This window comes from Pinus tabuliformis, chromosome 5_2, assembly GCF_031772625.1.
Source record: "Pinus tabuliformis cultivar Carrire ecotype Pingquan chromosome 5_2, CPIR1, whole genome shotgun sequence".
Lineage (NCBI taxonomy): Eukaryota > Viridiplantae > Streptophyta > Pinopsida > Pinales > Pinaceae > Pinus > Pinus tabuliformis.
In genome coordinates, this window is record NC_142306.1 from 251664688 (window position 1) to 251736776 (window position 72089).

The following is a 72089-nucleotide window of genomic DNA, read 5'->3' on the forward strand; positions in this document are numbered from 1 at the left end:
TGGGGTTGAAAATTCATAGAGTTGTTAAACCCTTGATTTTGTTGCCCCTGCCAAGGTCTCCTTGCAATAAAACAGAGAGATTCAAGTGTATTTGGATCTTCTTGAAAGACTTCTTTGAGCCCAGGGATTGAAGGACAATCTTTGGTCTCATGGTTTTCTGAGCAAATTACACATGTTTCTACAACTTGTGCATCCAAGGGACATTCCCTTAAAGCATGTTTCTTCCTACATTTCGGGCAAAAGATGGCCAAAGCCTCAGCTTCTGCTTTCTGTTTATTGTGAATCTTAAGGGTGTCTAATTGTTCACTAAGACTCCCTAAGATGTCAGTTTTGAATTCATCAAGCATATTGCCGATCTTAGCCCTACTTACCGATCCAGTTGCAGATTTATTTGCTCTAAGGAGAGAAGGATCTCTAGGCCCTTTTTGAGTTTTTGATTTGCCCCTTGAGAGATGGATACATAGCTCTGCTATATCATTGAGTGAAAGTTGAGATATATCTCCTTTCCCCATCATGTTCAGAATGTCTATCCATTCATCTCTAATGGCTTTTAATAGAAGGGCTTTCAAGGTCTCCTCATCCAAGTTACTCATTTTTTCTCTTTTCAGGTTATATTGAAATCTTTCGAGTAAATCCTCTAAGTTCTCATCTTCTCTTTGTATCATTTTAAATACCTCATCCTTGTGATTGGTAGGCATACAATAGTCCAGGTACCTATCCAAAAATGTCTGTTTCATATCATTCCAAGACCTAATGGATTGAGTGAGTAACCCCATGAACCATTTCAAAGCTTGTCCTTTCAATGTTGAAGGGAACAATTTGAGTTTTTGAGAGTCATCCAGATAGTCATAAGTTCGGCACACGACTTCAAACTCGAATATAAATGTTTCAAGGTCCTCAGTTCTTAACCCATGGAAGTTTGGGAGGACAGATGGTGATATGTTTTTCATAGTGGCTCAGGAATCCTCATCAACGATAGGAAACCCAAATGAGTTATCCCCATCTCTATTTCCTCCAATGTGACCTCTACCTCCTCCATTGTTTCCTCCTCCTCCTCCTCTACCTCTACCTCTACCACCTCCTTCCTCTGTCATAATGGTTTCCCTAGAGACTTCAGAGTCTTCTGGTTCTTCTACAAAGGGTGAATGAGAAGGAATTTCTCCCTCTTCTTCAGATGATTCTACTTCTTCAATTACAATTGGTCTTTCTGTAGAAGGAAGGAAAGGATCTCTTTCTGATTCAAATTCAATAGAAGGTGTGGGAGAGTCAATTCTTGCCTCTTGAATTCCAGGAATCCTAGGGCTAGGAGTGTCATTTGGAGATGAGGGAGGTGTCTCTTGTCTATTCCTTGAAGTAGATGGACTTGTAAAAATCGAACTCTTGGCTCTAGCTAAAAACCTTCCCCTAGAATCTCTAGCTCTATGCATGTCATTTTTTTGTTTATTTTTCTTCAAGTCAGGCTAATAATTCTCTTTCTGATCTTCCAGGTCACTCTAGGTGCAAGAAGAGAGCATACTTAAGAAACTATTAAACCAATAAATTTCTCTTTTCTGATCCTCCAGATCACTCTAGGTGCAAGAGGAGAGCATACTTTGAGAGGTTATCAATTTCCCTTTCTTGAAATTTTCTTAATTTTTTTTTAGAAATTGGCTACCTAATTTCACTTCCCCGGCAACGGCGCCAAAATGTTTGGTCAATTTAGTGTTGTCTAAATTGCTATCATAAATTGTCAACCCGGGACTCGTAAGCTGATGAAGTGAAGTGTACAATATATACTTAAGCAGCCTTTCGTAGTTCTTTTTGTCGTTTTTAGTTCATGTTTGACTTATCTTCCTAATGTGATGTGATGAAGTTATAAACAAGTGAGTGAATGTGTGTGTATGTGGCGATTTCTAAATGCTTCTTGAAATTTAAAGAGAAAACTTGAACAATAACTTGGAATGAAATTAGAGCTTCAAATGAAAGTAAAGCATCAAACAAAAAGACCAATGGCACTAGTCCAATACCTCTACTGCTGATAAGAATGAAAATGACATCTACTTAACTCAAATCAAAGCAAGAAAACTACTCTAACTCTTCTAAAGCGATGCAAAAATTAAGTGACAAATCACACTACTTAATTCTCCCTTAACATTCTGCCTTTAGCTAAATTGATCATGTGAAAAAGAGTTAGGAGTGAATTAGCAATATGAGTCTAAAACTAAATAAACCAAGTTGCAATTAAATGATGTTTTGGTCCCATAAAATTTAGTGAATTATGATAAAAAGAACCATCAAGAGATTAGCAACTTGACAAAACCTGATAAAGTAAACTAGGCAACAAAACTAACTAAGCAAGGAAACTAGCAAAAGTCAGCAGTTTAGATAAGACAATTTCAAATGCCACTAGTGATAAAAAGAAGGAAAAGCACACTGTCCCGGGCTCCTAACAAAGCTGCAAAAACACACACTGATCAGCCATGAAAAGTACAGAAACGTAAAGCAGCATAATTCAAACTGTACATTAATATACATGTCAAAAGAAATCAAAATTGCAGAAATCAAACTGTACATTAATATACATGGTAAATTAGAAAGAAGGAATGCAGGAAAATAATTTAAAAGCTATTGTACAATGGTTGTAGCAGACAGGGGCCCTCCATCCACTTCAACCAATTAAAAAGATCAGCTACGCAGGTAAGAACAGAATTGTCTTCTTGGTATTAAATCAGCACATAATAAAATACAGTGGGGAGCATAAACGCTATGTAAAAGAGTCTTGAAACAGAGTTTAACAACAGCAAAATACTAACTTCCAAAAAACTAACTAATCAGCGTGTGCAAATGCTTTATTTATAGCAGGAACACAAACTGTTCTGTGCGTAAACTAAGATAACTAAGAGCTATGCAAAAGACACGTTTAGCAGCACCGTGCACGGATTTAGGAAACGGTCATCGTGGATGATAAATCCGCTGTTGGATTCTTGTCCCCTGCAGTCTTCGTGGCTAAAGAGGAGGCCATTTGTGAGTTCCGTGTTCCACCTGAACACGTAGAGCCGTGCCACCGTTTGCAACCTTGCCGTTTGACCAGAGTTACTTCCGCGTTGACCAGGGGTGTAGACGGCCAGTTTGGCTGAGCTGACAGCACACGCACCATGTACACAGTCATACAAACTTGCCCATGTGGCTCTTTCCTCTGGAGGACACCTGGAGTATAGCAAACAAGAAAATGGCTGCGGAATCTGGGATCGGCTGCGGAATCAGAGATCGGCTGCGGAAACCCTGTATAAGCTGCGGAATTGCAGCACTTAAACCAAAAATCTAAACCAACAGTCAATCATTAGCACGATTAGCAAATCATGTTAAAAAGTACTATAATGCAATGAATTGAACAAGTTTGATGAAGGAAATGATGACAAAAGAAGGAAATGAGTAGGAAAAGGCTATTGGGAGGATGGGTAAATGAGTGCAGGTTTGAGGCTCAACACTTGTATCATGGACTTTCATGGAAAGAGAGGCGTTCCTAGTTACATTTACATAAATATTTTAAATACAAGGTCATTGCCTCATCTAGGAAGGAAAATCTTAGTGAATGCATGAATCAGGGTGATTGTGTACTGGACCTCTAGTTGACATCATTCCATTCTTAAGGTGAAGGGTATCCTATTAACTTCCATACATAACAAAAAAAACATCTTTGGTATTGACAAAATAACATGTTGGTTCGTCATCTTATGTTGTGTTTATAATTTGTTTTATTATTTGGTTGTATTTCCCCCTTATTTGTAGGTTCTAGTGGGTAGCATTAGGTTGAAGTTAGACAACCACATCTTAGATATTTATTTTGTTAATAATTTGTTTATGTAATTATCTCCTTGATGATATAAAGGAACAAATCCTATGTAGAAAATTGATAGAAATTGCAACTATTCAAGAATTCAAACTGAAATCAAGAGACACAAATTCTACTCTACTAATCTACGGAATGGAAATCACAATTTAGAACAACATGAATAGACATGAAATAAGCAAAACCACAATTACACAATGATTTCTAGGGGAACCCACTAGGAAAACCCCCTCAAGCCTCTTTACATTAATCGATTGAATAGAGAAACTATTACAGTTTCTTGCTCCAGCTCTGAGAAAAACTTGCAAAAGAATAGTTGTTCTCTCTATTGACTGAGGACCTTTGGACAACACTTAGCCACTTTAGGTCCTATTTCCTTGTGTAATCCTTGAGGAAATTAGCTCCTAAAAGATAGGAATTTCCTCCTATTTTCTTGTGTAATTCCCAAGGATTGATCTCCTGACTTCATGCAACAATTGTACACTCAAACTAGTATACAAATCACGTTACATTGGCTTGTCATCTCCACTTCAACTTAGAAATTCGAATTGCATGCATGCATTAGCTATTTTGTGCTAATTTTTCATTTAATTGACATATCTCTGAGTTATATTGTTGTCCCACTGCACAACTAACCTTCAACTGACTCTATCAATAGTTAGAGATGAGTTAACTGAATACAACTAAAAATAACTAAACTAGATTTCTAAAATTTAGCAATCAACACATGCATCACTAAAATCCAAGCCTATAACTTGAATTTACTGGTCTAACTAAGTGACAAGAGCCATTTCACACTAGTTAACTGCCTCCAAGTTGTCCTACTGATATGGAAATTTGGTTTACTCAATTTGACTAAGGCCAAAGTCAAATTGAGCCTTTCTTGCTACACTTTCTAACACTCCCTCTTAGCAAGAAATGGATTTTCAACCACCCCTATCAAGCACTTGTGGAATGTATTGTAGCACTACCTCTCATTATTATTGTTCCTACTGCAACAACTGCAACTGAGAAGCATCCAAAAAAGTATTGAATCACCTGTGTCTCTACAACTGTCTACTAGGAAAACTACATTGTTATTGATTCTGCATTGTGCCTCCTCCACTACTATCAACACTCCTCTTTTCTCCTCGACATTTGACTGCAAAAATTGATATTGATCCTTCTACTACTGAACATTGTGAGCCCCTATAGCAAGTTAATGATCTATGAGGAAAGTATACTGCAACTACAACTTCTCTCTTATGGATCCTACCCAATTCTTTGCAACGTTGGGACTAAGGATCTACATCAACCCACCACACTCCTATAGGTATAGCTACATGCATGGTGAAATTTGATCTACTCATATTGGTAATGTTATTGCTCTGTTTCTGCTTCCACACTGTTGTTGCAACTACATAAATAATGAGTCTAATCTCCCTAGATATTGAAGTACTAGCTTCAATAGGGCTACTCCCTCTGAGTCTTGATCTCCCTGTGGGAAAACTATCTTCTCCTTAGTCTGCCAATATCAATGATCATAACTCCTTTTTGTGTCATTAAACATTGGCTCATTGTCTTCCCACTTGCAGCCTTCTAGCTCCATTAAGAAGTCTGCACATATTGTCTTTTGGATCTTCCCTGAACTAGGGCTCCGTCAATCTACCTCCTAACAACCCATTACTTCTTCAATGATCATTGTACATGAGGAATTCAAGGACTTCCCACTTGTTAAGATTATGGCTGCTCCAGAATCCTACTCCTAGGGAACTTATGATGATCCTAAATTTGTTCCAGGCTTAGAAATTCGAGCTTCCCTCTAGGGAATACTCCAATCTTAGTTCGTTGAGAGACATCCTCCCGAATCTGACGAAAAAATTGTTGCACTTACTTTGTCTGCACTCGCTCTACATGAACTCAAAATTACTAAGAGAGAAGTTCAAAATATTAGTTCTGGTGTGATTTTAGAGCTCTTATAGCATGTAGAAATTTCTACAAAGCTAGCTCTCATACCATGTATAAAATTTGATAGAAATTGCAGCTGCTCAAGAATTCAAACTAAAATCAAGAGACACAAATTTTACTCTACTAATCTGGAATGGAAATCACAATTTAGAAAATATGCATAGACATGCAATAAGCAAAACCACAAGTACACAATGATTTATAGGGGAACCCAACTTGGAAAAGCTCCTCAATCCTCTTTGAATTAATTAGTTGAATAGAGAAACTATTACAATTTCTTGCTCCAACTTTGAGCACACCCTACAAAAGAATAATGGTTCTCTCTATTGATTGAGGACCTCTTTCCAAAACTTAGCCACTTTATGCCTCATTCATGACTGAACTCCAAGCCTATAACTCAAATTTACTAAGCTATCTAAGTGACAAGAGCCATGTCACACTAGTTAACTTCCTCCAAGTTGTCTTGCTGATGTGTAAATTTTATTTACTCAATTTGATGAAGGATAAAGTCAAATTGAGCCTTTCTTGCTACGCTTCTAACATCCTAACCATATTAGGATTTTGGAGTGGGTGACAACCTTTTTATAGCTTAATAAGTATGCATAAATTAAATGTGAAAATTTGAAGGTCTAACTAATTTTTCTTCACCTAAGAAAATACAATTATGAGAGAAATTTGAAGGGTTAGAAAATATATATTGGAAAAATATAAGACATGCCCTTCCATAATCTCTTAATAAGGGTTAGATTATATCTCTATAGGGTTATTGATTGTTACCTCGGGGTTGGTCATTATAGTTATCTAGAGTTGTGGTTGACTAAAGATTGGCTAGTCAGTGTGTGACTGACCTTCCACTTGATGTCTTGTTATTATTAGTGAGACCAAAGGATATGGATCACTCTTAGTATTGTGTATTATTTACCCTTGTATATTGCCTTGAACATATATGTGAAAGGAGTTAGATAATAATGTGTATTAGGTGGGGTAGTTGTGTTCATTAGGTTGGATTGTCACGTGTATTTGGAAAAGGTAGTCTTATGTTGTTTTTTAGGTGATAAAGTGCAACTGTGTAATTAGATTATGGGCTAGTTTATCTTTGGTGCCTAGAGGATTAAGCCTTAGCATGACATTTTGGCATAGGGGTAGAAATTCAAGTAGCCTTTACAAATATTCATGTTGTAATGATAGATAAGTGTATCTTATGGCATGTTGATTCAATTATGGATAGGTGCTTTAATGTTGATGTTTGAAATATGGATTTGATTATTGTGCCATGATGGTTAGTCCTTTAATATTTGAGTTCGGTATCTTTATGTATATAGAAAATAACGTTAATCTATTAATGGTGATTAAACCTATTGAATATTACAATTTTATGCTTACATGATGGTAGTTTATGCATTATTATTTGTGCATTTCCTAATGTGAATTTTATATTAGGTTTGTCATTGGGATGTGATAGCAATGTAGATTAGTTGCATGTACTTTATTGTTTGTTTATGCTAATTTAAATTAAAATTGTATTACTTAATAAACCCTTGTACATTTGTAAATTTTCTAATTATTATTTTTATGGTCTTGGAGTGGCTCAAGATGGTCATTGAACTTTTTAATGTTATTTTTTATAAGGGTAAGTTATAGAGGCATGAATTGAAAAGGTGGTTGTGGATGAAAGCGAGTGCCCAAACACCATTTAGGCACACTATTTGATCCCATTCAGAACAAATATACCTTCTCAAGCATTTTTGTAATTATCGACACATATATGGATTAAATTGCCTTGCATAATCTCAATTCTACTCATTTGGTAATAATAGTAAGTATGCTTATGGTCTTAGAGTGGCCTTACATGGATCATTGGGATTTTTTATGTTATTTTTTATAAGGCTATGTTTGAAAAAGTTGTATAAGAATGGTTTATGTAGTTGATTGTGGTGAATGGCATGTTAAAATTCCATTTGGGTACTATATTTGTTGACATTCAAAATAAATCCATCTTCTAGAGAAACTTTGTTATTATGTGCATCTTGTTGGACCAAAGACCACACTGAGAGGGGGGGTAAATCAATGTGGCAACAAAATTATAATTTTAAAACTTTTTATGAAGGAGCAATTATGTAACAATGTGTCATAACTATTTGTAGCATATCAATAAATATAACAATGCATCAAGAAGAAACATCACATTAACAATACCTCAAAACATTGTCATATCAACAAAAGAGGACACAAGATTTTACATAGAAACCCATACAGGAGAAAACCACAAATTCTTCTTATTCATCATCTTTGATTCATTACAAATATTTGTAGACAATGATTTGCTAGAGGCACTCACCCCTAAGATATGGAAGCAAATACTTGTGGTAGGCTACAACTTGATTGAGGCACCAACCTCAAAGATATGCAAGCTTCAACGTGTTGTAGGCTCCAATCTGATTGAGGCACCAACCTTATAAATATGAAAGCTTCGACTTGCTATAGGCTCCACCCTGATTGAGGCACCAACCTCATTGGAGGTACCCACTTCCTTCTTCAACTTCTTGTGGACCACTTTTAAAAATATTTCAAACTGAATTCACCTGCTCTTCAATCAATATAAATATTTAAGATGAATAAATTGATAATGTCATATTGTTGTCAACAACCTGTCATACCATGTCCATACCTATTCCAACCTATTCATAAATTTGGTCACATAAAACCCTTCTTAAAACATGTTCCTACCATATACTAAACATCAATTACAACCTTCTCATAATATCCCAAAACACATAAGATGGATTATGAATATAGAAAATACATCATCAAGAATCTTCATGTCTCTAGAATTGTTCATCACTAAACCCTAGTCATCATGCTTCTTCCATAACCCAATTTGGACTTAAAATGAACTCGCAAACCTCCAAAAACCATTTGAAGCTATATAAAAACCATACAAAAATTAATCCTTTTACAAAATGGGTTATTCTAGGCATATTCTACAAAACAACATTTCAGGGTGCCAAAAAAGTTTATCTATTTGATAAAATGAATAATTCAGGCACATCAGTAACCCTTCTACAAAAAAAATGATAGAGTATAACTCAAATCGTACCCATGAACTACACTAACCAAACCATATTACCTAACCAACTAACTTGGTCATGGCAGTGTGATGTGTGATTGTGGCATTGTTACATATTTAGAGCTCATAGCCCCATCCCAATTATTATTTTTGTCAATCCTTTACAGGTCTGTCACTAAAATCCATATACATATACATATAAAAATTGCCCGAGTATTCCAACCTTTTGAAAAATACAAAACCATACAATTGTGCCACCAATTTGACCTCAGTACAACCAAATATATGCTTTATTGAGTTTCAATGGATGGTTTTAATGAAGTCTCACCACTGTGTATATATATGTGGTTGTGGTCTCGAGGTTTCAAAGGTCGACCTTAGGAAAACCATAGTTCCTTCATTCCAAACATTGATGACATATATCTTGGGGCTTAGCCCTTCAAATGATACAATTGTGACCATGTGACCTCATTTAAGTTTGTGCTCAGTCTCTTTTGATCATATGATCCTGCCATGTGACCATAACCTAAGGGTCCATGGTCCTTCACATGATGATGTCAGCATGACATCATCATGCCACATGGAAACCTATGAGGGGTGCCATGTGTTACCCATTTTTAACTTTTGACCTACCATAAACTGCCATTTGTACCTTCCATGTGGCATTCCCTAGAGGTACCACATCATCATGTTGATGTCACCTCATCCAATTAGATTGTGCTATGTCATCCTTGTTGCTACGTCATGGATGGTTGTGTAGAGGACCGCATCACTGCCAAGTCACCCAACTGAATTATACCATGTTTCATATTTACTGCTACGTCATGGGTGACTATGTGGGGGTTCCATGTCATCTAACGAAACACTACCATGTGCCATCCTAATTGATTATGTAGGTGGCCAATTCATTTCCTAACATCCAACCAAATGATGCCACATGTCATCCTCATTGACTATGCAAGGGGTCATGCTTTTACTGAAACATCCAATTAAACATTGCCACATGTCATTGCAAGATTGGGCATATTGGTGGGGTTGCTCTAGGTTAAGTAGTGCACATGTTCACATACATCCATTGTTCAATTTGAGAAAGGTGTGTGAAAGTTAACCTTGTTAAACTTCATGCAAGTCTAGTCACCAACCACTTTGGATTTAAATAAATAGTCATGGATCCACCTGGAATTTGCAAATTATTTAACATATTGATGTTGGGGGTTTTTGCCGTATAGTTTTGGTCCTTTCCAAGCAATGATTTTCAAATGGCCATAAATTCTCATCCGTGAGGATTTTCCAAAGTGGGATATACTGTTGGAAAGATCTTAATGAGAACTATCAAATAATCATATTTGTAGATTCATTAGGGCATCGTGACTTCATCAAAAACTCAATAAACCTCAAACCTCTTTGAATTCACCTAATGAGTGCATGCAAGAGATCAAGTTCTCATATTTCTTCATGGATGATACTATTTCTTCCATAGACATCCCTTTTGATCAATGAAACATGTTGTCATCAATGAAAACACAATGTGAAATAGTCTCCCTCTTTGTCATTGATGGAAACACCACTACACATTGATAGTCATTAATGTCCATAGGTCAATTTCTCCTTGGAATACATAAAATTCCCCTTGACATATTACTAAGGAATCCCCCTGTATGACTGCGGAGATACCTCCTCCTTTATTTCCTTACTTCTATATATGCATGTATCAATGTTCTCATTCTCCCCCCCTTTGACATCAATGTCAAAGGAACATGGTTGTCTACCAATGCTTCCATAATTATTTTTAACCTGATCCTATAGAGTCTCCCTAAAATTATCTTATTTTATCTTCCATATATGTCAATGTATGCATTTGTTAAGTGCATGTCAATACTCACAAATTGTTCTTGAATATGAAAAAACCCTCCCCCTGGTACCATGTTGTGAATGCTTCTCCACCTATTCATGTACTTCCCTTTGGACCCGACAAAGTTTCCCAATAAGACCATGTTATCAATATTGAAACTTTTTGTGGAACTAGTGGAGTCTCCCTTTGAGATTATGGTTTTCATGGCCTTCTTTTGATTATTATTTGATAGTGAACCTTCATAAATTATCTACCCATACAATCCAACTATTATCTACTTTTCATATGGAATCTCCCCCTATCACTGTTCATATGATTCCCTCGTATCAAAGTAATCATCCTTCCTACATATAATTTCTTCTTCATGTTTTGATTCAATAAATAATAGCCTTGAAGAAGCCTTTTCTAAGGTATTATATATAATGAGTTAGATCCAACCTTGGTTCTTCTTATTTCGTCCTCCATCCCATAGTCTTGCTTCTTAGGTCAAATGCAAGTGCTTCTTTCTTGAGCCTACAATCACGTGTTATGTGTCTTTGATTATGACATATATAACACAAAATATTGGGCTTCAAATTTTTTGAAAATGGTTGATGTGTTCTTTTAACTTGATCCATAGGTCTCAATCTAAGCACCTAATCATATCCTTTACATATGATCATATTATAGGGCCTACAATCTTGTTATTTGTGCCCAAATTTGTAAATGAGAAACAATAACGAAAGAACATTTTTTTATACCTGGAGGTATAGGTTGATCTACATCATCTGAATTTGTTCCTTGGAGGAACCTCATTCATTTGTTTATTTCCAACACTTGCTTCATTGTTGCTTGTAGATCCTTTATGAAGATACTTTTTCATGGGAGATTCCCTTCCTTCATTATGGATCCTTTCCTTTTGTGAAGTTAATGTACCTTGTTTCTTCTTGGCATCATCCTAAGATTCATTGAATTGAACATGCTTGAAATGATTCATCATTTGCTTAGGACCTTCATGGGAGTTGGTCATGGATGCAATGAATATTTGATCAATATTCTTGGGATGATCTTCATTTGATGTCTTTTGGAGAACTTTGTTCTTGGATGCCTCCCAACATCCCTATTAACAAATACCTACTTTAATGAGGGTAGACCTTTGCGTGTTGAGAATGTGATCTAGAGATTCAATCCCTTTTTGAAGTTTTATGTTTTGTTTGAGCTACTCCAATTCTTATTTTAAGTGTATAACTTCTTATTCTAATATTTCACAAAGTTGTTCTTTCTCATGTAGTCATTCTAACAAAACTTTATTTATCTTTTTATCTTCTTCTAACTCAACCTTAAGAGAAAGAATAGTCTCTTCATTCAACTCTTTGTCTTGGAGTTGTTGCATTAATTTTCCTTCCTTATTTCTAAGGGACTTTATTTCCTCCAATTGAATTTTGAGTTCTCCTTCATAATCTATTTCTGCATCATGTTCTTCTATTTTAGCAACGAACAATATTTCACCACTTTCATCATTGGTTAGACTTTCATTTCTTTTGTAATCACTTTCTTCCTCTGAGTAGAAATTATTCTTCTTGTTTCCTAGCTTCTACTTTTTATTCTTAATCTTGAATTTTGGCTCATCATTACTATCATTCATTTTAGCATAAGGAAATTTATAAGCATAACGTCCTATCCTTCCACATTCAAAACTCTTGAAATGTATCTTTCCTTTCAACTTGTCAGTTCCTCTTTTCAGCTTCCGAACAAACTTGGATTACTCTTCATGAGAGCTAGAGTCATCATGATTTTTCTCTTCTTTGGTTGCTTGGAACGCTGCTTCCTTGATTCTTGATTTCTCCACCTTTATCCTTAGCTCATATGCTAGAGTTATCCATGAAATACATCAACAATCATATTTTCTGCATATATTAGTTCTTCAACGACTGATAATTTGGGATTGAATCTTGATGGAAGATATCTCAATACTTTTTGAGCAAAAAACCATCCTTGGCTTCTTCATTGAGACCTGCAATGGAGTTGATAACATTGTCTACTCGAAGAAAATATGAAGCAATATCCTCATCTTCTTCCATCTTTAAAATTTTGAATTAGGCTCTAAGAGATTGTCGCATGCCTTCTCTTACCTTTGCACCCCCTTCAAAATAAGTTTTAAGTTTATTCCATATCTCATGAGTTGACTTACACTACATTACATTATCAAATTTTGAATCTGATAGACTGCTTAGAATATCATGCATAGCTTGAGCATTGGATGTATAGAGTACCTTATCAATTGTATAATGTATTTATCAAAATAGGTTTGGAAAATTATAATTGATCTCTACAATTTCCCATATATTAGCTCCCAAGGAGATGAGATAGGTCTCCATCCTTATCTTCCAAAAAACATGGTTGGACTTGTCAAACAAAGGGGCTTTCTTGTTGCTCTCATCATGATCATCTTTTCTTGAAATCAACCTTTATTTAGCTAAATGTTCCTGAAGGGAACCTCCTTTGATTCCACTTCTTGGATCAAAGATCACACGAATAGGGGGGGTGAATATTTATGGAAAAAAACTTATAATTTTACCAATTTTTATCAATGAAAAATTATGTAAGAATGTGTCATAACTATTTTTAACATATCAATAAATATAACAATGCATCAATAAGCAATCATCACATCAATAATACAGGAAAAGGCCAACATATCAACATAAGAGGACACAATTTTTATGTGGAAACCTATATGGGAGAAAACCACAAGTTCTTCATTAGAGAAATTTTGAGGTCTAAAATCAGCCTCCTAAGGGATATTATAAAATAGTAGTGGAAAAAATAAAATAAGATTACATTACATTATAAAATTTTAGAGGGAAAAAATAAAATTCTATTTTTTCAACTCGTATTTTCAAATTATCTCCCTATGGTTTTATTCAAAGTTCAGGTGAGAGCACTCTTTAGATGCAAAATTTAATTCCTCATCCAAGGAGTACCCATGTTGCATACTTTCAATGGACACTACTACATGAAAAATGAGATATACATTAAAAAAAAAAAAAAAAAAAAAAAAAAAAAAACGTGATTGCAATCACGTTTTTAATTTATTTCTCATTTTTCAGGTAACAGTTTCCATCGAAAGTATGCAACATGGGTACTCCTTGGATGACGAATTAAATTTTGCATCTAATGAGTGCTCCTGCTTGAAATTTGAGTAAAATCGTAGGGAGATAGGTTGAAAATACAAGTTGAAAAAGTAGTTTTTTAATTTTTAAATTTTTTACTCCAAAAATGGTGAATCGTCCCCCATGGTTGACATCATCATCTTAAATCCTTTGTACATTTTTGTTATGAGGCCCATTTTAGACCTCAAAATTCCTCTGATGCTTCTTCTTCTTCTTCATTTCATTACATAGATTTGCAGGCACCAGACTACTAGAAGCATCCACCCTTAAGATATGAAAGCAACTACTTGTGGTAGGCTACAACTTGATTGAGGCGCCAACCTCAAAAATGTGCAAGTAGTTACTCACTATAGGCTACAACCTGATAGAGGCACCAATCTCAAAGATATGCAAGCTTTGACTTGTTGTAAGATCCAACCTAATTGAGGCACCAACCTCAGAAATATGCAAGTGTTGACTTGTTGTAGGATCCAACCTAAATGAGGCACCCACTTCCTTCACTTGATCCACTTTCTCTTCAATCAATATAAATGTTTAAAATAAACAAGCACTATCATATTATTTTCAACAACCTGTCATATATTTTCCAGACTCTATTCCAACCTATTCATTAATCTCGTCACATAAAAACCCTACATAGAACTTGTTCCTGCCATACACTCAACAACAACTACAACTTTCTCATAAACTCCCAAAATACATAAGAAATATTTTGAAGGTAGAAATTACGTCATCAAGATTGTTCATACCTCTAGGATTGTTCACTATTGAACCCTGATCATCATGCTTCTTCTGGAATTCCATTTGGACTTAAAATGAGCCCAAAAACCTCCAAAAACCATTTCAAACTATTTAAAAACCATTCAAAAATTAATCCTTGTACATAATTGGTCATTCTAGGTGCATTATTCTACAAAAAAACATTTTATGGGTGCCAAAACAATTTAATTATTTTAAAAAATGAAAAATTTAGGCGTGCTAATAACCCTTCTACAAAAAATTGATTGAGACTGGCCAAACTAGAACTGATGACTTGCACTGACCAAACCATATAACATAACCAACTAATCTGATCACAAAGCCACAATGTGTGATTGTGGAAATGTTACATATTTAGGGATCAACGCCCAAACCAAACAATATTTTGTGTCAACCTTTTATGGGTTTGTCACTGAATTCCATATACATATACACAGAACAACAACCCAAGGATTTGAATTGTTTGACAAATACACAATGCAACAATTGTACCACCACTTCGACCTCATTGCAACTACAAATATGTTTTATTGAGTTTCAATGGATGGTTTGAATGGAGTCTCACCAATATTTATATATACGTGGGTGTCGTCTTGAGGTTTCAAATGTTGATCTCAAGCAGACCATAGTTCCTTTGTTCCAAAATGTTGATTGCATATATCTTGGGGCTTAACCCTTCCGACGATGGAACCATGACCAGGTGACCTCATTGGATTTTGTGCTTAGTCTCTTCTGACCATATGACCCTGTCATGTGACCCTAACCTACGGGTCCATGGTCATTTTCACAATGATGTCAGCATGACATCATCATCCCATGTGTCAACCCATGTAGGGTGCCATGTGTCACTCATTTTTTGAATGTTTGACCTGTTAGCACTCCAGGAAGCTCTCCTAGGTTGTAGCTCGGAGATGCCTAGAAACATATATCTTCAATACCATTCTCTAAACTATTGGAATGGATTGGGGTTTGGATCAAGTCAGATGACTGTTTCAACTCTATTTTCACTCAAAACATGCATGAACACCCTCGGCTTGACAAGGCTTTCAACCACTAATGCTCAATAGTTTATAGATTCAATGGATAGATGGAGAATACCGACTGTATCAGTAGATGCATACATAAACACATATGAATGGCTAGCTACAGAAAGCAAATGAATCTTACAAATCTAATTTATCAATGTAGAGATAATATGGTAGTTATCTAGCATTAGATACAGAAGAAAACACAAATAACCCATTCAAGTGCAAGCTTAGAACAGAGGAAAAGATGGGGATTGAACATATAATAGCAAAAGAAGCTTGTATTACTGGAATGAAGATGAGACGCTAAGAGGAGCAGAGTCTCCACAGTCTCGAAAAGTTGAACCTCTATTACTTCTAACTTTTAGCCATTTATAGGCTTTTTACAAAGCTCCTTGGGCTCTCTGAGGCTCGAGGTGTCTTAATCTATCCCCTCTGGCATCTAACTGCTTGATGCCATAATTAGATATACATGAGCCAGAGGTCTCTTTTTCTAACAACATAGTAACCAAATTCTGGTAATTTTGTTGTGCTATCAGGTGGCTCGATCATGCCAGTGACGCTCCATGATAGCTTCTGTTTTGGGCTACATTGTGTTGTGGCTTTTTCCCCTTCCGGCCATCTTTCTCCCAGCCTCTGTCAAGATGAGTGCACCAGGCCTTTGAAATACTTTAAATGATTGCTTTCTATTAACACAGAGAAATGTTGCAACACTATGAAATTCTGCCAAAACTCTGTTTATTCCAGACTTAAAAATTCCTTAAATACAGTGTATTTTCCTACCGGGTTCACCTTTGTAGCTATATCACATCTCCACCATTGATCTGGGAGATCTAGATCCAACGGTTGTGATCCATTTCGGGCGGCTCTTTGTACGAGAGTTAACTGCCTGATGAGGGTGGTTTTCTCTCTCCTCAGCCTGGGCACATGGTAGCCGTTGTATGGGATTGGGCAGAGCCCAGCCCAAACCACTTATTGCCTTTGGCTCCCCCAAAATCTTACATGTTTTGTGATTTCCCCTTTATATTGGAAAATACATTAAAATGTGAAAATCCCGCTTTATCGGACTTGAAATGGTGTTCAACAACATTAATAAACCCTTTCGGGTCTGTAATGTCGCATCGGCGCTTCATCCTTTGTATTTTGTTTAATAAACGAAATACGCAAATACAAAGGAAATAGGTGTTTCCTGGACTTCAATATATATATAATATGGTTCATAATGTTACCAGGTCTGGTTGACCGTATCGCACATATGTGTGTGTGTGTGTGTGTGTGTGTGTGTGTGTGTGTGTAGGCCCTGCTCCCTTGTGTTTGTCGATTGCGATATCGCGATGCGATTAATCACATATTGTGATAACCCCAGGGTGTTGGCCAATTGCAATTTGCCGATCAGATCTGGACCATTGATCGTTCAGATCTGACGGCTGCTGTGCATTCATTGTTCAAGCCTCTGCTGCTCTGTTTTTCACTATTTTCTCTATGTTTTTCGTTTCCCGATAGTGTTTTTCCACATTTTTGAGGGATTTCTCTTGCGATTATTTTGATCTTTTAAATGATTTTTAAAGACTTAGAGAGCTCTTGGATCCATTTGGATCAGCACTTCAGGGCTAACACAACTTATGGCCAAAGTGCAGCAAGAGGAGATGTGGCCGTCGGAGCTAAAATAGGGGAAATTCCAGCTAAAAATAGCAGCCTCTACCTCAGGGGCTAACACTAGCTCCTTCTGGGAATGAAAGCCTCCCTGTGAGGTTTCAAGAACTACAGACTACCACCTTTCCAGTAACAACCAAAACAAACTTATCTCCTAGTGTTCCATTGGGCTGAGAACAACAACTGATTTGTCATCTTGCAAATTTACATAGTCAGTGGAGGCTTGGATGGCTTTAGGCTCAAGGGCCTCGAGGATAGATCTCTTGAAGGACTCATTTTTCCCTAGTTCAATCAGAGGTATAGGTATGCTTAGCTTCTGAATTTCTGATTTAAAAATAAAAGGAGAAGGAGACTTGTCAAGGCCTCTTACCTCGTGATCTGGAGCTTTGAGGATGAGGGGATCAACTGCGAGTCGTTTCTACTTTTTAGCTTGTTGTACTGTAGGGACAACAACTCTTTGAATAGGATTTTCCTTGGCATTATTCATCTTCGACCTCAGATCATATCTGTGCCAATCTTCAGTTTACAAAACAGCTTCGCCATCCCATTCTTGGTTGATCTGTTCATTGAATAATGACTTTTCATAGGCAGTTGAGGTCAAAAAGGAGGCACTGCCTTTGTCTTCCAGACAATGGATCTCATCATCTTCTTCAAACTGCTCTTCTTCCATGACTACATTCTGGAAAGGGGTCTGCACCCTTTGGTCTTCATTGGAATCTTTGCTTCTTTGCAAAATCTACGACTGCTCATTAGCTCTTCTATATGGATTTGGATCTCTAGGAGCAAAGGTATTAGGAACTCTTCCTTTCCCAGGGTGCTGCTCAACCTTTCATTTGGAGATTTCAGAGGATAGTGACTCTATCATCTTGGTCGTTTTATCTATCTTGGGATCTTAAGATGATGAAGATTCGCCCCTTTGTCTCCTTCTATCAACATTCCCCTTAAGCTTCCCTGCAGCCATGATGTTTGATTCTACTTCCAAGGCTGCGTCCTGCATATCAGCCAAGGTAGCACACCGTCTCTCCCTCAACAGAAGACAAAAGTTAGAATCAAAGGCATTGGCATAGGTGAGTTTAGCAGAGGTAGTGGTGGGTTTTACTTCATTTGGTATCTTGTTGTACATGCGGTTAAACCTCTTATTAAAATCAGACAACAACTCACCATTTTCCCTCTTTAAGTTCCCAAACTCGGTGTGGTAGTAGATTAGATCCTTCTTATCCCCCCAATGCTTTAGGAATGCATCATCTAAAGCCTCAATATCTGCTATAGACCTTGAGGTTAGTTCTCTGAACCATTTTCTAGCCTCTCCATCTAGACTTTGGACAAAGACTCTCATCCATACATCATCTTCACTAATGTCCATGTTATCAGCATAGCTATAGAATGATTCAAGATTTCCCTAGCTGAAACACCTTCAGTCCCAGTGACCTTAGGCCTATACTTCTGATATTCTCTAGTAAGCACGGCATTCAAAGGAGTGGGCAGTACTAGAGGTCCATACCTAGCAGCTATGATTCTTTCCATTTTGGTAGGTGCTTGTGGACCTGCCATAGTTGTGGTGACTATAAGCATACTGGAAGTTTGAATGATAGAGGGTTGAGGAGTGACTGATAAGACTAAAGGAGAATGATGGATAGGAGGGGAGGCTTCCTTTGGTCTTAAAATGAAAGTAGAACCTAAAGAATAAGGAGCTCTATGAATCTCTGAGATTTTTTCTTCACTGCTAGTATTAGATGCTATACTCTCAACATGTATTTGTTCTATTACAGGATTTTCTTGAAGATATATAGAATATTGTTTAGATTTACCTGAACCTGATGCTCCTTTCTATAATACCTTTCTTTCTTTGATGATTTTTTCAGGGTCAGGTACTGGGTCAACTTGTGGCTTCTCAGGATTTCTTCGAGTATGCCTCACAAACTGAGCCAGAACTATGAAGTGGAGTCACCAAGAGGTTCGCCCTCCAGTAGAGTCGCCAGATAGATGATTACAACTGAAAAAGCATCCAGACTTTGTCTATCATCAAAGTTGGATCTGTGTCATCTCCCAGGGAAGCTAAGCTTTAGTCTCCTCTCCCCAACAATGGCGCCAATTATGTTAGCACTCCAGGAATCTCTCTTAGTTTGTAGCTCGGAGATGCCTGGAAACATATATCTCCAATATCGTTCTCTGAACTATTGGAATGGATTAGGGTTTGGATCAAGTCAGATGACTGTTTCAACTCTATTTTCACTCAAAACATGCATGAACACCCTCAGCTTGGCAAGGCTTTCAACCACTAATGCTCAATAGTTTATAGATTCAATGGATAGATGGAGAATACTAACAATACTAGTAGATGCATACATAAACACATATGAATGGCTAGCTACAGAAAGAAAATGAAGCTTACAAATCTAATTTATCAATGCAGAGATAACATGACACTTATCTAGCATTAGATACAAAAGAAAAAATGAATAACCCATACATGTGCAAGATTAGAACAGAGGAAAAGATGGGGATTGAACATATAACAACAAAAGAAGCTTTTATTACTGGAATGAAGATGAGACGTTGAGAGGAGTAGAGACTCCATAGTCTCCAAAAGTTGAACCTATATTACTTCTAACTTTCAGCCATTTATAGGCTTTTTAGAATGCCCCTTGGGCTCTGTGAGGCTCGAGGTGTCTTAATCTATCCCCTCTGGCTTCTAACTGCTTTATGCCATTAGACAAACATGAACCAAAGGTCTCTTTTTCTAACAACACAGTAACCAAATTCTGGTAATTTTGACACGTTGTCAGGTGGATCGCTCGTTCCAGCGATGCCCCATGATCGCTTCTGTTGTGGGATGCATCGTAATGTGGCTTTTTCCCCTTCTAGCCATCTGTCTCCCCGCCTCTGTCTGGATGAGTGCATCAGGCATTTGAAATCCTTTAAATGGTCGCTTTCTGTTAACACAGAGAAATGTTGCAACACTGTGAAATTCTTCCAAAACTCTGTTTATTCTGGACTTCAAAAGTCCTTAAATATGGTCTATTTTCCTACCGGGTCCGCCTTTGTAGCTATATCACATCTCCACCGTTGATCTGGGAGATCTAGATCCAACGGTTGTGATCCATTTCGAGCGGCTCTTTTATACGAGAGTTAACCACCCGATGAGGGTGGTTTTCTCTCTCCTCAGCCTGGACACGTGGCAACCATTGTATGGGATCGGGCGGAGCCTAGCCCAAACCACTTATCACCTTTGGCTCTCCCGAAATCCTGCCTGTTTTGTGATTTCCCCTTTATATTGGAAAATACATTAAAATGTGAAAATCCCACTTTATCGGACTTGAAATGGTGTTCAACAACATTAATAAACCCTTTCGGGTCCGTAATGTCGCATCAATGCTTCATCCTTTGTATTTCGTTTAATAAACGAAATACGCAAATACAAAGGAAATAGGCATTTCCCGGACTTCAATATATATATATATATATATATAATATGGTTCATAATGTTACCAAGTCCAGTTGACCATATCGTGCATATATATGTGTGTATAGGCCCCACTCCATTGTGTTTACCGATTGCAATATCACGATGCGATTAATCGCAATAACCCTGGGCCGTTTGGTGAGTGCTATGTTGTGTTGGCCGATTGCGATTTGCCGATCAGATCTGGACCATTGATCAGCCAGATCTGATGGTTGTTGTGAATTCATTGTTCAAGCCTCTGCTGCTCTGTTTTTCACTGTTTTCTCTGTGTTTTTCGTTTCCCGATAGTGTTTTTCTACCCTTTGGAGGGCTTTCTCTTGTGATTATTTTGATCTTTTAAATGATTTTTAAAGACTTAGAGAGCTCTTGGATCCATTTGGATCAGCACTTTAGGGTTAACATGGCTTATGGCCAAAGTAGAGCAAGAGGAGATGTGGCCGTCAGAGCTAAAATAGGGGGCATTTCTGCTAAAAATAGCAGCCCTCTACCTCAGGGGCTAACATGACCTACCAAAAATTTCCATTTGGACCTACCATGTGGCAGTCCCTGGAAGTGACACATCATCCTTTTGATGTCACCTCATCCAACCAGATCGCATGATGTCATCCTCACTGTTATGTCATGGTTGACTATGTAGAGGAACACATCACTACGAAGTCATCCAACTGAATTTTTCCATGTGTCATCTTTAATGGTATGACATGGGTGAATGTGTGATGGTGCCATGTCATATAATTGAACATTGCCGTGTGCCATCCTTGTTGACTGTGTAGGTGGCTATCTCATTTCCAGACATTCAGCTGAATGCTACCATGTCATCCTCCCTGATTGTGCCAAGGGCGACATTTTTGTTGAAACATCCAATTAAACACTGCCACATGTCATCGCTAGATTGGCCATAGTGGCAGGGCCACTCTAGGTTAACTAGTGCACATGTTAGCGTAAAACATCATTCGATTTGAGCAAGGTGCGTGAAATTTAACCATGTTAAATTTGTGGAATTCTGGTCACCATCTACCATGGATTTATTTAACTAGCGATTGATCCACCTGGAAGTTGCACATTGTTTAACATATTGATGTTGGGGGTTTTTGCTATATTGTTTTGGTCCTTTCCAAGTTCTGATTTTGAAATGGCCATAACTTCTCATCCATGAGGAGTTTTTCAGAGGGATATATCGTTGGAAAAGTATCGACGATGACTATCCAATATTTCTACCTGAAGTTGCATTATTTGGTGTGTTGTTTGTTCATTCCACTTGAAGCACTATATATATTATAGTGTATTGAATATTTTATTTGGAATAGTGGACCTAAAATTAAATGGATGTTCAATTCCATACTCATCTATTTCCCACAAACTAAGGCTAAATTTTTAAACCAAAGCCACATTTTCCACCAATAAAGATTACATAATAGAAGCAAACATCTTTGACTTGGTGGTCCAAAAACTACTTTTACATATTGCTAAAAATAATAGCAATTCATTATATGATATACCTCTCCTAAATACCCCTTATTCCATTGATTTTTCATTTTCAAATATTACCTCTTTAACTTATAAAGTAAAAACAAATGCATCTTCATTTATTTATGCTCTCTAAAATTTTGAAACATTATACGAAGCCCTATATTAGTTATCATTGTTGAATTATGTTTTTTTATCTGTGTATTAATTAGTTATCATTGTTGAATTATGTTTTGTTATCTATTTATTAATTTATTATTAAGTAAAGAATATTATTATTGATTCCATGCTCCAGTTATGTCTTACTTCAACCTAATTAAATGTTGCTTTTGCCATTTACATATTATTTGATTTATTGAAAAAACATAATTGCGCCAAGAGGGGCTCTTCAACCCAATATGGAATAGATGTTATAATGTCTTGTCCTATCTTGTAAACATTAGTAGTTTTCAAACTCCATAACCCATGGTATTCTTCTCTAAAGTAGCCTATTTAATGACACAAAATTCCAATGAATTTTCTTTTTCTTCAAAGAGAAGGACTTGATTGGAGCGGAAGCCAAGTGAAAATGTTAGGTCGTACAACATCGTTTGATTTGAGAAAGATGCATGAAATTTAACCATGTTAAACTTTGTGCAATTTTGGTCACCATCTATCATGGATTTATTTAACTAGTCATGGATCCACCTGGAAGTTGTGCACTATTTAACATATTGATGTTGGGATTTTTTTCCATATAGTTTTGGTCCTTTCCAAGTGTTGATTTTGAAATGGCCATAACTTCTCATCCATGAGGAATTTTTCAGAGGAATATATTTTTTGAAATGTATCAAAGATGACTCTCCAATATTACTATCTGTAGTTGCATTAGGGCATCACCACTTCATCAAAAAATCAATAAACTTCAAACTTCTTTGACTTCACTTGATGAGTGCATGCAAGAGATCAGACTATCATACTGCTTCATGGATGATATTATTTCTTCCTTAGGTATCCCCTTTGACATCAATGACAATACTATGTGCAACATATATATGGATTAAATTTCCTAGCATAATTTCGTTTATACTTGTTCTACTATAGTCACATGAGTTTTCTTTCATGTATAGTTCAAGCTTTGCTTCCTCTATGTTTAACTATATAACATGTTTTAATTAACAATTTTCTTATATATTTGTTTCTTATCACTAAAACATGTAAAAGATACCAACCCACCTAGATCCATCTTAACTCTGGATCTACCAAGCGCCAAGAGAGATCAAATATCTTAAGATGCAAACCTCTCTTAGAGTGAAAAGAGATTTGATCTATGTCGGTGCTTGGTAGATCCAAAGTTAATATGGATCTAGGCTGGTTTAATTATTAGTTTTTATTAAAGTTATTATGAAAAAAATAAAAAATAAAAATCTATTTTTTCAACTCGTATTTTCAACTTATCTCCCTATGGTTTTATTCAATTTCAAGCGAGAGCACTCTTTAGATGCAAAATTTAATTCCTCATCCAAGGAGTGTCCATGTTTCATACTTTCAATGGACACTGCTACATGAAAAATGTGATTGCAATCACGTTTTTAATTTATTTCTCATTTTTCATGTAACAGTGTCCATTGAAGGTATGTAACATGGGTACTCCTTGGATGAGGAATTAAATTACGCATCTATCGAACACTCCCGCTTGAAATTTAAGTAGAACCATAAAGAAATAAGTTGAAAAAGTAGTTTTTAAATTTTTAAATTTTTTTACTCCAAAAATGGTGAATCATCCCCCATGGTTGACATCGTCATCTCAAATCCTGTTGATTCTTATAAAGTTGATTTTGGTTGTACATTTTTGGTTTGAGGCCCATTTTAGACCTCAAAATTTCTCTAATGCTCCTTCTTATTCTTCATTTCGTTACATAGATTTGCAGGCACTGGCATACTAGAAGCATCCATCCCTAATATATGCAAGAAACTACTTGTGGTAGGCTACAACCTAATTGAGGCACCAATCTCGAAAATGTGCAAGTAGTTACTCACTATAAGCTACAACCTGATGGAGGCACCAATCTTAAAGATATGCAAGATTTGACTTGTTGTAAGATCCAACCTGATTGCGGCACCAACCTCAGAAGTATGCAAGCTTTGACTTGTTGTAGGATCCAACATGAATAGGGCACCCACTTCCTTCACTTGATCCACCTGCTCTTCAATCAATATAAATCTTTAAAATAAAAAAGAGTTGCCATATTATTGTCAACAACCTGTCATACCTTGTCCAAACTCTGTTCCAACCTATTCATTAATCTAGTCACATAAAACCCTTCTCAAAACTTGTTCTTGCCATATTCTCAACAACAACTACAACTTGCTCATAAGCTCCCAAAATACATAAGAAATATTTTGAATATAAAAAGTACGTCGTCAAGTTTATTCATGCCTCTAGAACTGTTCACCGCTGAACCTTGATCATCATGCTTCTTCTGGAATTCAATTGGACTTAAAATGAGCCCAAAAACCTCTAAAAACCATTTGAAACTATTTAAAAACAATTCAAAAATTAATCCCTGTACATAATGGGTCATTCTAGGTGCATTATTCTACAAAACAACATTTTATGGGTGCGAAAATAGTTTAATTGTTTAAAAAAATGGAAAATTTAGGTGTGCTAGTAACCCTTCTACAAAAAAATTGACTAAGACTAACTAGACTAGAACCGATGAATTGCACTGACCAAACCATATAACATAACCAACTAACTTGATCATAAAGTCATGATGTGTGATTGTGGCTATGTTACATATTCAGGGATCAAAGCCCAAATGAAAGAATATTTTGTGTCAATATTTTATGGGTTTGTCACTGAAAGCCATATGCATATACATAGAACAACCCAAGGATTTGAATTGTTCGACAAATACGCAATGGAACAATTGTACCACGACTTCGATCCTGTTACAACCACAAATATGTTTTATTGAGTTTCGATGGATGGTTTGAATGGAGTCTCACCATTTTTTATATATATGTGGGTGTCATCCTGAGGTTTCAGATTTTGATCTCAAGCCGACCATAGTTCCTTTGTACCAAAATGTTGATTGCATATATCTTGGGGCTTAGCCCTTTCGACGATCTAACCGTGACCAAGTGACCTCATTAGAGTTTGTGCTCGGTCTTTTTTGACCATATGACCTGTTATGTGACCCTGACCTAGGGGTCCATGGTCATTCACATGATGATTTCAACATGACATCATCATCCTACATGGCAGCTCGTGAGGGGTGCCATGTGTCACTCATTTTTTGAATGTTTAACCTACCAAAAATTGCCATTTGGACCTACCATGTGGTAGTCCTTGGAAGTGCCACATCATCCTTTTGATGTCACCTCATCTAATCAGATCGCATGATGTCATCCTCACTGTTATGTCATGGCTAGCTATGTAGAGGACCACATCACTACTAAGTTATCCAACTGGATTTTTCCATGTGTCATCTTTACTGCTACGATATGGGTGAATGTGTGAGGATGCCACGTCATCTAATTGAACATTTCCATGTTCCGTCCTTGTTGACAGTGTAGGTGGCCATGTCATTGCCAGACATTCAACCGAATGCTACCACGTCATACTCCCTGACTGTGCAAGGGGCCACATTTTTGTTGAAACGTCCAATTAAACACTGCCACATGTCATCGCAGGATTGGCCATAGTGGTAGGACCACTCTAGGTTAACTAGTGCACATGTTGGCGTACAACATCGTTCGATTTGAGCAAGGTACATGAAATTTAACCATGTTAAACTTTGTGCAATTTTGGTCACCATCTACCACAAATTTATTTAACTTGCCATGGATCCACCTGGAAGTTACAGACTGTTTAACATAATGATGTTGGGGTTTTTTTCCATATAGTTTTGGTCCTTTCCAAGTGTTGATTTTGAAATGGCCATAACTTCTCATCTGTGAGGAGCTTTTCAGAGTGGGATATATTGTTGGAAATGTATCATCGAGGACTAGCCAATATTTCTATCTATAGTTGCATTATTTGGTGTGTTGTTCATTCAATCCGCTTGAAGCACTATATATATTATAGTGTATTGAATATTTTATTTGGAATAGTGGACCTAAATTAAAGGGATGTTCAATTCCATACTCATCTAGTTCTCACAAACAAAGGCTAAATTTTTAAACCAAAGCCACATCTTCCACCAATAAAGATTGCATAATAGAAGAAAACATCTTTGACTTGGTGGTCAAAAAACTACTTTTACATATTGCTAAAAATAACAATAATTCATTATATGATATATCTCTCCTAAATACCCCTTATTCCATTGATTTGTCTTTTTCAAATATTATCTCTTTAACTTATAAAGTACAAACAAATGCATCTTCATTTATTTATGCTCTCTAAAATTTTGAAACATTATATGAAGCCCTTTCTAGAAACATTATATGAAGCCCTAATTCAGTGATCTGTTGAATTATGTTTTGTTATCCGTGTATTAATTAGTTATCATTGTTGAATTATGTTTTGTTATCTATGTATTAATTTATTATTAAGTAAAGAAAATTATTATTAATTCCGTTCTCCAGTTATGTCTTACTTCAACCTAATTAAATATTGCTTTTGTCATTTATATATTATTTCATTTATCGAAAAAACATAATTGCATTGAGAGGGACTCTTCAACCCAATACGGAAGAGATGTTATAATGTCTTGTCCTATCTTGTAAACATTAGTAGTTTTTCAAACTCCATAACCCATGGTATTCTTCTCTAATGTGGCCTATTTAATGACATAAAATTCCAATGATCTTTCTTTTCTTCAAAAAGAAGGATTTGGTTGAGCAGATGCCAAGTGCAAATGTTAGGCCATACAACATCGTTTGATTTGAGCAAGGTGAATGAACTTTAACCATGTTAAACTTTGTGCAATTTTGGTCACCATCTGCCATGGATTTATTTAACTAGCCATGGATCCACTTGGAAGTTTGCATTGTTTAACATATTGATGTTGGGTTTTTTTCCAGATAGTTTTGGTCCTTTCCAAGCATTGATTTTGAAATGGCCATAACTTCTCATCCATGAGGAGTTTTTCAAACGGATATATCGTTGGAAATGTATTGAAGGTGATTATCCAAACTTCTTTGACTTTACTTGATGAGTGCTTGCAAGAGATCAGACAGTGATATTGTTTCATGGTTGATATTATTGCTTCCTTAGGCATCCCCTTTGACATCAATGACAACATTATGTGCAACATATAGATGGATTAAATTTCCTTGCATAATTTCATTTATACTTGTTATACTATAATCACGTGAGTTTTCTTTCATGTATAGTTCAAGTTTTTCTTCCTCTGTGTTTAACTATATAACATGTTTTGATTAAAAATTTTCTTATACATTTGTTTCTTATCACTAAAACATGTGAAAGATACCAACCTGCCTAGATCCATCTTACCTTTGGATCTACCAAGCGCCCAGAGAGATCATATCTCGAGTTGCAAACCTCTCTTAAAGTGAAAAAAGATTTGATCCCTCTCAGTGCTCAGTAGATCCAAAGTGAAGATGGATGTAGGTTGATTTCATTATTAGTTTTTATTAAAGCTATTATGATGTTCTATATTTCTGCATTTTTTATTGGAATCTAATGTAACTTTTAATATAGAACATTTCTACATTAAAAATCTAATCTCTAATTTCTACATTTTTAATTTTTTTTCTATTACATAAGAAAGTTGATTAATAATTAAAAAACTCGTTAAAATAAAGACAACTACAATCTTATATTAAAAAAATTATTTATCATTCAAATAAAAAAATATAATATAAAATCTATTTAACTAGTGACAAATTATTTCTAGTATTGATTTTGATTGGCATGGAAAATAATTTTATACCATGGCCCAGAAAGACAATGAAATAATCTTATTCTAAAAGAGAAATGAAGCTTCATTTCTTGGTTTTCAACTTGTCAAGAACAAAAAGAAAGGGTTAGAAGAACAATGACCTGTTGTGGCCACCAACAACCCCCCTCTTTTGTTTGGTATTAGCAATAACACCAAGCAAGTGGGGACCCTTAATAAAAAATCCAAAAAAGCATTTTATGAAAATTTTTGTATTCAACTCCTTAAAACTGTATCGCATCGCGAGAAGAGAATAAAACATTTTCTTATGAGCATGATAAACTGCGAAGAAGTGACGCGAAATTCATCGCATCGCATACATTATGAAGCGCTCTTAAATGAAAAATCTTAAGAAATCTCCAACGGCCGATATGCGACGTCGCATATCGCAACATCGCGTAAGCAACACACAATGATTGAATGACTAAGCGCGATCTGCGATGCCGTGATGCTGCGATCTGCGATGAATGCGATTTGCGATAAATGCGATCATGAATTTCTACAATGACACATCTTGACGACGCGATCCGCGATGCTGCGATGCGAGTCGCAGAAATCACCCATCGCAAATTTTCCTCGGCGCAGTATTCAAGGAAAGCTGTCCGTAAACCAAAATTGGGTGCGTGCCTTAAAAGAAATTAATGAATGTACGCCAAAGTATTCAAGAATGACAGTTTTGTGTTTTTCGAAGAGTCAGTTCGCTATGGGTGTCATGATTTTATACATTCATAAGAGCTTAAAGCTTTCATGTCAATCTTTATTATCATTACTTTTTTCCTTTGCGTAAACTGTAAGACAGTAAATAACATGAAGCAATGTGCAGGAAACATCTAAGGAAAAGGGGAAAGCGTCAATGCTCGGAGAACAAAGAAGAGATGCCTTCATAAACGGATGTCGCATGCAACAGGACCACAGATTCCAGAGTATCACTCAACAGATGCTGATGTCGATAGGTCATCCAACGCTCAGAGTCAAAAGCACACAAAAGCAGCATGTTTAACAAAAGATCCTGAAGCTATGCCCGATAAAGAAAAAAAAAAGAGGCGCTAAAGAAGGAAAACGCACCAGAAAAGCCCGGAACAAAGAACGGAGGCAGTTTTCGATGCGCGAAGAAAATTGTTCAGAGAGCAAAGTCCCTAACTTGTTCAGTCATTCGCAAGGCCGGAAACCGAAATAGCAAAAGCAGAATCAGTTTGAGAGAAATTTGGGTTATTACCAAGTATACACGCAGTGAATACACCCAGCCAGAGGAAGATTCTCGAAAATATCTTCTAGTTTACCAGAAAGTGGTGCCAGCGCGTGTTATTTCTATTTTCGTAGCTCAAACGAAAGCAGAAGGCGACCAGCCGACTCTTCCCAGGCGAATGTTGCATGCTTGCAGCACTAAGGAGCAAATACAGAAATGGTTAGGAATTAGATTCAATTTTTAGAAATAGTTTTGCTTTAGCAGAAGGGCGGTCATTTTAAAACCGTATCCTAAATTTATGTAATTAAGTTAATTAGTTAGCAGTGTTTAAACCCTTCTCAGGCATTAGGAGAAGGGTCCAGAAATTTGTCAAAAAACTTGTCCTCAAAACATGCACTTTTGCACCCTCGGAGGGGGTTTTGATGAATGGATGGATCAAGGTTTATTAATGTTTGCATTTGATATCTGCTACTGATGTTGCACTTCTGTACTCTTAGTAGATGTTAGAGCAAGGAGAGATAAATCATTGTTGCTTGAAGCTTATGAGTGGAACCAGTCATAAATGATACTTTTATATCTTGACCGTTTCTGTTTATATTCTTAAAGTGATATACAGTTTTTAGTTGTTTATATGTTACTGCATGAATGTGTGAGTTACCATTTGGCACTTTTGTAAGGTGGAGTCATTTATTTATGTTTGATATATGAATAACTTATTATGCGATATGATGTTCACAACTGTTTTGCCTAGCTTTTTATGCAAAGTGGTTTATCTTAATTGATTTATATTCTTATGATAGCTGAATGATCTTTATTACCAGTTATTGTTTGAAATCTCTTGAGATCGCATAATAGAAGAAATACACCCCAGGTTAGCGTAGATTAGATGTATTGTTTCTCATTAGATTACAATAGCATAGAGTTAGTTTAAAAGTTTGAATTAAATTAGCTTTAAGTACTCTTAGATCAGCATCATCCAACTCTGCACACACACACACCCTTAAATTGGGAAACTGGTCCCATTATCCCCAGTCGGACCCGCTATACCAAACGGATAAGGAGCTGCCAACCAAGGTCCGGACCGGGTGGGTATCCCCCTTGTTTTCGACCCGATTTTCGGGGCTTCAACATGACCATAAACATTGACCACGGGAATACGTCTTATAGTGTACTTACAACAAATATAGGATCACATTGTACTTGGAACCTTTAACTAACAACAAACATATAAGATCACGATGTATTTGGAATCCTTAACTTCACAACAATCTTTAACTTCATCATTATATAGAGTACTTGTCATCTTGTTGCAATCATATTTGGGAAGCTAAAATGTGATAACAAGTTTTAAACCCAATTTTTTTTGCCTCATTCCATTTAAAATTTCTAAAACCTAGAATAATTAGACATTTTGTCAAAAAGTTATTGCCTCACAATTACTAACACGGTGTGAAAAGAACAATGACTATAGACATCGACCAAAGGAATATAATGTCTTATAGTGTAGCTACAACAACTGAAACGTAATAACAGGTTTTAAACCCCAAACAAAATTTGTCAAATTGCAATAAAAATTTCTAAACCCTAGAATAATTAGATATTTTGTCAGCAATTTATTGCCTGACAATTACTAACACAATGTGAAGCTTTTATTGTGAGAAATGTAGAAAAATTTTGAATTCTCGATTCATTATGTAGGCGCTTAATGGCCAATTTTTTCATCCAAATGTCCTTAGATCACCTACTTTCAATTTGAGTCAAAATTTCGTCTTGGCCATGGAACTTGATAGGGTTCGCAAGCAACACGGGGATCCCCTGAGTAAGATTAGAACCGCTTGAATTTTGATATAACAGTGGTTGTGCTGTCTCGATTATCTGTCAGCACCACAGTAAGGTCTTGTATTGTTTACAAGCAATGGTATTCTCTTTGTAAGGCCTAACATTTGCACTTGGCTTCCACTCCAACCAAATCCTTCTCTTTGAAGAAACAGAAAATTCATTGGAATTTTGCATGATTAAATAGGCTACATTAGAGAAGAATACTATGGGTTATGGAGTTTGAAAACTACTAATATTCACAAGATAGGACAAGACATTATAACATCTCTTCCATATTGGGTTGAAGAGCCCCTCTTAGCGCAATTATGTTTTTTCAATATATATATATATGGCAAAAGCAACATTTAATTAGATTGAAATAAGACTTATATATATATATGGCAAAAGCAACATTTAATTAGATTGAAATAAGACATAATTGGAGAACATAATCAATAATAAAATTTTTTTACTTAATAATAAATTAATACACAGATAACAAAACATAATTCCACAATAATAACTAATTAATACACCCATAACAAAACATAATTCAACAATGATAATAATTTAGGGATTCATATAATGTTTCAAAATTTTAGAGAGCATAAATAAATGAGATCCATTTATTATTTTAGAGAGCATAAATAAATGAAGATGCATTTGTTTGTACTTTAAGAGGTAATATTTGAAAGAGGCCAATCAATTTGTACTTTATAAGTTAAAGAGGTAATATTTAAAAGAGGCGAATCAATGGAATAAGGGGTATTTATAAGAGATATATCATATAATGAATTGCTATTATTTTTTAGCAATATGTAAAAGTAGTTTTTGGACCACTAAGTCAAGGATGTTTGTTTCTATTATGTAATCTTTGTTGTGGAAGATGTGGCTTTGGTTAGAAAATTGAGACTTTGCTGGTGGGAAATAGATCAGTATGGATGATTCCACTTATTTGTGGACACTTAACGTAAATTATCGTAGTTATGTGTGAACACTTAATGACAAGAATGCGTAGAGTTAGTGATCCACCGCTTGCAATAGCGTGATTTCCTTCACAAGATGAAAAAATTGATTTGACATGCGTTGGAAAGTTAATTCTAGAAGGGGCCCTCTATTTTCACTCGCAATACTTGTACACATCGTCACCCTGTTCCCTTGTAATTCACCTTTACTCTTGCCTTGTAATTCTACCTTTACTATGGAGTCCTAAAGGTGATCAAAGTTGATGCTATTTTTGCATAACAGATTATATGTCATCAGTTATTTCTCATTACATAGACTAGGGCAACATGAATTATATAATTTGCACATTCCAAAGATCAATATTGTGAATAGTTTCAATGGCAATGACCAAAAATTATTCAAATCTATGGAAGTCTATTTGCATTGGCTGCTTTTCCTTCAATGTAAAACAACTTGACTCAAACTTCCCTGGTAATACTTTTCATCCATTTCTGGCAAGAATAAATATTCCAAATATCTGCTTTGCTAATTTACATGGACAGTGACTGTCATGGCAACATTGTGGCATCGTGAAGAAACCCGATTTGAACATGTGTGACATGTTTTTAAAGGCTTGAACCTAGACCAGGCCTACAAATCAGATTGCATCTATTAAAGACGACCTACTGGCCCAAATAATTTTGATCCTTGAGATGATGCTGAAAAATCATGCAAACTTCTATACAATTTGGGATGATGGTAGCATTTCTATCTCAATATGTCAAGATGAATCTAGAATTGAAACTATACTGTGCACCTTAGTTTTGAGTTGCAACATTAAGCAATCTCCAAGTGGAATACAAGTGTACTTGATGTGGCCGCTAATGCAGGCTAGTTGCATCTTCAGACATTTTCCTCTCCCTTTGGATATCTACTTTGGAGGGTCTATGAGAAGACATCGAAGAGTCTGTACTGACAAGAGGCCACCAAATTTGCCTTCTCTGTTCCCTTTGCAACCTTCTCAGATGCTTTTTCTGTTGCCGCAGGACAAAATTAATAGCTCTCAAATAATTAACTGCATCATGATCTCTTGAAATTGATCCTTGAGAACCATAAGCACCTGGATCACTGAGGGTTTCAAGAGGATGAGGAGAATTCAAGAAGGCCCTTTCAGCAGCTTGTACTTGAACTGTTCTTGGAGCCTCAGCCTCAAATTTACATCCACTCTGCTCAACACAATGAAGGATGTATAAACCACTGCCCGAAGGAAGTAATGGATGAGGAGGAGAGACTTTCTCATCTGGCTGCAAAATTAACAGCTGACCCATAGTGCCATATAGAAGCTTCTGCATACAAAAATATAAGCATTAGATTAAAACAGTTTATTGAAGATAGGACTGGAAAACACTTAAGTTTGTAGAGGGTGGAGCTGAATCTATCGAAAATCTGTGCCCTCTATTGAAGTAGGTGATCATCGCCTTCTTGATTCTAGGTGTGAAGGTCATGAAGCTTAAATTTTGATTTACTGTTCAAGCTTTTAAGTTTAGGAGTTTAAGTCTATAAACATACTAGACCCCCTTGCAATATCCGTGATCCTGGTCTATGTGTATGTAAATATAAACAACTTGTTCCTTTAAGCTTGTTTTGAAGTAGGGTAATTTGGAGGCCGCGCGAACGCGAGCCTCCGCTGCCACAAATTATGACGTGCACTCTCCTCAGTGGGAGATTCTAGGTAGATCGACCTTATTGATCATCGATTGACCCTGCCCAGGTAAGTATTGTTTCTTTAAGCTTGTTGCTATAATACCTGCTTCAAGCACCAAAAAATGAAAATAGAACTGAATTTTTCTTTGAAAACATAATACAAATTCCAAGAAAAGAACGAATAATACCTGGAAATTGAGACAAGGATGATTGCGGAAACTGGAATTTAATCTCTTTAAAACTTCTGCAACATGATCTGGATAATTGCATGCAAAGGCCCGTGGTACAACATCTCTATGCATCATAACGGCCTGTATATGACTTTTGGGTAAGCCTAACTTGCGAAGCAGTTGGTCCCCTCCACACATGATACAAGGAGAACCGAATGTTGTAACTGAAAGTAGTGATGACATTGGCACTACTCCTCTAATTAGCAGCATCAAGTTTAATAGCACAGAAAGGCTTCCTCCTAGTGAATGACCAGTGAACCGAAATCGTGCATCCTCTCCATGTGTTTTCAAATGAGAGAGAACCATGGGCAAAAATTGTTCGTACATACCCTTGGCAGCCTCATAAATTCCTCTGTGTACAAGAACTTCAAATCCCTGGAAAGAAGCAGAATAATACACAACTTTGGTTGCAAATCAGATGATTCATTGCTTATTCTTGCCTATCTCTTCTAATTCCACAATCCTCGTATATCACCGGAAGCTTTGAGAATGCCTGCCAAATTAAACTAACTTGCCATGTAGACACTCTTTAGCTTACCTCAAATCTTGTAGGTTCGAAAAACAAATTTGCTTGCCATGAAGCTAGTGACTCGGAGCCCTGAAAATGTAGAAGTTATGTCAGGCCAAAAAAGTTTTTGGAAAATACAGGCCTAAAAACACCATACACTGAAGGCCACATACTTGTAGACTTTCACAGGAAGGTAAGATAAATAAAAAATACCCAAAATTATAAAAAAATTCCAGAGAAAGGGTTATAACTGAGAAAATTAGTGTGCTGATAATATTCTGTAAAATATTGCTTAAGGAGAAAGGATTTATCCTCCAGGATTAAAGAATTAAACAAAATTATCAAACTTCACCAGCTACAAGAGGACATGGCACTTTCCTGAATAATGAAGTGCCGAGTATGGCTACGGTGATCATCACATACAAACCACTCACAAGGAGAAGAATGTGATGACTGCAAATCTTTTGCAGCTGCTTGCTTTTCCTCCTCGTTGGCAGCCACTAGAACTGTGACTGAAGAAGTAGCTACAATTGAAGCCATCTCTGATTCGGAGATGCCAGAAGCCCTATTAAAATCAGCTTGTTGCAATTCAGTAAATGTCTTCTGATTATCACAATCCTCAATTCTTTGATCCACCAAGGTATTTTCTATATCCTTTTGAGCATCACCATTCAGCTGATTATTGTCTGAAGTTGCATCCTCTCTGTGATCGCCGCTGGGTTTTCCATCAGTATTTGCCTGAACATTATTCATTTGTTTAAAAGGAAGGATGTGTTTTGTTTGTGAATGTAAATAAGAAGCTGCAGATGCTGCAATTTCATAAGCCACGGTGGGGCTTGCAGAGAACCTGTGGTTGGGATCGTTTTTGACATTACAGTCACCTCCTTTCCCACAAGAGACAGAAGTTGATGAAGACTCTTCGTTTGATATTGATTCACCCACTTTAGCACTAGCTTTGGCCTTCTCATGCAAGGAAGAAGTGAAAAACCGAAGACGATGGAGCTTCCAGAGATCCCTTGGCTGTACCAAAACAATTTATCAGCTAGGTTTTTTATTTCAATCTACAATGGTTTAAAAGTATCTACATTATACATAAGAATACTACAATTGTGTATAAAATTCTTAGTATCATAACTTCTAAGCATGCCTACCTCAATCATCTAAACTCTCTCAGATCTCATTAAAAAAGAACCAACCCTTGATCTTAACAAATCTTATAGGAAACTAGGACGCTGGACTTACGCTTTTCAAGGTGGCTGCTTACTAATGAGGTATGTAACTGGATTGAAAGTCTCTTTGTAGGAATAGTCACTTCTCAGCTTTACTGGCAGGCCTGCCACAAACCTAGCTGGAATGCTTGGCATGTCATCAGGATGGTCATTCTACTCTTCTTGTGGTGAAAGAGATAGCCCAAAGAATGATTTACTAAAATTGATGAGTTCTTGATTTAAGGTTTATGGCAACAGAGTGTTTACCTCATCTTAAAAGGAGATTATGAAGATCTGGAGGGAGATATATGAGTTAGATCTAATTTATTTTCCCTACTTAGATAGGCGGGTGGGTGAAAGGCTATTTTAATGTAGGCTTGTAATATAAGTAACAAGGGCTTTTTAATATGAAATTTGTCATAAAAATGAATGAAGAATACATACCTTAATCTCTGGAATTCTGTATGTGAGTGCACAAAGAAATAACAACTGAGAAAACAGTTTTGTCTCTGGCAAAGATACTCGATGTAGGAACCTAGAGAAAGATTCCCTGTCAAAAGTTTCTTCAGTGACAGGAAATTCTTCATCATCATTGCAGTTGCAACGATGACCAGAATGTTCACAATCACAGTTGTTCACAAAAATTTCAGAGATGCAGCCATTACTTGTGGTGGAAGAAATGGACCCATCTGGAGGGACTGAATTTGAATCAGAAACTGAGCTGTATTGAGAATTCTCATATTTAAAATATGACCTTAAGTCCATCATTTTCGGAACCCAGTTACTGCGATTTTCTTGCTTGGATTGATCAGGTTTAACATGTTTGTTTTCGGCATTTGATGAGATATGGCTAGCATCAACATACACTTCTTGTGCTTCGGGCATCTCGAATTCAGGGTTGTTAAGAGGCAGATAACTTGCTTCTCCGTTAAAAAATTTCTCCATTGAATCTCCATGGTTTCCAGGGCTGCTAATCTTAGTGTTACTTCTTTCTGCTCCAGAATTTCCCTCTGCATCAGATTTTCCAATCCTTTGTTGGCCTTCCGGAACCCCGCCTAGACTCAACAAAATCTGATAACAGCCATCGAATCTATTGGGGCTGCTTTGAGATACTTCATTCATAAAAGCCCTTGAATCCACTTTAGTACCTTCTCCAACTTTCTCCTTAATACTTCTGTTAAGCGAAAATATTCTCAGAAAAGGACTCGTTGTAGAAGAAGATTTGGGGTGAGGTTGAGAGGGTTGCTGAGAAGAGTCTTGGAGGCATCGAATTTCCAATTGGGAAGGCACGTTCAGGGAATTACAATTACAAAGTTCTTTTAAGTTCGTTTCTTCGATAGCAGCTCTCCTGCTGATCGCAGTTTTCCAAGACAGAGCCTCCATGGATGGAATTTGCGGCAAAATTACCGACTCCATGTACATTTCCCCCAAATTATTCAATATGTTCCTACTGCAGAACTCTGTGAATTTATAGTTTCTCAATTTTCCAACTTAGCTTGCTTCTCCTATACGCAATTCAATTATCTCCCTACAAACTCGTTATCGTTTTTTCGGCATTGCAAAGCCAAGCCAAAGTATGCCCCTAATTGGAGGAAATTCAAAAATACATTACCCCTTTTCTCCGGTGCTGCAAAACGAATTTAGAAACCAAATCAAGTTCTGTATTTGCCCACACTTTTATCAACTGGACTTAGCTCCTTTTCATCAAACGCCACGGTGAAGCAGCAAAAGCGGGCACAGCTCCTTCTGACACTAAAAGACATTACGTTTTCAGGCGCTCCGATTTGAATTCGACGGAAAAGATGGGCTTAAGGATGTGACCAATTTGTTCCTGTTGTCCCTGCTTTCAATCCGAAATGTGCGTAAAAACAACACCCAGCCGCCCAAAATGTTTGGAAGGACATGGGAGAGTCGTGTGCAAGGCAGAATCTGTTAAATCCTGTTCAATTCGGACTTACGTGGCTTATTACTTGGCTCACATTATTACTTTGGCCCCGATGGAACCATACACGCAAAAGAATTATAAAAAACGTGGTTTCTCCCTCTTGACTGCAGATGGATATCGTTGATCCGTTGGCACGTCATTGACGAAAGGTATGAAAGGTACTGGCTATGATTAAAATTGAACTTTCCAGTTTTTGCCCAGGTTTTAATTCTGAAAAATATAAAATTTTGAAATCATTTACTATATAAAAATGATATATTTTTAACGATTGATTAATTAATTATTTTCAAATTATAAATATTTGCATAAATTATATTAAAATTAAGAATTCAACCCTCTTTAACACGTGCAAAACTAAAATCATCTCTTTGATTTCAAATTATTTTTGTGATCCGCAAAACTAAAATCATCTCTTTTTGTGATCTATATTGATTAATTTGGTAAAATAGAAAAATCAAATCCATATTTTAATTTTTTATTTTCATTAATTAGTTTTTTTAATTATATTTATTAAAGATGAACTAATTATTTTCATTAATTAGTTTTTTTAATTATATTTATTAACTTAAATTTTTCTTAATTTTTCATTGTTGATAAGACAAATTATATTGTTTAATGGTTAATTCTGGAACATGGTGCATGTTTAATAGTAAGAAAGTATCAATTTTTTCACCAAAAATCTTTTGGGTGAATCTCATTAGAGGATTCAAAAAAAAATCACATAGGAATAAATAGATGAAGAGAGCGACTAACTAGCCATTAGAAAAAACAACTAGTTTGACTAAAAATATTTATTTATCTATTTATTTTCATTTTTTTATTATTATTTTTTTTATTTTTTAGATTTTTAGTGAGATTAAAAAAATATTAATTATTATTTTTTGAATAAATCAATTTAAGTTATAATGCTATAATAAGAATAAATAAATAATATTTTGGAAAGTTTTGAATTTTAAATAACATCAAAATAAATCATATTTATATTATAAAAACAAACAAATAAATAAATAATATTTTTGAAAGTTTGAAATTTAAATAAGGTCAAATTAAATAATATTTATATTATAATAAGAATTAATATTACTAGGGATTTGAGTGCCAACACTTGCTAATGCTCCAACCATCGTCTTTGTTAAGATTAACGGGCTCGTTTTCAATTTCTAAGGCCTCTCTAAATTTACCATGATGAAAATGGTCAGCCCTAGCTATGACTCTAACCTCTTCTATACATATGTGATGTTTGGTCTATTTTGCATGGCAGTTGTCTATAACGCGACTTTTTGAAAGCCTTTCCGGCGGGTTTTCCAGGTCGAAATCCGGCAGGAATTTATTGGAATCACAAGTTTGATAGCTAGTTTCTGCACAATGAAAGCGTCCCAGGGGTTTTCGAGGATGCTGAATCCAAATATGCAGTTAAAAAACCATTTTAACGACAACAAATCAAGATTTAACCTCAATTTCTTCCGCCGGATTCCGTCACCAGAATCTCCAAAAAATCGCATTATAGACAACTCCTTTTGCATGTGCTGCCAAGGTGGAGGAGTGAGACCTCCCATGTTTGATGTTAGCAGCATGTTCACAAATCCTTTGATTTATTGATCGACCAGTCTCACCAATGTAAAGAGTCCCACAGAAACAAGGAATAATATAAACCTCCTTCACATCCTTGGGGTTAACTGGGTCCTTTGCTGAATGAAAAGAACTTTGAATAGTGCGAAGGGGTCTAAAGGAAGAAGGAATATTATGTTTTTTCAGGATCTTTGCGATTTTGTCTGTGGTCCCGTGAATAAAAGGAAGATGAACCCATAAGCTCGATCCTTGGGATCGATCCTCTTCTTAGGACCTCTTTCCGCATTATGGAAAGCTCTCAGACCCTGGGATTTGCCATAATCATTCTTATTAAAGACCTTCAGGAGGTGGGTCTTTTCATCATCAATACGATTTTCATCAGAAACTCGCAAGGCCCAAGTGGCTATGGTGTTGAGAACAACTAGTTTCTAAGCCGGGAAATGATGGGAATTTGCATGAAGATATTGCTCTATGTGAGTTTTCTTCCGAAAAACTTGGTGCTCTGTGTGAATTTTCTTCCGAAAATCCTGGTGAGAGAAAGAACCGTCATCCTTTTTTGAAATGAGAACATCAAGGAAAGGAATGCTGCCATCAACCTCAATTTTCTATGATGAACATTATGGAATTCGACTAATTGTTAAGGTGATGGAAAGCAACTCCAACTTCTCTTTGCCATGAGACCAGACGATACAAGTGTCATCCACAAACCTTTTCCACACCTTAGGTTGGAAAAGTGCCGATGACAAGGCTTTAGATTCAAAGAATTCCATAAAGAGATTGGCAGCCATGAGACCAGACGGTACAAGTGTCATCCACAAACCTTTTCCACAACTTAGGTTGGAAAAGTGCCGATGACAAGGCTTTAGATTCAAAGAATTCCATAAAGAGATTGGCAACCACAGGGAAAGGGGGAACCCATAACAACACCACGTTTGTTCATAAAATTTGCCCTCAAAACTAAAGAAAGTAGAGGTAAGGCAAATCTTGACTAAAAAAGTAGGTATGACAAACCTTGAATTAAAAAATAAATAAAAATAAAAATAAAAATAAAATAAAAACTAATAATAATAATAAATAGATAAATAAATATTTTTAGTCAAACTAACTGTTTTTTCTACCGCTAATTAATTCTCTCTTCATCTATTTATTTCATTGCCTGGATCTGATTCATCATCTTGCCCTGAAAATGAACCACACTGGATAATTCGAAACGTGTCGACGATATTACTCCTATGTAATTTTTTTTTTCAAAAAATTTTATTATTATAATTTTATTATATAATTTTTAATACTCTCACCCGATAAATAAAACACTCAATATTCCGAATCACATACACTGTGATATACTTCACAAAAATCCTAATGCATTGTGAGATACTTCGCAAAATTTATAATGCATTGATAAATAAAATACGCAATATTTCCAATCACATAAAATCTGTGTAAAAAATCTATATGCTGTTTTATAATATTTACTATTAAAGTTTTTATAATATATTATAAAAAATTGTTTCTGATAAGAGTCTCTATTTGAATTTAGAGAACTTACATAAATCAATAATCATAAGATAAACTGCTTTGCTGGGCATGTTTTTTCCAAGGTAACTGCTTAATTAAAGAGGTCTGAGGTCTGGAACTGAATTCAGAGCCTTTTTGAAGGTATGTTTGCTTCTCGGCTCTACTGGAAGGCTAGCCACGAATCTAGGGAATCTAATATCATCGGGATGGTCACTCTAGTCTTCTTGTGGTGAAAGAGATAGCCCTTCAAAAAAGTTTCACTAAAATTAATAAGTTCGTGATTTGGGCTTGAGGGGGTAAAATGTTTACCTCAGTTCGTGATTAGGGCTTGAGGGGGTAAAATGTTTACCTCATTTTAAGAGGAGGAGATTTGGAAGATTCCAGGAGATACATTGCATTAATAAAGTCTTGATTTAGGGTTGATGGCAACAAAATGTCCACCTCATTTGAAGAGGAGATTTGGATTAGCATTGATAAGTTCTTGGAGATTTGGAAGATCTCAGGAGATGCATTAGCATTGGTAAGTTCTTGATTTAGGTTTGGCAACAAGAAAATGCTAACCTCGTTTAGAGATTTGGAAGATCGGAGGAAAAAGGTGAGATAGATCTCATGTAGATGGTTGGATATGTGAAATACTATTTACTCCTGTAACAATTTGACCTCCTCTAGTATTGCAAGTATCAAGTTTTTTATAATATGAAAAATTTCATGAAAATGGATGAATATTGCATACCTTGATCTCTGGAACTGAGTATGCCAGGGCACAAAGAAATGACAGCTGAGAAAACAGTTTTGTTTGTGGAAGAGATACTCGATGTAGAACCCTAGAAAAAGATTCGCTGTCAACAGTTTCTTCGGTGGCAGAAAGTTCTTCCATAACTGAGCACAATAAGTCATTATCATTGCAATTATTGCAATTGCAACTATGACTGGAGTGTCCACAATCACCATTGTTCACAGAAACTTCAGGGTGCAGCTATGCCTTGTGGTCGAGGAAGTGGACCCATCAGGAGGAATTGAATTTGAACCAGAAACTGAGCTGTATTGAGGATTGTCATCTTTAAAATAAGACCTTAAGTCCATGACTTTCAGAACCCAGTTACTGCGATTTTCTCGACTGGATTGATCAGACTTAGCATTTGATGAGATATGGCTGGCATCACCACACACTTCTTGTGCTTCAGGATTCTCTAATTCAGGGTCATTTAGAGGCAGATAACTTTCTTCTTCGTTAAGAAAGCTCTCCATTGAACCTCTATTATTGACAGGGATGCCAATCTTAGTTTCACTCATGTCTGCTCCAATTTTTTCCTCTGCATCAGATTTTCCATTGCTTTGTTGGGCTTCTGCAATCCCATGTAGACTCGACAAAATCCGATAATTGTCTTCAGATCCATTCGCGCTGCTTTGCGATAATTCATGCTTAAAAGCCCTTGAATGCAGTTTAGTGCCTGCCCCAAATTTCTCCTCAGTGCTTCTATTGAGCGGAAAATTTCTCAGAAAGGGCTTTATTGTGGAAGAAAATTTGGGGTGAGGTTGAGAGGGCTGCTGAGAAGAGTCTAGGAGGCATCGAATATCCAATTGGGAAGGCAAGTTCCGGGCATTACAATTACAAAGTTCTTTCAAGTTTGTTTTTCCTGTAGCAGCTCTCCCGCTGATCGCAGTTTCCCAGGACAGAGCCTCCATGGATGCAATTTGTTACAAAATTAACTACTCCATATACATTTTGCCCAGATAATTCCCTATGTTCCCACTGCACCGCTCTGTCAATTAATTTTCTCAATATTTCTAACTTAGCATGCTTCTCCTTTAAGTTAATTCAATTGTCTCAGGCACGCTCTTTATCTCTTTTTTTGGGGCATTGCAAGTCCAAGCCAAAGTATTCCCTCAGTTGGAAGAAATTGAAAAATACGTTACGTCTGGCGCTGCAAAACGAATTTCAAACTAAACGAAGTTCATTCTTTGTGTGTTTGTCCCCCAGTTTCAACAACTGGGCTCAATTCTTTTTCATCAAACCCCACGGGGAAGCAACAAAAGCGGTTACAGTGCCAGATGACACCGCGATTTTCATTTGGCAAAGGAGAGTACCATTTTAATTGGGTGTAGCAGGTGGCAGGTTTGTCGTTCGAATCTCTTCTTACAATCCCAAATTTGTGGGAAAACAAAACCCAACCGCCCAAACTTGGCGCGAGTCACAAAGAAATTTAATATCTGGAAGAGTGTGTAGGAGGCGTGTGCGGGGTAACGATACTGTGCAAGTCGTACTTCCTTGGATTCATACGATTCAGTGTGGGTTCCGAATCTGCGATGCGATCACGAGCACCCAAGCAAAAGGATAATTAAAAACATGGGTCTTCTACATGACTGAAGTTGGATATCGTTTATCCGTTGGCACGTCATTGAAGATACGAATTCCAGGGGCTTGCCATGTACTTTTCCAGTTCCCGAAGGGTTTAAATTTGTTGTAAAATTGTAATTTAAAAATTATGAATAGATTTTTGAATTTTTTTATTAAGATAATAAATATTATATAATTTAATTTTTTATTTTCATAATTTCAAATATCTTTAATAATTATGGTATTTTTAATATTAAATGAAAATGGATATAAATGATGATAGTAGTGATTTTTTTTTTTAATAAGGATTTGATTAAAACATAAGTTTGAAGTGGGTATATTTCCAGCGTTTCAAAGTTTGTGAAATAATAAATAATAAATATTAATACTTTCATAAAAATATACATATTATATATATATATATATATATATATATATATATATATATATTATTTACCATTTAAAAATTAAAATGACATTTATTTCTGGGTATTCATTCAGCTATATATTTTTGATAAATATTATATATATGTATCAATTTATATCATTCAAATTTTTAGATATTATATTAATGAAAATGGAAGGAAGGACATTAGTTTTTTTTTTTTAAAATTAATGTTTGTATTTGTGTTAGGAATGTTTTTAATTTTATTAATAATAATTGAGATTCATCTTAATTCTATATTGCTTTGAGATAGATCAAATCTTTTTTCACTCTAAAAACAGTTTGCACCTTATTTGATCGAGGAAAATTTCAAGGATAAAAAATTATTTAAAATATAGAAATCTTGGCGAATCCTATAACTTCATAATATGTAAACTATAAAATATGTGATAACAATTTAGAAAAAATAATATTCAAAATTCTAACAATTTTATAGTCTTTTATAAAATTTTCGCCACTTCTAAAGGATTTTTTTTTAATCCTGTAAAATTTGGGCAAATATTTTTTTTTGAAAAAAAAAGATAATTAGCTCATCTTTAAAATTTAGCCCCTAAAATTTTCCATGGATTTGATCCTTTTTTGTGGTAAATCCATAGTTAATATGTATGTAGGCTTGTAGTATCTATAGTTTATATAGATATAGATATATATACCCTCTTACTTAAGAATATCATTAGCAAAACCAAGAGTTGTCAAAGAGTCCAAAAACCAACAATGGTAAATTGACTATTTTATCTCAATTTTATTTTAATTATTAATTTATTTTATTTTATGTTAATTTTTCACACACACACATATATTAAATTTGATTGAGTCAAAATGTTCAACATTAGAACATCTCTTCCATATTGAGTTGTATAACACCTCTAAACACAATAATATAATTTGTGTTATGAATATTTTTAACTTTACCATTATAATATAAGGTTTAGTATATTATGTGTTATTTATAAATAATGTGTTTTCATTCATTCATATATATATATATATATATAAGCTTTTCATTTATGCCAAATTTTTACAACATTTTTTTGTTCTGTACTAAAAATCTACACCATATTTATTGGCTAGTAGATAATTACCAAAAATTATTGCAAAGTGCCATACAACCTAGGACCATTAGGGATCATTAGTATTCACCTCCATGTGGGAAAAATTTAGACCATTTTTAGATTTGTACATGTCATCCTTCCACAGGGTCATACTAATCTTCTGTGTATCATTCCAATTTTATTGGATGTCTCCTAGAGACTTTTTAAAGAAAAAAATTGGAAAAAAGATTCAATAATGTTTCTTTGTATTTTTGAATGACCTCTTGAATAAAAACTTAAAAAATTTATAACTTTATTATTATTATGTATAAAAAGAATATATATATATATATATATATATATTGAAAAAACATGTAACAAGAAAAACATGGTAATGCAACCATAAGCAATGCAAATTTAATGCTATAAATAAAAATAAAATCAAAATCAAAATTATACTCTAAATGGGACCTTTTTTAGTTAAACTAAAAAGAAAAAGTGCATAATTATTGAGATCAATATTAGCTCTCTATTTGTGACTACTATTTCATGTAGGTTAAATGCCTGCCATCTATTTAATAATTATTGATAATTAAAATTAAAATTTTGAAAGCATATTCCAAAATAGATATGCATATCCACTTAGTAATAAACACAAAAGAATTGAAATAAAAGGCATGTTAACAAAAAAATAGTCAATTTCCCACCAACATTAACAACAATAAGTTGAGCTAACCCCTTGGACTATTAACTGTCTATCTATAATTCATTAATGCATATTTTTTTTTGTAAGTTAGAAGCTTTTATATCACATGAGTTGTACAAAAATTACATGCAAGATTACTCTTTGGCCTAATAGATACTAGCGAAGTCAGAGGCCAAGAGGTTGTAAGTCAAAAGAGTAATAGTGCAGGAGGATACATCTACCCAAAAAGGAGAAACCATATGTCCTCTTGGAATGTTCTTTGCATCATTACATGAAATAGTAGAGGGAAAAGAACTCAAAAATCACTGAGATATTGTATGATCACTATGCAAAACTACCTGGAGATGTGCGCCTCACCAAGCTAATGCTCTGGAGGGACTTCCCAAACCACTTGAGTAGGCTTGTAATAGTCATCATCATCAAGAAGGGAGTGCCCTGTGGAGGTGGGCTAACCATATGTCAAAGGATGCTCAACTTGTTGAGGGGCTTACACTGGCATGGTTGCTAACATGGATGCCCCCATTGTTAGAGGGACCCAGGTTGACAAGCATGCTCTTGGTGTCTCTGTATGGTTTTTGATGCTTGGGAAACTAACTATGGATCCTAGCATGATGTGTGGGCAACTAAATAGGGGACCGCGAGGCAGAGTCATTAATGGTGGCAGTTGAAGGGGAGGAGGAGTTCTGGAGCTACATTCCTAAAGTACTAGCAACCCTGTGAAGTGTAAATTTGGTGTGAATTAAATGGAAGTGAAGATCCAGAACACTTCCTTCAAGCAAAATAATCACATCCTCCTAGTTCTTGAAGTGGTGACTAAGAACATTGCAAAGATCCTAGAGGTGGTCTCTAGTGGTTCTAAGCTTTTGGACTTCAGCATTGACAACCATACAATGATGACAATGGGGGATGTTGCTGTAAAAGTGCTCATCACCCTGTGCATGCTAGGGTGGGAGGAGTGGCCTAACCTTTCCTCTACAACCTCTGTGGGGGCACCCATGATAACTCACCATATCTACAATAATTTCTCCAAACCAAATTCCTCTGACGTCTATGAGATGCTGAGTTTTGGAACTGCGATCTCATTTGTTGTTATGCCTCTTATCATAACACCCAACTTTCCATTGTATGGGACGAGTGTGTTGGGCCATCTCAGGCCATAATTGCTGAGGGAGGGTGCGATTTCCACCGACTACCTGTCTCAAATCTTGAGCATAGGGGAAAGTGTGCTAGTGGTGCCACCCTAGTTCTCTATTGTTCATTTTTCATAGGGCATTCCATATTGATAATTACTTCTAATGATTTAGTTCTTTTTCACATTCTTATCTATTATTCCATCAATAATAAATTACACAATATATATCAACAATATAACATTTATGATAGTAGGATCATGAAGAGACAACCAAACAAAGAACACAGGAGTTTACCTTATGAAAACCCACATGGGGAAAACCCCACAACCCTTCCTTAGAGAAATTCTCAGTTCAACAGAGATACATCTAATCATTTACAAGGTCAAATTGACCAACAATATATCTAGGTCAAGCATGGTTAAGCTTCCCTCTAGTCAACTCAACAATCTGCTCATTGAACATGATCTAATTAGGTATGCTGCAGAAGATTCGGTCTTATGATAGATATTATGCCTCAAAAGTTTCAGCTTTGTCACAACTATTATGCCTTAGAAGATTCAATCTTGATTCTTCATCAAATATTAGTCCTTTTCCTCATCAAAACAATGCCTAAGACTCATCCCTTTATCTTGCCTTAGGAAGTCTGAATTTTCTTAAATAGAACAGATCCAAATTGGTGTCTTTTGGAGGAGGTCGAGTGCCTTATTAATACTTTTCTCGCTGGCTGAATGGGTGAAACATAACTAGGACCGACTTGACTAGAGGAGAGCTAACGTGACTTCTTTTGGAGCCAAAAATTCAATTTCAAAAATTCAAATTTTCTATTTTAAAAAGGACATGAAGAACATGCCTTAATATTTTTCTCTTTTGACAATAGCATGAAGAACATGCTTTACAAATACATCAATGAATAAAATAATAATTATGAAGACTGACCATAGCTACAAAATTCAACACTCCCTCTTAGCTAGGGAGGTATTCATAATGACTATCTAGATGCTCTCATGTTGACAAATTTCTCTATGAAAAGGTTATAACAAATACAAGTAAAATAATAGGGTTAACCATTATGACACATGGTAGAACAAATTACCATAATTTAGTCAACAACTGTGACACATGGTAAATCGATAACACCAAATAATTACCATACATAGGTCAAATAATTTTGACACATGGTAAGTCAAGAAAATCAACAAGTTACCATAATTTGGTTTAGTACCTCGGACCTATGGTAAAACCTCACCATAATTGGGGTTAGTACTTTAGACACATGGTACATCATTTAGCATCAAATAGTCACTATAATTTAGGCCAGTACATGACACATGGTATCCAGACTAGTCACCATCATTTGGGTCAATATCTTTGACACATTGTGAATTTCCAAGGCCACATTCTACCTGAGTAATTCAAGGCTTGATGCTAAACAAACTTAATGCTCCAAGACCATTCTTTCTCATTCAGGTTAGCATACTTGACACAAGAAGAATATTTGTCCTTTGCTGGAACATTTTTCGTAATTTAGGTCAATATACATGACATGGGGAGAATACTAATCCTGTGTCAGACCATTTTCCCTAATTCAAGTCAATATACTTGACAGAGGGAGAATTTTAGTCCATGATGTTATCTCATCAACACTCCCTCTAACTCAGAGAGGCATTTTCAACAAGTCCAAGCTTTTCCGTGAAGTATATATAGACTTCAACATGGGACAAATGTTTGCAAACAATATACTATAGAATAATACTAAAGCCACAATTCTTCCTTTTGTATCATGTCTTTGCACTTGATATCAAGGTACTTCTACCTTTCATCATGGTATTCACCTACAACTGATCAAAATAGCTATGCATGTAGACTCTAAAGCCATACTGCTTCTCAACTTGCTAATCCAACTGCAATATACTTTTCCTTTGGAATATTGAGTGGGAAAGATGTTTGTTGCATGGTCATCCAAAAAATTATAATGGATCCCAAACTAAAGCAATATTTTGATTAACTCTTTATGTCTTCATCACTCTCTGCAAAATCTAAATTTGCAGTTGTACTTCACTGTTTGAGATAAATATCAAATCATAACTGAATTTTCCATGACCAACTGTGCCATGCTAGTACTCCAATACATGTTGAGAAACATGCCTTAGCTCATAAAATTGATCAACTTCCTATGACTGGGTCCATCACCACAACTGCTTTTATGTCACCCTGACTAGGTGCTCCCTCTCACACTGAAATATCTCGTTGTGGTAATTTTGGTTCCTCCCGCTACCACTACTTCCTTTCAATATATTATATATCTAGCCTGAAAATGACAATCATAGTCCATCATATCGAATTTAGAGGTCAACTCCCTCTAAAGATAAAACAAGGGTTCCTGATTGCCCCCTCTGCAAGTAAATATTTCTGCTACAATTGCTCTATTTGACACATGAGTCTTTCTACTTTTGTCATAGAAAAATCATATAATAATAAGATAAACCAAGACTCATCAAATATTCATCAATCCAAGAATATCAAGTCCAACATGTATGCTTGTGAAAGCCTTTTTCAATTATCTTCAATCATGAGACTTCTTCTCATGTACCTCAAAACCTTGAGGTAGCTCTATGTGCAATTCTTCCTTCTTTGATTACTTCATTGAGAAAAATGATCTCTGAATCCACCTGGTGCAATTTTCAAAGCAAGGATAATACTTTTGACAGAAGTGTACATGATAATTAGAGCAAACGTCTTGTCATGATCCTCCCCCCTTTTATAAGAGAACCTTTTATTCTCAATTCTTGCTTTGTACGTGTATTTACTATCAATTTTTGCATGCTAGATGTTGTGGATACATTTGGAATTCACCATTGACTTATCTTCAACACAATTAAATTATACTTCAAACTCGTTGATCTACCTACTCCCTCTGAGCTTGGATCTCATCTAGTACAATATTGTTGGAAATGTAGATCACTACTAAGAGGGGGGGTGAATCAATAGTGATGGAACTTATAAAATTTTCATCAATTAATTAATCCTTTAAACAATTACAATTTGAAACATATAAGGTGATATCATAGCATCAAAACATAAACAAAAAGCGATTAAAATAATCAACAAATGAGATGCCAATTATTTCTGGTGGAAACCACGAAGGGACTTGTTGCTACTATGTTGCTTCTCATTCTGTTATTATTATATAATAAATTATTTTACATATTTCAGCTGACCTCCACCAACTGGGAGCCACTACCCCTTCGACAATATTGTTAGCCACCACCATCTAGGAAGTCTCTACTCACGTGAATTTTCATGCCACCACCTACTGGAAGCCAATACTCCAAAAAATCCTCACCTAACCACCATTGGACTATCCAACCACCATTGGATGGAGATACTACTCAAAATATATTATTTTGTTTGCCACTAGTAGTAAGGAGCAACCGCCCCTTTCTTTTCCAACCTCTACTGAATGAAGGTCCCAACCTCCTCAAATTATGAGAGCCATGCTTTCATTCATTTTCAAACTAGACTCCAAGGAGAATTGCACATCTCAACAAAAACATATCATTCCTCTCTGCAATATATGAAATTTTTCCAAAAATAAACACTGGTTACAAACCTTATTATGATGAATGCACTAGCAACAACCATGCACAAAATGATATTCAATCATTCCTTACTCCATCTCCTCGCTCTCTGCATAAGATGCTAGTTGAAACATGCTTTTGCTACCTTCTGTAACTTCTGCAAAATACTTCATATTTCCTGCATAGTGTCTCTCACAGCTTTCACACACTTATCCTTTAACAAACTTGCTCAATCAATAATAAAACTAATCTCAAATCCTCAAAGAAATATCCAATATATAATTTTCTAGAATGGTTAAAACAATAATAGCAATCAGAGTGATGGAGATTTAATCATCTATGTTCACACGCTCTTGATTGGTCCAATATTTTAATATTTTTGATTCTTCACCAAATCCGCCATAATCTTCATTGAATGAGAGATATTATCAACTTTAACCATCTTCTAGATATGTTCCTCATACCTTTTGACCAATTACCAAGAGAAAAAGCAATGTATATGCCCCTAGAAATAGTAGAGTGCACGCACATTTTGGGAAATCCACCTACAACAATCTCCACTAGGACAATATGGGCATCCCAAATATGATCTTTGCTTGCATAACATAGGTTTCCTAGTGAATATAGAAACATCTTCGCTCTATGGACAATTACTTCATAGAGAAGATATCATAACACTTGAAGTTTGTAACCTACTTGACCCACTTTGCATCTTAGCTTTATGACATCAACATGCAATCTTTAGACATTATAACAAACATTGAGGACCATACAATTGACTAGTAAAAGGCACATAAATCATGATTACAAATATGAGATTTGGTTGACATTGATTGCAACACTACAACACCAACGATCTCCCCCTTTGACATTGATGTCAACCTGAACCTGATCTCCGTAAATCTGAAGCTGATATCATTTCCATACTCTCTCCATTCTCCATACTCTCTCCATACTTTTCATTCTCTCCCCCCCTTTGAAATCACTGGAAAAGGGAAATACCAACACTGAAGAACAATTCCAATAATGTGCAGTTTGAAAGAAGTACTCCCCTTGTCATGCTCAACACCACGATGACTACAAAGCTGATACAAAATGATCTTTTGATAAGAATGGATGTCTCTCTTGTAAGATAAGCATGTGAAACAATGAACTCAACTACCAAACATGTCTCTAGCCAATACTATACATCCTCTCATACTAACCATGCCCCCCCTAAGCATGTAATGGGGTTACAATCATACTATCTTTGCTGCTATAGTAACACTTCTGCTTCTTGCAACAAGCCTCCTTACCAAGTGCAAGAGACTACTTCTCATGAACTAGGACTCTAACTAACTTTGAGCATTGATAGACAATGAAATGCAATACAAATACAAGGCTTCATGGAGAAAATACATGAATGTGATAAGTACATAAGACTAATATATGACTCCTCTAAAAGAATACCTAATACTGACCAATGACTTTATGGACCCAATTTTACATCATTCACCCAATGGAATAGGGCTATATCAATGATATACAAGAAAATACATGACTTGTACACCTAATATCCCATACATAGTGAATTTGACAACTTTTACAATACATTCTAGACACCATGGGTCTCTACATGACCAGTGCACCAAAAGATAAGACATTAATGATACATGGCTTTTACAAATCCACACAAGTGCGATCTCCTCTTTGCATTCCCAATACAATGATATGTATGAAATACATTGCATCCATGAGTAATGATATGTGCTCTTTGCATCAACAACAATAGGAGTATAATACATGGCATATGATAACACATGACTACTCTCGACATCTCAACCATAAGCAAGGAACTCAGCAGCAAATAAAACTAATCAACAACATATCAAATACCAACCAACTGATCTGAAAATGGGGCACTTAGGCTTCTTGTCTAACTTACAAGGACCTCTCCCACTTCCAAAGCTTAAATATTCCCAAGTCTTTATTATTAACCAATTGTGAAATTAATAAGTACTTGAAAACATAGGTGTATGCTTATGTTTGTTTTAAATTGTTTATGTGATGTAAATTGATTTGCTTAAACTGATATAAAACATATAACAGTGAAACAATGCAGCAAATGAGCATCACACATAAGACAACAAGTTTATTATGGAGTTCACCCAAAACTCTTGGGCTACATCTCCTTGAGCTCTAGTAAGCTCAACTAGGCTCTCTGGGATTATGGTCTAAGTTCTTTTACAAGCTCCACGCTCAACTCCACTGGTTTACACAGAATACCATCTTATCCCCAGGCTCTGAAGCTCTTGGCTTTCTAGCTCTGGCTCTCGGGTCTGGCTTTGGCTCTTGGCTCTGGCTTGTGGCTTTGGCTCTTAGCTCTAGCTCTAGCTCTGGCTATGGCTTTGACTCTTCGGCTCTGGCTTCTCTGAGCTCTCTCTTAGCCTCTATATGCATCAATGGTTTGCTTGACCTCCAAGAAATTCCCTCAGCCGCTCTCGCATTAGCTCTCGTTAGCCTTGCTCTCAATTGAGCTCTCTGCCTCCTTTGAGGTACTTTTCCAACTTTTCGGCTACCCCGGCTATTTCTCTGCGTATTATCATCTCTCTGCACCTCTACAGCTTTCCTGCTTCTTGTCAGTTCAACTAGCCATCTGTCTCTACAGCTCTGTGGCTTAAAAATGCATCATTGCCTGTAAAAATGCCTACTTGCGACATGGCATGTTGATTAAGAGCGGTTACAAAGGTTTCGGGTCCTTCTCTTAGGCAAAAACCCAAAAATTGAGAAAATCCCATTACACAGAGAATGTCTACAAAATACACTATCGGGTGTGATTTTCAGACTTGAAATCCCATTCAATTTCCCCTAAAATCCCTATAAGCATTTTGGGTAAAATCCCAAATACATGGGAAATACGTGAAAAACCCGATGGAACTCTTTCTATCGGACTTGAAAATTTATCGCATCCATCCTATAATCATATTGAGTCCGCCTTTGGCTGCTATTGCAATCCCCACCATTGATCTAGGTGATCTCCAATCCAATGGTCAATATGCGACTTCGGGTGGCTTAAGGGTACGGAGGTTACCAGCCCTAAAAGGCGGTTTTCCTCTCTCCTCCACCAGCCACGGGTTGTTCATTGTATGGGATCAGCCGGAGCCAGCCCCATAACATTTACCACTTGTGGTCCGCCCGAAATCCAGCTTACAGAACTCAAATTTTATAAGTCGCTCCTATAATTCCCCTTTGGGTCCAACTTTATTGCTTCAGGCATCTTTCCTTTTTATTTCGGTTTTTACACTGAAAAGCATTAATACACAGAAAATCCCTTTTACCGGAACTCAAATTTTATGAATTGCGCTTATAAAATCCATCGGATCTGGCAATCGCAAGTCACCGATTTAATCTTAGCCATCCATTCCTTTCCCGATCCGACGGTTGAGATTTCACGTCACGATCGCTATCGCATATCGCATTTGGACTAGCCTGCAAGTTCTATCCATCGCCGATGCCGATCCGTCGATTCGATCATCGATGATCACATGTCGCATAGCCTGGTCCCTAATATTGCATGCGGGCCCGTCTCCAACTTGATACATCGGATCGGTTGATCAAGATCTCTTCCGTCTCCGCTTAAGTCCGCTTCTTTTGCCTTTTTCTGATGCGATTTCCCATATAAGACCTTTTAGGCCATTTTTAGGGGATTTTTCCTCTTTTTCCAAAGAACAAAGGGAAACTTCTTTCTGCGATAACTTCTACATCCCAAGTCCATTTTAGCCCATTCAAGTTGCAGTAGATTTAGAAGGAAAAGATCTCTGCAATGGGGCTATATCCAAGAACTTCCTTGGAGTTTCATTTTCCTCTATGAGGAACACTTAGACTTAGGAGTCTATCCAAAATCCATTTTGGATCACCAACACAAACAATGAACTCTTTATAGAAAAATCATTGTAAGAACACTAACAACCATGATTCTCCACATAAACATTTGCAACATAATAATTTGATAACATAAACTCAAATAGCATGGCATAATAAAGAAAACATATACATCATCATCATCAATAAACAATATATCATCAATGAGGCTCAACGACAAGAATCATAATCATGCATCATCAACTCTAGCTCTGGGCAACGAATCATCAAGCAACAAAAACATCACTAGTAACATATAAGACAATACAACAACAATCTCTCCAACATCATTAATGTGTGGCCAAATAAGTGTAGAAATTAATGTGTAGATTCAATAATGCTCATGAAATTTACTAATTCACAAGGCTTGAAGCTACTCTACTCATTTGCGTAAGTTAATTCACCATCTAAAATAAGAATCACAGACATGCATGCACAAATATTTATCTAGGGGAAATCGACTGCTTAAAACCCCTTACATATCTATATTTCATGAATCAGAAAATAGAGAAGAAATACAATGCTTTCTAAATATTGAGCACACCCTGCAAGTGTATAGTCTATCCCTTTTCCTGATTTATTGAGTCTAGCCAACACATAGCCAATTTTCAAGCCCTCCAAGCCCCTAATTCCTTGCGTTGTTTCTCTATGAATAGGCCCCTATTAATTATGAAATTCCCTCATCTGGATTGTGCAATTCTTCTAGGTCCTTCCTCTAACTTCATGCACCATCTATACACATTGGAATATGCTACAACTGATAGTACACTGCCTTGAAATCTCCATCTCAACTGGGTAACTCGAATTCTCTGCATGCATGAGCTAATTTAGGCTGATTGATTAGTTATCTGGATGATCACTGAGTGTGGTTGAAGTTCCACTTCCAAAACTTGACCTTCCACTAGTTCCTCCATCAGTTAGAACTAATTTAACTGACCATAACTCAATTTAACTGAATTAAATTGCTACAACTGAAATTAACTCAACCTAGGCTCCTAAAATTTAGGAACCCACTACACACAACTGAACTTCATGTCCCTAACTCAAATTAACTGAGCTAGACTCCTATTTTTTAGGAATCAACTCAAGTACATTGAAATTCAACTCATTAACTCGAATTGATTGTTCTTAACTAAGTGACAAGTGCTATGTCACATTAATTAACTCCTCCAAGTTGTCTACTGATGTGGAAATTCAAATACTTGAACTGATTGTTCTTAACTGAATGACAAGTGATATGTCACCTCAGTTAACTCCTCCAAGTTGTCTGCTAATGTGGAAATTCAAATTTTCTCAATTTTAATTAAGGAAAAAATAAAAAATGAGACTTTTTTACTTCATTTTCAACATTCCCTCTCAACGAGGGGTTATCAACCACCCCTATCCTACACATGTGGAATGTACTACATAAAACAATATCATTATTACTATTACAACTACAACATCTGCAACTGAAAAGAATCCAAAAAAAATTGAACAAATGTTTCTACAACTGTCTACTGGGAAAATTGTGCTGCTACTGAGCCTCTTGCTCTGCTGTCAACACTCCTCTACACTCCTCAGTATTTGACTAACACTAATACTCCTGCTATTGAATATTGTGGGCACATGTAGCAAGGTAATGATCCATGAGGATAACACGTCAATGGACTGTACCCAAATTTTTGTAACTCTTGAAATAAGGATCTACATCGTTCCACCTCACTCCTAGAGGTATGGATGCATTTTCTCCCTCTACCCACTTGGCTCGAACTCTCCCCCTACTGGAGGTATCTGCTTGGGTGGATGTCTCCACTCTGTCTCCTCTCTGCTTCTCCATTTTTGGTTGTCTCCACAACTTCCTGAGGCTTCTTCTAATGCTGCATGTTGAGAGGTCTAACATGCTCCCTCTCAACCACCATATCTCTAGTCTCTGCTTTGTTCCTCAAGGTTTTTCATGCATATTCTACCTAAAGTGCATACAAGTTCTTGACTTGAAATCTGATCTGCTTCACCTGTACTATGGCTGTGTGTCTTAGGAATGTCTTTCCTTTGCTAAATATCACATCATAACCATAATCTTCCAACACTGCTACAAAGATGAGATTCTTCTTTAGACCCAGAACAAACATCACATCCTTGAGTTTGAAAGGGGAGCCCGAATCCCTATGAAAGGTGGCAGTACCAATTCCAATCACATTGTACCTTCCATGTATTCCAAACTCAATGTTCATCGGGAGATCCTTCTCCTCCTAATCATTAAAAAAATATCTATTCCCGGTATATGGAACGAGGCACCACTGTCGAGGTACCACACACTTGCCATCACTGTGTTGGAGATGCATACAATGAGAGTAAAATCAAGCTCGAACTATGAAGCCAAAGCTTCACCTGTTGTTGCTACTGTAGGCTCCTTTTTGCTTGCCTTCTTGTGTGGAGGCTCCTTTGTGCTAGCCTTCTTGTGTGGACACTTCGTGGCATAGTGCCCGAATTCATGACAGTGAAAGCACTTGATTTTGGACAAGTCTTTCTTCTTGCCCTCTTGGCTAGAATTAGCCTCACCTTGAGACTTCTTCCCCTTGTCCTTCCTTCCTTTTCCGACTAATGCAAAGTAATCTTCCTCTTCTTTGGATGAGGTACCATCTCTAGTATTCTGCCTTATTTCCTCTTGCACCAAGTCAGACCATAAGTGCTCCTAATTTGGTAGTTTCTCCCTCCCATTCACTGAATCTTAGTAGTTGTGCCAGCTCTTGTGAAGGCTTAGAATGACTAAGCTCACCAAATCATCCTCTGTGATAGTAACACAAACTTGAATAATTTCATCATGAAATTGTGTGGACCTACTCAAGTACTGTGGAATGGTTTCATTCCTCTACATCTTGATATTTCGAAGCTTGTCCTTGAGTGCCAACTTCTGTGGTCACTACTATTTTGGAACAAATCTGTTAGTGCTTGACCCATTGAATACAAAGACTCTTTCCCATGGATATTTGATACAATATACTTTCGTACTCCCTCCAATATGATTCTCGTTTCCCTAGAAACAAACTTCTTCCATTCTACTAGATCCTTAGCATCAGATGTTGTTTGTTTCATAATATCATTATCAATGACTTCCTTCAACCCATTATCCTCTAGTACTGCCTCCATGTGGTCCTTCCATGCAACATAGTTTGAGCTTCCCTCAAGGGCATACTAGAGACTTATTCCATTGAAATCCATCTTCTCAGTCCTGAAGAAAACCTACAAGGCTAATATGAAAATTCAAACCTCCAGCAATGACAACTTTGAAATCTCTACTCTACGGTGATTACAACTCTGATACCATGTAGAAATTAATGTGTAGATTCAATAATGCTCATGAAATTTACTAATTCACAAGACTTGAAGCTACTCTACTCATATTTAGAAGTTAATTCACCATCTAAAATAAGAATCATAGACAAGCAAAAGGAAACATCGCACATGCACAAAGATTTATCTAGGAGAAAGCAACTGCTCAAAACCCCTTACTGTCTATATTGCATTAATCAAAGAATAAAGAAGAAATGCAATGCTTCCTCAAGCTTGAGCACACCCTGCAAGTGTATAGTCTATCCCTCTACCACACTGGCTTACTCTGGCCAACACTTAACCAATTTTCAAGCCCTCCAAGCCCCTAATTCCTTGTACTCTTTCTCTAGGAATTAGGCCCCTATTAATTAGGAAATTCCCTCATCTGGATCGTAGAATTCTTCTAGGTCCTTCCTATAACTGCGTGCACCATCTGTACACATTGGAATATGCTACAACTAATAATACACTACCTTGAAATCTCCATCTTAATTGGGTAACTCGAATTCTCTACATGCATGATCTAATTTAGGTTGATGTATTAGTTATCTAGATGATCACTGAGTGTGGTTGAAGTTCCACTTCCACGACTTGACCTTTCAGTAGTTCCTCTTTTAGTTAGAAGTAATTTAACTAACCATAACTCAATTTAACTGAATTAAATTGCTACAACTAAAATTAACTCAACCTAGGATCCTAAAATTTTGGAACCCACTGCATACAACTGAACTTCATGTCCCTAACTCGAATTAACTAAGCTAGACTCCTATTTTTTAGGAATCAACTCAAGTACATTGAACTTCAACTCATTAACTCGAATTGACTGTTCTTAACTGAGTCGCAAGTGCTAAGTCACCTCAATTAACTCCTCCAAGTTGTCTACTGATGTGGAAATTCTGAATTTTATCAATTTTAATTATAGCAAAAATCAAAATTGAGACTTTCTTGCTACATTTTCAACAATAAGTAATCCATCCAAGAAGTAATCTAAGGAGCAACAACAACATAAGATTTTGCAATAATGCATTATCAAGAACTCAACAACTCCATAGCCTCATGCTATCAAGGTCAACACACTCTCTCCTTGTACAATGAGATCAAACTTCCAAGCATCAAAAGAATTAGGACAAAAAAATCATACGAAATATACTTATTCTCATAAAAATCAAGCAACATACTCTCTCCATGCATCAATAGTAATATACCTCTCTCAGTCTCAACCATCATACCATATACCAATAGAACACAAATACTTAGCAGTAAAACCATTAAGCCAACTCTCTCTGGCCCATAAACTCATCACAAGTCAGCTATATAAATGCAAAACATCTCAACAACAACATGCATCATACACACACACACACACACACACACACACACACACACACACACACACAGATATATATATATATATATATATATATATATATATATATATATATAGGATAAAGAACAATATGCACCCTCAAGATGTGCTAACCCCAAACCACCATCATCTAATCTCCATAACAACCTCACACACAAGGAAATACATGATATAAATGTAATCTAGAAATATAAGCACTAGCAACATACTAGCTTTTCCATGCAAGAATACTAACATATCTGAATATCCATGAGGCAACCGCATGAAAACTCTTCTCAACATCTTCCTGCAATAAACCAATGACAAATAGATGCATAACAAACTCCTCCACAACAAACACAATGCCAACAATATGTTGGTCTGTTGGAATAAAATGTGATCCCCCTCAATATGTGATCTTCCTTCACTCCACAACTCTCTCTATGAAGAGTTCATACTCTAATACCTGAACACAAAACTTTGAGCAGATTCTCCATTAGTAGCAATAATATGTTAGGAATTTTCCGCAGAGAGATAAATTAATTACTGAGATTTAATGAGATGAATAATAAAATAACCAACAAAAATACACATAATATTTATCTAGGAAAACCCCAAGATTGGGGAAAACCCCAACCCAATGAAATTTCATTAGCCTTGACCAAAACCTTGGACAAGATGGCCAAGTGAGCCTTCACCGCTCACCTCCAGGCCTTACATTACAATGAATTCTTCCTAGTATTTTATAGGCTCCATCACATGCAATACCATGGGCAATAATACCATGGGTACACTATACCATGTTCCAAAACCACTGTTGTTTAATCAGGTCAACCTCGACTGAAATCTCGAGTCAATTTTACCTAACAATTCTCCCCTTAAACTTGACTTGGGGTTCCTTGACTAACTCCAGCCAAACCTGCTAAGTGAGACAACCCTGCTCACTCTAGCCCTTACCCCCCTCAAAGTTTTTACCCAGGGTATTTTTAACCTTGTTAGCGCTTGAAATTTCACCTCAGGCTGAGAAAGGCAAACCTCAAGGCAACATCAAACCATTCAGCCTCGTAGCTAGCCCTATGGGGCAGGAGAAGGCTCTCTCCGGTCAATCTCGGTAGATCTTCAATGGGATGAGATGACCAACAAGGTAACACTGATATTAGGCTAGTAAACTGATTAGAAAGGTTGATTTGGGGGTTTTTTGGGTTTTTGGTGGCAATTTGAGGAATTGCAATTTTGGGTGCGGGAATTGGACACAGTTTCTGCAGGGGGTTCCTTGGGGCGAGGTAGGAAACACTATTGATGCCTTAACTTGAGATGGATGATCAGGAATGAAAGATGAGGAGCTAAAGAGAGCAAACAATGACTTTGAATTCCCTTTAGACAGTAGAAAACATGGAAATTAAACAAATTTAAAAGCAGAGCATGGCTAGCATGAATTCATACTTTAACACTTCATTTGTTTAATGTGCAGTAGTAAAGAAAGGAAATGAATCACATAACAAAGCTTACAAGAACATTGAGAAACACACCATCAACACATGAGTCCACAAGAATCCCAAAGATGACTGCAAAACCCTGGTCTTCCTTAGCCAAAAATTGCAGAGATACAGTGAAAATATACAATGGTAGCTTCTCCCTCAAGAGTCCAACCATGAAAATGAGCAAGAAAGTACATAATATAGATGATCTAACCTCTTTCCCTGCCTCCATGGGTCGAGATCACTATCCTAGGAGCTGTTTGAACCACTTCTAAACTAAGCACTACAAAATAGGCAGTCAAAACAACTTGCCTCTATAAACTTGGAAACCAGTTCATACATTCAATTTTTACCCTTTACATGAAAGAATCTTCTAGAAGTGTTAAACAAGAGTGAAAGTATCCAAAAAGTGTCACAATTACATCCAAGAGGACCATCATTAACCTTAGAAAGTCGAAAAGAGTCAAATCTTCATTTTCTGGGCTGAACTGGTCAAATCTGGCAAAATCTGCTCAACGGGTCGCGCCCCTTTTCTCAATGGGTCACGCACTTTGGAGATCTGTTTGGGGCACTTCCAGGTGTCAGAATTGGGTGCAGGATATCTCGTTGGAAAGGTCTGCGAGTCTAATTTCCAACCCAACTGGAATTTTTGAATTTGGAGTTCATTTGCCCAGTCAAAACTCAATTCTCCCAAGACTGCTTCTGCAACTCAAAAAAGGGGCAGAAAGTCAAATTTTGCATGTATTTTGACCTTCTGGAGGCCCAAAACTCCATAAAAACTCAAGTCCATCCATAGGAATATGTAACTTTGCATGAAAAATCTAGAAATGCTGAGTTTTTGCAAAAAGGAGCTGCCATGACAAAGGGTCTCACCGGGGGTGAGACCCGTTGAGGAGCCAAAACCTGTAAATTTCCAAAAAATGCCAAAATTACCCAAAATTCTCAATTTTTTTTGGGATTTGTGCTGTGGCTGAGCTAGTGAGTGCCATGATCTTTGAGGGATGCCTCCGCCAAGATACGGAGTGGATTGGTCCTTTTCTTCCGCCTAAGAGCCTCGGACAACCTCCTTTGGAACATTTTCATTTTGGCCTTGCATACATGCATCCTTGCCCAATAGTGATTCTTCATGTTTCTCAACAGCTTTTTATCTTGGTTGGCCTTAGCCAACAGCCTCTCCAAGTGGGCATTCTCCTGAATGAGCATTGACTCTCGGTCAGCAGGCAATGGATCACCGGGTCTTCTACGGTTCAAGACTCGGTCGCTACGAATCCTCCAAAGCTCATCAAGTGCTTTCTCCTCCTCTAACTGTTTGTTCCGCTGCTCCAAGTAAGTAATAGTCCATTGGGCACCCTCAAGTCTCCTCTGTAAAACATCATTTTCAGCCCTGAGATGCTGAATGATCTCCTTCGCCTCTTGGCTAGGAGAACTGGCCTCAAGATCAATCACCGGACCCTCATGAATCATGGGCTCTTTGCCCCTCTGTAGTACCTGTGCTGGTGAAGAAAGCGAGGCCCCTTCCACCTGATGTGGAGATAACACTCGCTGAGCTGAAGATGAAGGCGAGACCCCTTCCACCTGCTGTGGAGATAGTACTCGTCTAGCTGCTGCAAATAAGGCCATCGGGCCTTTCTGATATGTGAGCTGAGGTGAAGAAACAACATGTCTAGTGACCGGAATATCAGGCTGCTGAGACGGTCCACCCTCCTCATGAATGACCTCGGGATGTGGCTGGGGTGGTGCTGTGAAAAACTCACGGGAGATGAACTCCTCCCATGAGATGCCCTGCTGAGTCAACTGATGTGAGACTATGAGCTGAATCAAACCATAATGACATAAGCTCCTGTACTGCTGGGCCGGGGTCTTCTTCTGCAACATGGGCACCATCCTCTGAATGTTATGAAACAAGAAGACTGGGATGTTCATCATCCTCACTCGGGTGAAATGCATCAAAAGGCGAATGTGATATGAGTACACCTGTGAAAATCTGCCCTCACAGGTAAAATAATGCATAATAAGCCTCATGATGGGAGCATACTCGCTCCGGAGAAATCTGAATGGAAAAACACTCGTCAAAAGTCTCACGAATGGTGGCCGGACATAGGGCTCAAAGTGAACAAAATCTAGCAACCTGCGCTTAGGCCACACCTCACCCACATTCGGTATCCCTGTAGCCTGTGAGATCACCTCGGGTGTCAATGTAAAGTTCACCCCTGCCAGAGTGACATGTCCATCATGGAGGTGTAAAACAAACAAGCGGGCCAACTCTCTATGGTGCTGAATCCGGGAAATCCTCTCACAGAAATCATAACAAGACATATACTGAAAACAAGTCACTGCCATGGGACAAGCCTGTAATTCTGCCAAAGAGGTGGGCTCCTCTCGCTTATGATGTCCACCCTTACCACCCTTACGAGGCCTCCTCTGTACCTCAACCTCTGTAGATGATGAATGGTCATCACTTTGCTCATAAGTTTCGGTTTCTGACATGGTTTAGGAGCAAAGTGGACAAATTGAACTGCTGTCTCTGCCTGCAAAAAGTGCTGAAATCTATGCTGTTTCAAGGGGAAAAAGACATGAGGGAAATGTTAGGGGAGGGATCTTTTAACAAGGAATGGGAATATATAAAGATAACAGGGAATTTCAAGGGAAATTTTGCAAATCATTATGCATATTAGAACACATATTTGTAATAGGGAAATCATTTGCAAAGATTATTGCATATGGGAAAAACATGCATGAAAGTAAACATGGGAATATATGTATACATGTTTAATAGGGGAAAAAGGGAAACCATGCACAAAACATGCTGACATGTTTACCAACAGTTTTTGTTATTTTGCACATGCATATGGTAGAGGGGAATTAGGGTTTTGAATTTTTGTTTTTTGATGCTTTGGGAAAGGGGTAGGGTTTTCAGTTTTAATGGCTAGGGATGGGGAAAGATTTGCATTTCATTTATAAGATAAAATGGGAAAAGAGATGAACATATAAATGTGAGTGATAGGGAAAGGAGGGAAGCCAACCCAAGGGAAAAATAACTTGAAACAACACGAACCCTAGCACAATTTGGTCATGAACATTGCAGCCATATACTGTCCTTTTACTTGCAAAATTTTGATCATAAAAGCATGCCCATGACATCCACCATTCATAACAGCACTTAATCCATGTTTAGAGCACCTACCTCGAGCAAATTCGGTGATTTGGAAGAAGATTAGGGAAATTTCCTTGAAGTTTGCAGCCAAGCGGTTCAACGGGTCGCGCAGGCCGCCCAACGGGTCGCACACGTTGATTTTTTGAATTGTAGAAGGGCTCTGGACGGGTCGCGCACCACCCAACAGGTCGCGCACCTCTCTCGACGGGTCGCGCCCCTCTCAGCTGCCCGAAATCGCTGTAATTTTGCTCCTTTCTCTCAATCACTCTCTCTATCTCTCTTGCAAGCGTTAGAATGCACAATGAGAGTGAAAGGAGGGAATTTGGGCTTTTATAAGTCTCATTTGAAAAAATTTCATTTACAAACCCACTTTCTAATGTTTTTCTTTTGACACTTTATAACACTGATTTTTGGTTTCCTTTATCCTGAATTTGACTCATTGAGTGCTTTGACTTGATTATTTTTGCAGGTAGATCATCTGAGGGACTTTGGCAAGGGGACCTAGGTTACTGCTGCCCTTTTGAAGACTTTTTGGAATTTCATTCTTTTTACAAAAATTTAACATGACCTTGGCTTTAAAAACAGAGTTTTTAAATCCAAGGTTAAAAATGAACTGTACATGATGAAAATATCAAAGAAACATGTTTACAATCCTCCCTCTGGCTTGCTGGGCACTCAAGGACTTTCAAAGACATGACCTTGCAGGGATAAATGACCAAAACCCTAGACCTAGGACCTTTGACCTTGAGACAAAACAAGACAAGCTTGAAAGAGCTCTGATGATTGATATGACCTGATCCAGCAAAACCAAGAGGGGTGCAAATAAACCAGCTCCTCCATCAGGGTTATGGCATGCCTAACGGGATGCAAAATTTGACACTGATGAGACACCTACTAATGCAAATGCAAAGAGATTTGATCACTGATGGAGGGCTTTCAAGACCGACACTAACAAACCTAACATCCCCCCTATCACCTAGGTATAACCCAAACTTTATAGGTGATTACCCAGGGGTATGCATGCCTTACCAGGTGTTATAGAAATATTTTGGCACTGCAACCCAAATCACATATGCCCATAAACCAAGGGCGTTTGTTCCCTTAAAAGTGTTGTTTCATACCCTAAAGGATCAAGGTCAAATAATTACATCATTTCCCAGAAGTTCTCCTTGAAAAACTACTCAAAAGTGGTCAAAACTAGACCATCTCACCTGCTCCATGGTTAGGGTGCGATGCATCTCACTTATTACACATGGGGGGTGCGATGCATACTGAAAATCCCTTCTGTAGGGTGCGATGGGCAAGAGTAGACAAATGGCAAAGGTAGTTTGCTAGGTGGAAACCCAGAGAATCTTCTAGAAACTGCTCATATGACACTTGCCTCTCTAAATTCGCCCAGGGATGAGTAAGAGATCATGAAATATCCAAGTGGAACCAAGAACTATCAGTGAAATGACACTAATCAAAATCCCAGAAGCTGACTCACCCCCTTGCAAATATCTATATAGGGATCCCTCATCCCAGAGATTCGAAGGCTGGAATTTTGTATTTTGTAAGGAAGTGTTGTTGGTTTCTCTGTGAAACATTGTATTGTTGGGTGATCTAAGCTTTTCATGAGGTGAAGAGGGCTTTCATGCTGGGAGGATGGCGCTGGATCACACAGCTTGGTTGTAATCCTCTCTTCTACTACTTCTATCAATAAATCTATTTGAGTTTTCCTCCATATACTTGTATATCTCTGAATATTGTATTTATGTATGCATTTGTATGGTTAATATACATCTGATCCTATATTGTTTATGGTCATAGATCTCTATGCTTTGATGGTATTTTGCTGCTTTGACTCTACATGTGTTCTTTGAAGCGAGACAATTGAGAAAGGAGTTGTGAAAGCTCTATCAAGGGAGAGAGGAAACAAGCAAGGAGACTAGAGAAACACTGAGGTTGGTACTCTCTGCTTCTCTCTCATGTATCTCTCATAAAGGAAAATACAAGTGACTTTAAACTATTTGTTTCTAAGATAACTACCCGTCTTAGTGGGACTAGCAGCTCTGAATGGACACTAGTTTTCCGATAACAAAATTATGACTCCACTGGGCAGCGAATAGTTTGATTGTTAGTTATTGTTGTTTACTTTATAAACTACAGATAGAGCCTGAAGTTAAGCCAGCTAGCATTCAAACTTCTTTTGCTATGCAACTGCAAAGTAGATCAACGCTGCTTCAGTCAATCTCCGAGTTAGTTTATGAACTGAACATTTGACTTGCAAACATCCTAAGCGCCCTGGTGGTAACTCAAATAACCTCATTAGATCAGCCCCTATACTTTGTGTTTACTGTCTATCATTAGCTCAGCCTAAATCCCTGAACTTAGCTACAAACTGTGAGTGAAAACCAAGCTCAGTCTCATCCCTGGACCATCGCACTGTCTCTCATTGGCAACCTGGATGCATCGCACCTCCCATGTGTTGTAGGTGAGATGTATACCTATTTCCCTGTGTTACAGGTGCGATGATTGAGTGAGACTATTTCTGCTTCCAGATTTTGGTTTTTTCTTCATTATCTTCAGCTTTATTCAATAGTTTTGCTGTCTATGATCAGTATATCACTGTTGAACTTTCTTCCTTTGCATTATTCAACCTCCATTGATAAGGAATTGTGAATGTTTTTTTTATGTATTTTTCATCATTTACGGTCCTCCTTTGCAAATAATAGCTTAATCGAACTGTCGTCTTTTGATTTGAAAGTGTTGCAAGTGTCGTTTTCGGTTAAGAAAAAGAGTGTCGTAAAGTCTTCCTCTTTTATATAGTCAATTGTATTTTTTCCATTATATTTGATTTGAATCATCAATTCTTTGAAGTGTCGAAAGTAGTTTTCAAGTTGAAATTGAAAGTGTCGTCTAAATCTTCCTTTCGTTTTTGAAAAGAAATTGCTAAAGTGTCGCTTTGAGGAAAGATAGTTTAGATATGTACTTAGTTTTCTTTTTGTCATTCACACATTAAGGAAACTAAAAAACAAATACATGCATGTGCATTTGCATTTAGACTGCATGCAGAAATTGAATTAGGAAAAGTGCATCTTAGTGTGTGCTCTCTGCTCTATGTTGAAAGAATTTTACTTCTCTTTCCTTATTAGCTAGGATTTTCATTGCTAAAAGAAAGTAAACGATTGTTTATCATCTTAGATTGAATATTTAGGGATTGTATATCTACATCACGCGGTGAACCTTAAAGGAAAACTTCTTAAGAAATATCAACTGTAAAATAAACTTCAATGAACATAAAAACGCTTTGGAACCTAATGCACAACGTATAGAAGTCTAGGCTAGAGATGTACTCCAGTGTCGTAAATCCTGGTAACTATCATTTTCATTGTAGGTTGGGTGATTCCTCCTCTTTGATACAACAAGTGCCAATACGGACTTGTGCTCCCATGTACCATCGAGTATATATTGGTAGAACACAATAGGCTATATCCTTTATCCTTAGGAAGTCGTGTCTGCTGCCCTATCGATCACAATGCACTGAACACAACATTCGGGAAGATTGACTGCTGCACGTAAAAAGTATTCTGCAGTTTTGTGATTGGTTTGGTAATCTTGCTGTATATATTTCTAAAGTAGTCACTTTCATTCCTTTTCAAACTCCTTAGAAGAAAAGGTCCATCTGAGCACTTGTCACTTCAGGCTCATTAAAAATCGAAGGCGACTAGAGTCATCTTTAGCTTTTTCTCGACTCTTTAAAATTGAAAAAGCAAGTTGTGTCAAAGCGTCATAAAATTTATTTTAATCAGAATAACATCATTGTTTCCTTGTTGGTTTTAGGTTGAGAAAATGGAGTCCACCAATCAAGGATTTCCCCTTGGGGGAAATCCTAGTCCTTTCTCTTCTTGGGGAGATGTTGGTGCTCCACATATGGCTACTTTGTCCCTTCCAAGACTTGCAATTGGCCTGCTAGTATGGCTTTTCTTGACCGCTGTTGTTCAAAACACCGTAGTTCCTGAGCAATCAAATCAGCAAGTAGATGATACTAGAGTTTCTCCCCCACCTTCTACTTCGTTTGTTTATCCCTCTCCTTCCTCTTTGCTTGGTGAAACTAATATCAATAAAAACAAAGTAATTGAGAAGAAGAAGAAAGGGAAGGATAAGAAGAAGAAGAAGTCAATAACGAAAGGGGGCAACCATGCATCGTCTAGCGAAAATCCACACACTGCACCATCCAAACCCAAATCTCCATGTGTTATTTGCAAGGGAGACCACTATCATCGAGATTGTCCTTACATCCCACGGATCTTAAGGGACTGGTCTCCTCGCTTGCATAATCCGGTGTCTTCAACCGCTGACGATCATGTTGAGAGTACACCATCAACTAGTGAAAATGAAGTCAATGGACAGAAAGGAAGATCTAAATTTCCTTATAGGCTGTGAAGGCGATCATGCCCTCCACCATTGTCCCTTCTTAGACGAAGCTAAAAGAGTCTTGGATAATCGTCCTACTTCACCGCAGCGACTTCCTCCTGGATACAAGAAACTCTTACCAAGTCCATCGCTAGTTGAAAATCTGACTGACACACCTTTGTTGTGGGTAGAAGTGCCTATCATTGAAGATAAACCCTCTGAGTCCACACCGGACCAAAGTCAACAGGTCGAGATGGCAGTCGACCCAGTCTTGTCTTTAGAAGGTCCATTTTTGGATGATACAGTCTCCAAAGAGAATGAGAATGACACTGTTCAAATTCTTTTTGTTAACACAGAGTCAGATGAACAAGGGGGCAATCTACCCATTCCTTTATTGCAGGAAGGAAGTTCATCAGAGATTCATCCGACCATTTATTCGGTCCCTCCTCCAAGCAATCTAGTCGTTTCCTTCGATTGGAATCTACTAGCGATACCCTGCCTACCATCTAATGTGCCATTCCGGATCATAGTACAAGCTTACTGAATGGTCATGGCTGGCACTATCATAGATGAAGGGGCTTCCATGAGTATCCTTTCCTCAACTGCTTGGAAAGCGCTTGGTTCGCCATCGCTTCTGCTTGAGATTCGAAATCTGTTAGGCTTCAACAAAGGAACCAATTGACCATTAGAGATCCTTCCAAATTTGCCTATAACTTTGAGAAGGAAAACCATTTATTTGAATGTAATGGTAGTCCAAGGGCCATTAGATTACAATCTACTCCTTGGGCATGACTACATTTATAGCATGGGAGCTATTGTTTCCTCACTCTTTCGAGTGATGTGTTTCCCGCATGAGGGAAAAGTGGTCCAGCTCGTAGACCAGCTTTCATTTCCCAGTTCAAACACGGCTACTAGCCAAATTCCATCCCTAACTGGTCTATTTGCACAAGGAATGTCTCATCAACCTCCAGCCTGTCCACCTGATGAGCGCGAGTGATTCAGTGAATGTGACTTAACCCAGGGGGCATGCGCCCTGGTATGCTTTAGCAAGAAAACCCTAGATATAAGGTAGGTTTCCGCGTAGGATATATGACTAGTCTGAGACAACCATCCATTTAGGAAAATGGGATTAGACTAGAATAAGATTCCCTCGTCAAAGGTCATGTGAGTGGAAGCTCGTACCATTCACCTTTGTCTATTTCAATGGACAGAGCCAAGGAAGTGTTTTGTCTACAGATGTGGATGGAACAACCTTGCTTTAATGCAAGAACTTCCATATGGTAACCTGGAAACTCTACTTATCTTTATACCTGGGGGCATGCAAACCTTTTGCATGCGAGTGAAAAATGACCTTTTATTTTCTTAGTTTGTAGGCTTATTTTCTTAGTTTGTAAGCTCTCAACCCTTTAACCTCGTAGGTTGGTTGTTCCTAGCTTGCATACAAAAGGATCCAAAGCAAAGTTGCGCATGGGGAAAGCTCCCTAAAAATAAACCTACTAATGAGAGACATCCTTATTATATGACTGGCACGAGCAGGTTTACGCAAAGTTCAAGCTCGTTAAAAAATAAACCTATTAATGAGCATATGTTTCCCCAAGAGTTCAAGCTCATTAAAAAATGAACCCACCTTTAGTAAATAACCTTTTTGATCGCATTACTATCAGCTTTTGAGCCTTGGTCATGTTCTTACCATCACCTCCACTTTTTAGCCGATCATCCGCCTCCACTTGATTTTACCCTTTTGAGGAACAACTGCGACAAGTGACTCTATTAGCCACCTTCTTCACACTGCCATGATTGAAAAGTTCCAAACCTTACCTGGAACCAATTGCTACTCGAAAATATCACTCGTTCCTAAAAAACGAGTCTCTTTTAAGCTCTTTTTAAACTCGTAAAATATAAAAAGATTACTGAGCAATTGGCCTCTCCAGCTTGTTAAACTAATTGGAAGTGCCATCCCTCTTGTATTTTAATCTTTTGGACCTAAGGGATCATCACACGAAAAGATCGAGCGCTTGTCTTTTTGGGCTCGTAAAAGTGATCGAAAAGTCATCCCTTTCGTATTATTTTATACTTTTTCAGACTTAAGGGATTATACTACGAAAAAGGATTACTGGAGTTTCCTTTCTGTCTCCTTTCAGACTCACTAAAACTGAAAAGGACCGAGTTATCTTTGTTGTTAAACTCATGAAAAAAATAGCTACAAACTTGTCCATTACAGACAAGAGCGAGTTTCACTGTCGCTAGGCTCGCTAAAACATAGCGACAGGTTTCCCGAAGGGCAAATTATAGAACAAGCATATGTTATCCTCCTCATGCTTGACAAAAATAAAGAGGTACTGGTCAGCAATAACTGGGGGAAAAGGGAAGAAAACTTGAATAACTTCATTGGTAGCAGGTCACTCTTGAACATGACACTTTCACTCCATCACCATGATTGAGTCGGGTTGGGTTATTCCGTTCACTGGTCATATCACCATTGGTCCTCTGTACCATCCATTTTTGGGGTTAACGCTACCGATCCATTTCAGTGTCACCAATATGTTCAAGAGAAGTCACTCAAAGAATTCACCAACCCAACTAACGCCTCATCTGCTGCAATGCCTTCACGCTCCATTCTTTCATGACCGCCACCCTGAACCGTGTATCATCATGTCGTTTTCACCTCCAAAAAATCATTTGCTCCATTTTGTGTCATAGATGTGGGATTAATTAAGGCCCTCCTACACGGGTCACTTCTTGTCGACATCAGCTCATTATCCAAGAAGTTTACTTAGGAACAACCCTTTCAGTACTTTGAAGCTTGCATGCCTCAATGGCAAGTTTCTCACTTCCGGTGACAGGTTTACATCAATGGCCTTCAACCGAAAGATTTTGTGTGGTGTTTGACGTCAAGTCCCATATTCACACCACGTGAATTGTATTGCAATACCTTGAGGGTCATTATCATTATCGATGATTCCTCTCGTGCCTGTTAACAACTTACATCATTGGCTGGTAATCAGGCGATGTCTTTCCATGTTCGACACCAGAACATCTTTTCACATGGATCGACTTGTACTTCGGGTGAAGATTGAACGAGTTTGAAGACCCCAGATCTAGTTTCATCCATCCGGGCTGTGATATATTCAATAAAATAAAGACATCAAATGCACTCTATAGCTGCACAGATAATCATCCAAGCTAAGGGATGATGGCTCTATCAATAAAGCTATTTGAGTTTTCCTCCATATACTTGTATATCTTTGAATCTTGTATTTATGTATGCATTTGTATGGTTAATATACATCTGATCCTATATTGTTTATGGTTATAGATCTTTATGCTTTGATGGTATTTTGTTTCTTTGAATCTATAGGTGTTCTTTGAAGCGAGACAAGTGAGAAAGGAGTGGTGAAAGCTCTATCAAGGGAGACAGGAAACAAGCAAGGAGACTAGCAAAAGACTGAGGTTGGTACTCTCTGCTTCTCTCTCATCTATCTCTCATAAAGGAAAATACAAGTGACTTTAAACTGTTTGTTTCTAAGATAGCTACCCGTCTTAGTGGGCTAGTAGCTCTGAATGGACACTAGTTTTCCCAATAACACCAAGTCTTACAACAGTATGCCCATTTACATGCAATAAATTTTACTCGATTATAATAAATTTTTTTTTACTCTTGGTGTTGTCATTGTACATATGACATCAATGTCCATATTAAAAGAACTCATCTACCAGATTGCATGGGTCACTAGCCACTATAACCACTAGTTATCTATGTGTTCTTTTTAAGTACATGGTTCATCAATTAATTAATCAACGTGCACATATTCTCCTCATCCACTGAACCTTTCATGACTCATTTTTCATGCTACCCGTTTCCATTCCTTTAATTAGTTGTTCCAGTCAGTGTAACGATGAATGAAGGTAAGTATACATGTAGCTTGCAGCCTTGAGGCCCTCAAAACTACCAAAGAATGATGGGGCTAATGTACAAGCTTGGTGCACCATCGTTCTCCTCCGCTACCATGACGAACCATGAATCCTCTCCAACACATCGTCATGCCCTTGCATTTTCACAAGACAAAACATATATGGTAGTTCTCCCATCATCAGTTGGTTGATTCATGTACACTGACGGCCCCAATCCTTGAGTTTCAATATGGATAAAATGGTCCTCATCTGCATCATGATCTTCACGATCACCTTCTCTCTCATATCACACTCATGGCTTCAGCTCCCAAGGCAATGTTACTAAACATGTTGGTATCCTTGACAAGGTCGGGCAGTTAAATACCTTCCCGAGACTCTTGAAGAGCACGCAGGTGAGCATGCAGTTCTAGAGCTATTTGTACAATCCTCAACAACTCAAATTTATTTCTCTCTTGGGTCATCTTTCCTCCCTTCTAAACCTGCCAACAACCACCACCGATCAAACACCGCAGGATTCACAAAATTGTTCCAGAGAAACTCGATTTTACCCTCTACATCCTTGGATTTCAGGTCTCGAGAACTGAAACTCCAGTATGCCTTCCATGCCAGAGCCAATCAATGACCGT

The 72089-nt window shown here is 37.1% G+C and overlaps 1 protein-coding gene, 1 non-coding gene and 1 pseudogene across 2 annotated transcripts; all 3 read right to left on the bottom strand.

The window, feature by feature from the left end:
- Window positions 1-32444: 32444 nt before the first annotated feature.
- LOC149158483 (phospholipase A1 PLIP2, chloroplastic-like) lies at window positions 32445-42952 on the bottom strand. The gene is given in 6 exon segments (XM_089436249.1): window positions 32445-33400; window positions 33947-34363; window positions 34527-34585; window positions 34874-35516; window positions 41470-41703; window positions 41706-42952. Coding segments are annotated over 6 exon segments (2535 nt in total). The 5' UTR covers window positions 42423-42952; the 3' UTR covers window positions 32445-32935.
- LOC149158484 (U1 spliceosomal RNA) lies at window positions 33714-33833 on the bottom strand (annotated as a pseudogene).
- Window positions 42953-44670: 1718 nt separating the features above from the next.
- Window positions 44671-44771, bottom strand: LOC149158485 (U6 spliceosomal RNA). Its single transcript, XR_016262063.1, has one exon. It is a non-coding gene; the product is annotated as a U6 spliceosomal RNA (small nuclear RNA).
- Between the last annotated feature and the right edge of the window lie 27318 nt (window positions 44772-72089).